Here is a 72,089-nt window from a genome sequence, read left to right on the forward strand (position 1 = left end):
ACTTTCTCCTCCAGGCTTTATCTCTCTGTTAACTCCTGAAGTTGTCTGACAAGGCTGCTCCTTGGAGTCTCATCACACAGATCCACAGTGAAAAGGTTTCAGTGGTTTGCAGTGCAGATGTACTATTTGGATTGTCACTGGGATGCTCTGGGGGGATTTGTCAAAAACAGCTGCCCCTAGAGAAGACATGAGGAGGTCTCTTCTGTGTGCAGAGGCTGCACAGGCATGGAGTTACTGCGTATAGAACTTCTGATATAGCCCATATCAGACTTACTGCCTAAAAAAAAACAAACAAAAAAAACCCCACAGTTTCAGTTGTCTCTCTGCCAATAATAAACTCAGCAGGGCAGTTAAAAAGTGGCCTGTGTGATGTCTGTGTGAGATGTGCTGGTATGATGTGCTGTTTTTTTTCATGGAAGAAAAAAAAAGGAAAAAAGCTGGCGAGGACATCTGAAGACTTTCAACAAGCAGAACTTTTATTCCCACCAAATAATGCAAACAGAAAGTTGTGCTTTATATTTGCAGTCTGCTACCTTGGAGCTGCAACAGGGGTGGTTCAGGCTGGACATCAGGAAAGGGTTCTTCACCAAGAGGGTGGTTGGGCACTGGGACAGGCTCCCCAGGGCAGTGGTCACAGCACTGAGCCTGCTGGAGTTCATGAAGCATTTGGACAACGCTATCAGAAACATGGTCTGATTTTTGTGGGGTCCTTTGGGGACCCAGGAGTTGGACTTGGTGATCCTTTTGGGTCCCTTCCAGCTTGGGATATTATATAATTCTACCTGGTGGGAAAAGGAAGCACCTGTAAACAAAGGTGTTTCATGAAAAGGAAGCACTACTGGTATCAATGCCAGCACTGTAAATATATTTAAATGTAAATTCCTGTTCTTTCTGCTCAGTCCACGCTGTCAGCGTGCATTGGGCATACTCTCCCATCAGAATGGTCCCTTCAAAGGGCAGGGATGCTCAGTTCATGAATGCAAAGGAGGAAACAAAGTAGCAGCAAAATGACCAGCACAGACGAGTCAAGGGAGGGCTGGGGAAATTAGAAGTTATTAGGCACTAAAGAAACTTTACATGTCGAAACACAGGTGTCCAAGAAGAGGCAGGTACTGTGAGACGAGGGAGGTTTGTTGTCACTGGGGTGTGCAGGCAGCCAAATTCCACCCAGGTAGCACATTAGGCACAAGATTGCTTCCCTGGACCAGCTGTATATGGACACCGTATAGCCTACATGGGAGATCTGTGGTGGAGCAGGAAACTCATCTCTGATTTTCCAAATCCTGGTGCCTTAACTGCAGACTCCTCTACCTCCAGTGATTCTGATCGCATGAGGCTGTTGCTTTGCCATAGCTATTTACATCTCTGTGGAGTTCCTCCAAATTAGCACTGATATGGGAACAGAGATAGGCCCTTCCAACACAAAATAAGCACGGGTAGTCCATAAATGCTAATCACACAATATACATTTGGAGAGTACAGACTCCCACCCCAAAATGCTGACAGCTGGAGTTTGTTTTCTTTAAGATCACACACTGATTATTTTAATAGGCTTTGTCTCAGTAATCTATCTTAACATTATGGTTAATATCTGACAATTATGCTAGATTAACATCCAAGAGTAATGGAAAGACTGAGGTAAATATATTCAGAACGGACTCCCATGAAGCTAGCATAGAGCTGTTTGTTGTCAGGGAAAGGTTTTCTATTATAAACAAGTATGTTGCTATTAATGTTGACGTATAACTACCTAGGGATAGCAAGTGGGCCCTTTGCAACTTTAAATGTTAAGTAACTACATCATGCAAAAGCTAAGGCTTTACATATAAAATTTATTGGGGTTTCTCATTTTAAAAAATAAAAGAAAAGAAAGAAATAGAGAAAGAAATAGAGAAAGAAAAAAGGAAAGAAAGAAAGAAAGAAAGAAAGAAAGAAAGAAAGAAAGAAAGAAAGAAAGAAAGAAAGAAAGAAAGAAAGAAAAAGAAAGAAAGAAAGAAAAAGAAAGAAAGAAAGAAAGAAAGAAAGAAAGAAAGAAAGAAAGAAAGAAAGAAAGAAAGAAAGAAAGAAAGAAAGAAAGAAAGAAAGAAAGAAAAAAAGAAAGAAAGAAAGAAAGAAAGAAAGAAAAGATAATATAACAGGAAAAGCCTGCAATGCTCTGCCTTTTCTTGTCTCCCCATGACGTTGTTGCCCTACCTGCCGATTCACTATATATGTGCCTGGTCAAAGATTGAAACCAACAGAATCAGATTGCATGGGATGCTTGGGTATCTAAGGAAAGATGCAGGGGTGAGACAATGTACAGGAAGGAATTCAAACCCAATTGAAAAATAATAAGAAAGAGGATCTTCAGCCTGAGAATGCACAGTATGAGAAACAAGGGGGTACACGGGTTTTATTTATATAGTCATGATTCATTAAAATGACATTCAATAAAGTACATCATTAAACATAACTCCAAAGGTTTCAGGTTCCTTAACTAATGATGTTTCTGCCCCAAAAGCTACAGCTACTGAAACATTGCAGAAATATTTCCATTAAGCTGCACGAAGAAGTCATTTGGACAATATATATATATAATATTTTAAGTACAATATTCCCTAGAAATATATTTTTAAAAAATCTGCTGGTTTTGCTGCTCATATCTCATGAATAGTTGGGAGAGGAGTATGGATGTGTGTACATATACTGAAGTCCAGGACATTGATAAATGCACAGATTTCCACTTCTGTTGTATGGCAAGTGTTTTGATCAGCACACAGACCTCTTATATTTCTCTGTTATTACTGGTGACCAAATGCTACATTATAGTAAGAAAAGACATCCTTGACCTGTTGTTTGCCTTGGTTCTTCATAAGTTATTGAATTAAAACACTAATTCACATCATTAATACAGGATTTCCAGTGTGCCCTGATGCCCTTCAGCACTCAATCTGTGGTTTCCAGACTCGGAGTATGATGACTGGACTGATACTGGAGATAGTGCTGTCAGTGCTGTCACATTTAATCAATTATGCAAGCAGATTTCCTGGAACCACAGAATCACAGAGTGGCTGAGGTTGGGCAGCACCTCTGGAGACCATCCAGCCCAGCCACATGCTCAGAGCAGAGAAAATTGCTCAGGCTCATGCCCACCTGGGTTTTGAATATTTCTGAGGATAGAGATCCCACAACTTCTCTTTGCATCCTGTGTCAGGGTTTGATCACCCTCATAACATTTTTTTTTTCTCTTAAAATTAAGCAGAATTTCTTGCATTTTAATTTGTCTCTATTTCCTCTTGTCATTTCATTGGATACCACTGAGAAGAGTCTGGTTCTTTCTTCTTTAATTGTTATATATTTATTTTGTATACATATTGTTTATTTGTCTTTTTATTATGTCTGATGACAGATTTGATTTGGAATTAGGATAGTTCAGTTGGAAGGGACCCACAAAGATCATGGAGTCCAACTCCCAGGTCATCATGTTGTTATGTGATTATTCAACATTATTGTCTTATATCTCGTTAATATATGTTTGTTATACCCTCCTGTAAGATACTTCTCTGCATTGAAAAGACACCCTCAGTTCAAAAGCCTTCTGTCCTCAAGATTTGTTTGCTTTCTCTTCGTGACCTTGGTGGCTTCCTAAATGCTGGCTCTAACTCCAGGATTCGAGTTCCACAGGAATGCCCTTCCCCTTAAGGTATTTGGATGCATTATTGCTTGATGGGGCAGCAGTACTGTTCTTTACAAACACATTGTGAAATCAAGCCTCAGGAACGACGTGATGAATACGCTGTTTGAACTAGGTTTCTTTTCCTACTCACACAGAAGCCCATATGTCTTTTAAATACAGGAAAGAAAAACACCTTCCTTTTGGCAAGCAATATAAGAAAGGTTCTGTGGGAAGGAAAAATAAAATAAACTAAAATAACAAGAGGTGGAATATAGATGCCACTTCATCATAATTTTGTCCCTGGGAAGCAATCCAATCCATATGACATATGGCTCAGATGCTCTGTACAACCGCTAGAGAGTAATCAAGTTCAAACACTTCTCCCTCCCCTCTGGCAACACACCACAGCGACTATGTGCACCCCAGCAGCGATTTGGTCTGCTCAAGTTTGTGTTTACCTCTTCCACTACCAACATGTGGAAGTAGGAGAAAAGTTGTTCTCCTTCCTCCGTTTGGCACCTTGGCCACAGAGCCTCCTTGCAGGATGGGGGCTGGAAAACCCATCGCTGGAGTTTCTGCAGCGTTCACAGTTGTCCCTCGAGGTTTAGGAGCCAGAGGCTGTGTTTTGAAGTATCCGTGTAGTCCACAGCCTGAATGCTGTGTCAGAAGAGCACTTTAGCTATCACCCAGTAAAGGCACTCTGGGTGAATATGCTCTTGGCTGACCTTTGGATGCCAGGCAGCAATTAAAACCCATGGGACCAGGTAGAAAGCTGGTGAGAGGAATCCTCACAATCCTCGCAGCATGACAGCTGGCTTGTTTTGTTTATGGCAAAGCAGAACTGATGTTCAGATCCTACATTTACCATCAGACTACCTGCCATGGGATAAAAGCTTGCTTCTCTTCTGCTGCCAACATGATGTCCTGTTCTCCAGACCCATCAATCTTTCAGAAAATGAGAGCAGCCTCAAATCCCTACCTGCAGCTGCCAGTTCTTTGGCTGTGAAGCTTCCTGGCTCTGCACTTCAGACGTTTCTCTGTCTTTTTCTGATCCCAGGAGCTTTATATCTTGCACTGACTCAGTAAAACCCAAACTATTTAAAAAATAATGGTATTTGGATTGCAAATTCAGGCATTTATAAACCAGGAAATACTAGCTCTGAGACATGGCAGCTTCGTTCCCTTTTCATCCATGCTGTACTGCCCAGGCTGTCCTGTCAGTGTGCATGGGAGCTACTGACTTTAATTACAGATCTGACATTAATGTCAACACCATTCTAAGCATGCATGGGGGAGCCTTTGTAACCTAATAACAGTAGGCCAGTCTTCCTTCCTTCCTTCCTTCCTTCCTTCCTTCCTTCCTTCCTTCCTTCCTTCCTTCCTTCCTTCCTTCCTTCCTTCCTTCCTTCCTTCCTTCCTTCCTTCCTTCCTTCCTTCCTTCCTTCCTTCCTTCCAATGGGCTCCATTTGCAGTGTAATTAATGAAGTCCCTTATCATAAGGATTGTTGTTTCTTGGCTGGCTGGTTTGTGTAGATAAAACTTAACATGGTCCATGGTACACTTTTCCTGAACAGTATTTTGCCAGCTGTATGCTTGCCCTCTGCCAGGTTCAGAGGTACAGTCCAGCTGACAGGATCAGAAGTTGTTAGGACACATCTTGTGCAGTCAGACTCAACTCTTTGCTCTTCGTGGTAAATTACGTATACAAGGCATTCAGGTACATAAATTTATTTCAAGACATGGACGCTTGTACTAACTGTTATCAAAGCTGCCTGTGGACTGAAAGATGTTAATGCAAAGAACACACTCACATTGAGGTGGGCACACAATTGTGCTTCCCTAGCAATGACGGTGAGTTGTATGTTGCATGCTGGCAGAGAAACAGAAGGAAAACAGCATCAAAGAGGCTTCACATCTGATTGCTCCTGAATCCTCCTGATTGCAGGTGTGTCACACACAGCAGTGACACTGCAGGGTGGCAATTCCAGCGGGAGGGCTCCTGCTGTCAGCCCACATGCATCACAGCCGTCTGACAAAGGGCGTTGAAGTGCTGCAAAATCTTTCTGCCAGTTCAAATGTGTTCAGGAGAAGTTTGAAGGGGCAATTTTGTCCCCAAAGACTTTATTTATATATTTATTTTCTGGTCACATGCAACCCACCCTCTTCCAGATGGCATTAACATTACTGTTCTGCGTTATACAACAGAAGTAAAATGGTGAGTTCACTTCAGACCCGGGTTGGGTTTGTAATGGGTAGTTACCCAGCTTTGATGGGAGCAGAGCAATGCCCTGATATACAGAATAGTGTTTGTACATGCAAATGACTCAAAAGTCATGAGAAATAAGGTCTGATTTCAAGCTTTTTCAACAGTTGTGTACTTCACCTTTGGCAGGTCACTGAATCTCTTTGTCTCCCCTTTCTTACCTGCAAAATGGGAGTGATAATTACTTGCTTGTGTGATGAGATATGGATGACAAATGGGAAGCACTGCTATCACCCAAAGAAGTCTTAGCCCCTCAGTGTTAATTCACTTCTATCAATCTGCTCGGAAGTACCCTGTTAGTCTCAGGAGTTGCAAAAATGCTTGCTTCTGCCTCCACATATGTAGGAGTAGATGAGGATTAATGCTCCTGAAGTTAATAACAAAGCCAGGCTGAGTAAATGCAGAATCAAACCTTCCCAGTAATGAAACACCCCAGACCCACTCTCAAAGGAGCTGAACTTTCTCCAGCCACTTTCAACACCATTACAATCTCCTGTGACAAAAGTCACTTCTGCTCTTCATTTTCCTTCAGGGACTCCCACAGATCTAACATTTCCAAACCCAATCTGTTTCCCAAGTCAACGACTTGATTTTCTCACTTGGAGAGCAGTTAGGTCACCAGTCTTGATGTGCTCATTTTTCAATTCCCATGGACAGATACATCACAACAAGAGGCTTTCACCACCTGTAAAAGGGTGAAGATCACACACAGATTAAATCCCTCCACTTGTTTATACAGTATCTATTCTAGTCAACTATTGCTGAATCACAATTTCAAAAAGCTGAGAAGCAATGATATAAGTAAATCTTTTATGCATGATTTCCAATGATTTCCAGTGCTTATAGATCAGTGTGTGCGTGTGTGTATTATATGTCACCTCACAAAATAAAAATATATATATATAATTTGATTTCTATAACATTTTTATACCTGTTCCACAGGTTTCCAGCCCAGTTCAGTGACAATGTTGCTACCTTTGTGTAAAGTATGCATTATTTTTTTTTTCTATTTATTAAGGTTTGAGGCATGTATTATTCTCTGGGAATGAACCACGCAGTCTGTAGCTCTGCACTCAGAAAGCAGCCCTCAGGATGTGGTGGAGGATGTTGATCCAGAGCATGGATGCATGGAGAGCAAACGTGTCCCTGCACCAGGGATGGCAAAACTCTGGGGGTACTGGCACCAAAGGCACTTGAGAAAAGACGGCAGCCTGTTGCTGCTGGGACCAGTCCAGCTCCACCCAGAACAAAAATGGCCCCATTAATGCCCTGCACTGCCCATTAGCTATGTAGCCACAGCAAAGGCTAAGGGCAGAGGACAGCAAGCTGCAAATCCTTGCCTTATAAAGAGCATTTAGTCTCCAGCTGGCACCCGTGTGGTGTATACACAGGGAGAAACTGAGATGTTCCAGGCTCCGCTGTCACCTCGGGAGAAAAGCAATAGCACACAGCCCTGTGCCTTCTCTCCATGGAGCTGGACGCTGGTGCTTGGCTTCTCTCTGAGCACCTGCCTTCGATGGGAGCAAGGGCAAAGTACTGCGCTGTGTGGGACAGGAGCAGGGCCTGCTCCAAGGTGCAGTGAAAAAGGCACAGGGGATCTTCCCCTCAGCCATTGAGCCCAAATGTTGAAGTCATTTTTTCCTCTCTGGAGAAGCATTGATGCAGCCCAGGTCTCAGTGACCCACACCTTGTCAGCTGCCTGGCAGTAGGACTAGAAGTCCTACTCTAGGACTACTACCTCAGAGCAAGGACATCTTGCTGGAGGGAAGGGCAGAGGAAGGTCACCTCAGCGCTTCAGACAGCTCAGCTCATGTCTTTCTACCCAAAAACCTGTGGTGGCACAGGGGAGTGGCCTTTCATCCTCAGCATGTGTTTCATGCTAGGAGAAAGCAACGTAGACGGGGGTTTGAAACACCAGCCCACAACCTGGACCTCGCAGGCACAGCTTGAAGCAGCAGAAAGGCTGCTGATGATGAAAGGAATGAGTCGTGTGCGATTGCTATACAAAGCAGTGTCACCACTGGGCCTGTTCAGCGGGGTGGGCCTGGCTCCCTGCCCCTCTCCTCCCTCCCTGTGGAGTTACAGGGCCTTGGAGGAAAAGTCAGGCTGGAGGGCCGTACACGGCACCTTTCCCAGGGAAAGATCAGGAAACTTTGCTGACAGAAACACTGGGAGACACCTGCCTTGGGGCACAAAAACGTGGCTATGTGTGGTAACAAAATGATTGCGCCTTTCTGATCTGTTAGCAACCACTTCAGACCTTGCAAAGCCAGTGCCCCAATCCCCTCTCATTAATGGAGATTTAGACTAAATGTGCATTATTCCCCTCAGACATATTGCACTGCATATGCCAACATATGTCCTGTATTCAGTTCTAATTATACAAGCAGTTACCTTTTCTATTTACAGAAGGGGGTGCTGGTCACGCAAGCTTTTTTTTTCTTTTTTTTTTTTCTTTCCATTTTGGCTACATGAGTCCTTCTGACACAAATATGCAAAAAGCTTTTGGATCGCTTGATTTTTGTTGAGAGCCAAGTGTCAGCTTCAGGCTTATGTTAACTCGCTTCCTATCAAAGCAGTTCTTGTGAAAGTAAAGATTTTTCACAGCAAAATGCCACTGTGACTTCCCATATGATCTGAGACAGGGCTGTACTCCATGGCCGATACCTGCAATAAGAGAAGGAGGGGACCAGAGACTTACCACATTTTATTGTTTTGCTTTTTTGCTTTTCTGGCCACTGAGGGCTTTCGTGCCATTCCTAGGAAGGCTGGAAGTTGGCCATCATATCCTATCCATTCCCTAGCGGGAGAAGGGCCTGGAGGGTCCAAAATATGTATGTTTCTGTAACATATACAAATATACAAGAAGGAAACACTTCCAGGGTATTTATAGTAGACTTGATACTTTTTAAGTAGCCTCAGAAGATCTAGGGAATACTTAGGAGGGAATCAAGACAAAGATCTTAACTTAATTTTTATTTATTTATTTTTTTTAAACCTTCTCCCTTTCCCCCCCGACAAAACATCCATGTGTGTTCTGCAGCCTGGCAAAAGACCAGCAGCAAATTCTGAAGGACAAAGAAAATAAACAAACAGTGGTTTAAATTAGCAGACCACAGATTGATGCACAGCATGCGTGGCTACAGCAAGAGTGAAAGCTGAGGGAGAGGCTTCAGGAGGCAGGTCTGAATTTTGCCAGGAGCAGGATAAAGGTTTGCCTCCAGCCTGGGAAGAAGCTGGGACCAGAAGCACCCAGCGCCACACAGCTGCTATGTTTGCAAGACTGAAATTGTTTTCTGCAGAAACTTCAGTCAGGTTGATGTGGTATCTGCAGTTACAGGCTGCACTTCACAAAGAAAATCTAAGCTGAGTAGAGGCTGGTGGTATTCCCCTTTTACAGCAGGGGGAAGTCATTTCAGGGGGCAAAAAATGTTTGCAGTCAATTCAGCTACTGGGGAGGGCAGAAAAACATGGGCTTAGTAATAGTGGCTCGATTCAGTTTCCTAAAGAAATCATTTCCTGTCCTCGAGGTGCCCTGGAGAGTCCTGTCTGACCCCGTTTGCTAATCAGGGAGGGCATGGGTCTCTTGTAGGCCCTCTGCTTTACACAGCAGTGTACATGGATGTCTCAGAGAATCACAGAACCATCTAGGTTGGAAAAGACCTTCAGGGCCATCAAGTCCAACCATTGACCTGACTTCACAAGTCCCACCACTAACCCATGTCCCTCAGCACCACATCCACACATCTCATAAATACCCCCCGGGATGGGGACTCCACCACTTCCCTGGGCCACCTGTTGCAGTGCTTGAGCACCCTCTTCATGAAGAAATTCCTCCTAATGTCCAATCTAAACCGCTCCCAGTGCAACAGTGCCAATCAAGACATGCTGGAGTACCAGCTACCAGTGTCCAGCAAAATTATCTAGGTCCCAGGCTGTCATTAGCAGAGCTCTCATGACATTTTGTATAATGATGTACTAGAAAAAGTATGCATACTGAGCAGGCCTGCTCACTGGCCCTGCTTTGAGCAGGGACTTGGACCAGATGGTCTCCAGAGGTGCCATCCAGCCTCAGCAGCTCTGTGACTGTGTGACTGTGACACCTTCATACTGTCTCTAAGTTAGTATTTCTCCTCTCCCAAACTACATTACACAGCAGATGAGCATATAATTGATATCATAGTCAAGATATTTGCCAGAAATAGTACACCAGTAATGGTAGTGGTAGACAGTGGACCACAGCTTGATTCTTACAAGCTTAAAAAACAAAGCCTTTGCAAATCGTTCAAACATCTTATTTCAAGTGCAGGTTATTCACAGTTTAAATGCATTGTGTGTAGCGGTGCTAAAACAGCTAATCATCTATGGACATTATAGTATGCAGATTTTAGGGAAGCCAGATGTTGTTTGAAAAATAACTAAGAAGATGTAGAAAAGCTCATATTAATGATAGAAAAGAAAGGAACACTCAAATGCCAGCAGCCTATAAAATAGCCCAAGGAAAATCTGGACTGAGTTATACCAAAGGAATGTGTGTGAAGGGAGGAAAAGAGAGGGAATATAACCACACGGAGAAAGCCTTGCCAGTGCAGGCCATGCAGGACTGGCTAGAAATGTAAGATGGGATCTAAAAGAGAAGGGAATATTATCTAGCTAAGGTAAAGGTGGACATGAACAACCCATAACAAATGGTGACAGCTGAAGGATTGAGAAGGATATAAATAAATGAGGAAGGTAATTTATTTGAGGAAGTGTAAAGGAGATGCGATCACATCTTTAGTGAAGTGTTTTGTAAAAAAAAGTTTTGCTCAGGGTGATCTCCAAGTGGAAATGGCATGAAAAAAAATAAATAAAAAGAAAATAAATTGAAAACTCTGAAGTGTCTAACCTGAAAAGGAAGGGAGGGAGGAAGGAAGGATGAGGGTTGGGGGGCGTGGAGAGAGAGTTTAAGCAATGATTGTTCAGTCTTTGATAGATTTTTGGAGAATGAAGGAACTCATAACCCAACTATGTTAGGAACTCAATTCAGGGCACAAAAGATTCAGATATACGTATATAATAAAATATAAATTTTGTAAAGTGCCAGAGTGAAAAAAGTGAAAGACGCAAAAATATATGTTATTCATGGCAAAGAAAAACTGCCACCGGACACATGGCCAAGCTCATCTTTGTGTTTGATCTGAGCTTGCCACAAAAACTAGGAGGTAACTGGGGAGTCCCTCCACTGCTCTGGGAGGCAGGATCCTCTTCCTGACCAAAGTCTTTGTGCCAGGATCCCTTGCAAGGGATAGACTGTTACAGAGAGCACTATCCTGACTCTACCTCTTGAAGACTTTATTAGAAGAATTTCTTAGGCAACTGTAGCTGTTTCTTGACTACTTTATTGACACGGTGATGTCAGGCATGGGACCAGGACAATGCAGTGAAGTACAAAGGACCAATTCTATGGCATAGGCCATAAACAGGGTGAGGGATCATACAGTGGAGTAACAGTTAAAAATGCAGCAAAATGCATCTGCACAACAGGAGGGTGAAAACAAGAGAAAGACGTTGGAAAAAGAGATAAAAAAAAAATAAAAAGAAACAATCTTGCAAAGGTAAGTATCACCACTGAGCAAGGCTGGTATCACTGTAGTCATTAGCCAAAAATAAAAGCCAAAACCAAACCTGTGAAGATGGGTTTGATTTGAAGAATTAGGCACTGGAGAGAAGTCTGGACTTTCTCCAGCTCCATTCAGCAGCCAAAGGTGTGAGCAAGACGAAAAACAGAAACCAGTCAAAGCAAAGGAGTGTCCCAGATGCCAGAACGTGAAACAAGAAGAGTGAAGACAAAGAATTACAGAGGTAGGAGACACAAGGTCCACAGCCAGCTGAGAGGAAACACTCCCTACCTCAGATCACCGTCTTATTCACAGGAAATGCTACGGCGATGAAATTGATAGAGTGTTTCACAGAGAAGCTCTTCCAGCCTGTGGTGTAACCTAAAAGAAGCTGAACCAAATGTGGTTTGATCCAGTGGCCAAAGCTATAACTTTCTGAAGAAATTTGGCATTCAGTCTGTGATGCTGCAGGCCACATGACCCCAGTGCAGACCATAAGCTGAATACCACAGATAAAAAGTATTTTGCCAACATTTTGCAAGAGCCTGCAGTGAAAAAAAAAGAAAGTGTTGGGGAAGAGATTTGCTTTCCATCTGAGCTCCTGCCTTTTTCCCACACAGAATTATCCCTTTCCAGACTTCTCTGAATAGGATGTGACCAAGGGACCCTCCTCCTTGTGGAAGGGGCAGGCTGACAGGCACCTACCCTCACTGAACCGCATAGGAGCTAGTGTCTGCCCCAAGTCACAGCATCTGCTGGGATTTCTGGACAAAACAGCCATGCTCACTAGCACTAAACCAGTGTACGTTTCATGTTCTGAGAGAGCTTGTCTACCTCTGCTGATCCCAGTCTACAAGTGCTTTGCAGACTCACCCCATCTCTCTGTTCTCCCTGATGCCCCACATGATCTGGAACAAGGGGCTGCTCTGTTCCTGCCTTTAGCTACCCTGTTGACTCATAACGTGTTGAATCACATGTACAGGATGCTGAAGAGGAGACGTCGTCAATGATAAATGACCTCTGAAAGCAAGCTTTGATGATGCAGTCCTGTAGGCTCGTTGGTGATGTGGCAGACTGAAGACAGCTGATGCAGGTTGTGGGATTTTTGTCCATGCTAATTCCCAGCTTTGATGCAAGTTCATAACCTCAAAGAAGTGCAACTCCACATTCCTGCAACCTTGAAAGAGTCAGTGACATCTCCAGAAACTGCAGGTGAAGTGTGTGGCCCACTCATCGTGGCATGGCATGAGGAGCACCCTCACAATGACTCAGAAGCAGGTTGCTGCTGCTGCCTGGATGCTTGCTGAACAGGCACAGCTCCATGGCTCACCAGCTCAGTGTTGGCAGGGCAGCTGTGGGTTTATGGAAGAGTACTACAGAGTCCCTTTTTAAAGACACAGACCTGAAAAAAATAAATTCAAACCACGTAAATATGGTTTAACCTATAATACAGACTGGAATGTTGAGCAAGAATGTCAAACCTACCACGTGAGTCCACAAGCTAAGTGATGAAGGTGCTTCACATCCACCTCGGAGTAAGAATATACACACGGGGATCGAAGTGTAGCTGGGGCACTGCCAGCTTATAACCCAGCTTGTCTGCAATAACAGGAGCATCTGTCTGTGCTTCGTGCCACTGACTGCTTAACTGGAACAGGACACTCAAATTTGCACTTTTATTTCTCCTGAACATATTGGTAGGTCCACTCTACTACTAGTAGAGTAGTAGTAGTAGCAGCAGTAGAAGAGTCCAGGGATGTATGTATATATTTGGAGGGGAAGGGAAGCAGGGAGCACCTAAGGGGCCTGTAGTTCTCTTCTTCCCCTTAGCATCATCTGGTTTAGCGTGCACTCCAGGCCATGTAATACTAGAACATTCTTGTGACTCCACTTCCAGCACAGACAGCAGCTGCGTTTAGCCTCTGTTCAAAGGACTGAGTCCGCATCTGTGTTTTTTGGTTTGCACACACTGGCCCAAAAGCCATCTGGTAATAAGTGTGAAACCACCTTTGCTGGTAGGTGGGGGAACGAGAGTAGGAGAACCTTGGGTGATTTTAATTTCCTTTATAACTTGACAATACATTTATTTATTTATTTATTTTTGTGTTGAGGATAAAACCAAAATTACACTAGACTTGCAGAAACATTCAGCAATGATTCTTTTCCAGAAGTCTGAAGCAAAATTTCCACTGTGTAAAAACATATTACACTGGAGTGCCACTTACAGCTTAGTTATGCCCAATATAATTCTTATTAGACTTTCAGGAACAGTCATGATTCACTCTAGTTCACATTTGATAGTTCTGTTTTCAAAGCACTGCACAGTCAAGAATTAATTATGTCACTCAGAAGAGTAGAAAAACTCGTTAAGTGCATTTGTTAATTGAGAAATATAACCAAAGAAGGGTAGTGGTGATGTTTTTGCCAAGAATTTCAGAAAAGAAGAAATAAATAAATCTGAAACAGACATTTGAGCAATATTGAAATAAATTTACTAATTTCTTCAGACATACTTCTAGAAATAGTAGAATGTCATATTTCTTTTAATGGCAAGTGTTTCAGTATACTTTCCATCACATCATAATTTGATAGCTTTTTACTTTCAAAGTTAACAGTTGCTCAGAAATGAGGACTAATACATTCAAGATTCAAATAGTTCACACTAACAGAATTAATCTTGTTTTCCCGCATGAACATTTGTTTGTGACTTCTATGTCTGTTGTAGATTTAAAATATTGGCTTTGATACAAAACATGCATTATTTATGAAATACTGGACAAGGGGCAAGTTGCTAGCATACTTACTGAGCTATTCCTCAAAATATCATAGAAATGTTAACTAAAATGCCCTACCTCAAACTCAGATCAGCTTCAGAAAGATCATTTAATACCTGGAAAAAGTTAAGTGATAGGTTTATGCAAAACTTGTCAAGGAAGATCTTGTTTTACATCAGGCTAAATGCAGAACCCTCTTCCCCCGGGAAATTAAGAAGTGTCAGTTTCCATTTTCATCCTGTTTTATCATCCCAAGGAAAGCTGGCATTTCGACATTTTCTGCATGAAACCAGCACTAACCACTACTTATTCATCACCAAGAATCAGACTTCAGCACTAGATGCAAATTCTGCTGCAGTTTTCTTTCTTGTTACACTAGTCAACCAAGTCGTTAGTATTTTTCACCAATGGTTACTCTCCCACACTCATGGATACCAAAAGATGCATTTCACTATTTAAAGGTACGTCCTGGAAAAGCACAGAACACAAATTCCAAAGCTTTTAATCAAAGAATTCCACAGTAGAGAATCACGTTGAAACAATGCTAACAGCCTTTTTTTTTCCAGTCATCTCAACATTAAACTTTCATTTCCCACTGCTCCGTGTCTTGAAAGAGCTTGTCAGTTCAAGTAAAGATGCCTTGTTCTTTGCCACAGGCATGGCAAGCTGGTCACACTACATCTTCTGTAACATAACATAACAGAGCAGTCAGAGGGAAAGCATCGTGCTATGGAGTGAACTTCAGCCTGATGGAGAATTTGTGGAAAAAAAAAAATAAAAAATAATAATAATAATAATATAATCACATAAAAATTCATATATATATATATTTTTGAAAGTACATTTTCTGATGTAAAACAAAATTTCTGGCCAGCCCTAGGCTGCTTTCTTGTCATAATCAGGAAAGTGGTGCATGCAGCATCAAGTTGGGCTCTTCCCATTCCTACCTGCATCTTCAGACTAGACCTTGGGTGAATGACTTGCAAAGAAAGGGCAAGGAAAGTCTTGACTCCGGGTTCATCCCGACTCATGCAGCAAGTAGGAGAGTCAGCCTGGCACCTAAGATGAAATAAACATCACCCTTCCAGTAAAAGAGTAGTCTACCTTACCTTACTCCAGGAGGGCTGGGATTCACCGCCCTGTGTATTAGCTGTATGTCTGACTGGGAATACTTCTTTGAACCAATTTCAGGAGCAAGCAATTTGCAGATTGATCTATATTTAGAGTTGTGCCAACAACGCAATCCAGCTGTACTGAAATATGACCCAAAAAAGGCTCTTAAAATGAGCTTGGTAAATTAGCCTATTTTACAGCCAGGCACAGCTAGAGTCAACGATTTATAGTAAATCACTCACAATTCCGCAGCCCGCATCCGCTGCGGAAGAAATAAAACAATAGAATGATCCTAAATAAGTAGTAAACAAATAAAAAATGAATATATAATGGCTGCTGACCTGAAATAAACATTTCATTATTTCATTCACATTGGTGTAGATATTTAATTTTGAGCAGAAACAGTAAGAAATACAGTTTTCTATTACATGTTCTTCGTTGCAGCAATACCCAACTGCTTTTCAGTAGTGCATTAAGCAACGCATTGTTTGTTCTCCCTTCCTCCGCCCCAGGGGAGAGGTTTGCAGAATGATTTGCTTTGATAATTTGGGTGCTTTTCTTTAATGTATATGTTGCAATGCCTTTATATCATAGAGGCTGGTTAAAGAAATCCTATTTGCATTTATATGATGATCTTTGTGATAGTCTTCAGCTCCTGAGGGAGTTCATTCCACACTCTGGGACCAGACTTTCAAAGCCTTTAACCTCCTGAGTGGAGCACACTGAGGCCAACGAGTAAACTTTTTTTTTTTTTTTTTTAATTGATATTTGCCTTGCTTTTCTGTCTTGAGCTTTAGCCCATCTTTTGGATCAGTGGTCTCCAAGGCCCCCCATGGGGTGTGCAAGACAGCCCGCTTGAGTTTGTGAACACCTTTTGTGCCATAAATAAATAAGTTTTAAACACTGTGTTTATTCCATCCTTATTGCATCCTTTTATAATTTCTATTTCTGCTTATGTATTATAATGTACATAGTATATTAGTACAGTAATACATGTATATAATTCATAAATAAATACACATATAATGGGGAATGTGTGCTCAAACTCTTTTGTTGATAGGGGTGTTCGATCAAAAAAGTTTGGAGGTTTGGATACCTCTATCTAGATCACAGTTTCTAGATTTTCCTGGTGCCAGAAGTCTTGTGAGGATACATTGTGGGACTGTTGTCTGTCCAAGAGGTGGTAGGAATATGAGAAGATGGCAATACAGATCTGCCAGCACAAGAGTCTCCCACTCAGATAGAGATAATTAAACGTGGATTGCTTTATGAGCTCCTATTTGGGTATCAGGGGGAAAAAAAATGAATAAAATTCTCACAAACTGTGAACGGAACTAACTAACTGAGAGACTATGCATTCACACAAATTAAGCTAGAGGGGATGTGTAAATTCTCTGAGAAATTTTCTGTGAGCACCACCTCCATTTCTCTGAGATTTGTGACCCGAGAGTTGATGCCATCATATTGTGTCCTTAAAAACCCAACTGAATTGCCTAAATGAGCATGTGAATGCAGTTGGGTGACCAGTGCTAAGTGATCTAGCATTAGCTTTTGAAAGTGTTGCCTTCCTAAATTAAATCAAAATATTTCTGAGGTGCCGGTTGTAATTCTTAACATCCTTGTGTGTGTGTGTGCCTGCAGGGCTCTTTTATTTACTCTGCTTTGACACAATTAGTTCAGTTATGCCATATGCCTTATCCCTAAGAACACTTACCAAATAAACTTACCGAAAGCCAAGTAGGCACTCTGATTTAATGCAGGTCGTACTGTAAATTCATCTGCTCTCTCACACACAAAAACAACAAAATGCTTTCTAGTTTACTTACAATATCCAGAAATACCTCAATAGTTACACAGAGGTAAGCCTGAAGCCTTCCTGACTTAGAAATCTAATGGAAATCTAATTTCCATTAGATTTCACATTTTAGCAGTATTGTAAAAACAGATTTTCTTCCTGAAAAGGCCTGAAACATCCTCTGGAAACAACTGTGTTCCTGGTGGCAACGTGAAGTTGCAATCTCAGGTGCACAGATTAATTGATTATTAATTAAATAGCCTGTCCATTCCATAGGGAGGAGGGAAATAAGATGTTAAACAAGAATACTTCAGGCAGGCACCAGCAATAGCTCACAGAAGCTGTCTGCTGACAGCAGGATGTGATAGAGAAAAGGATATCAGCACCCAGAGCTCCTGGGACATGCTCCAGATCCATGCCATAGTGAAGGGAACAGGCACAAATATTTGGGCAATGCCTTGCCAGGCACTAAAGGGGACACTCAAGAAAGCCGTGGGTATTATTACTATAATTATGAATTAAATAGAAAGGTGCAGGGGGTGTAAGGTGATCAACACTGCTTTGTGGGAGCCCATGCAGCACTCTGTTGGTACGCACTTCAGCGTGGCGGTATGGCTGACAGCTTTGACAGAGTTGGAAATGGAGATGAGGGAGAGGGATGGCATGAGGAGAGTGCCCAGGCTCTGCTGTGGGCTGCTTCTCTTGCACTAGCGTGCTTTGGGAAAAGAGAAAAGGCAGCACTGAGTCAGCGAATGACTTGCAAAGTGGAATGGGGACTTAAGTAAAGGCAAAACTGAGCCTCAGGGCCCTGAGCCCACTCCCATCCTCCTTGGGGGTTTGGCTGCCTGGGCTCGGGGCCAGCTTTAGGGACAGTGCAGATGGTGACCCTGGGAAAAACTCTTCCCAAAAGCTCTGCCGGGAGGCCTCAGCAAGGACTTGTCCCTCCTTCCCCTCCTTCCTTACTCCTTCCTTAGGACCTGCTTTTAGGTGGAGACTTCCCTCGATCACTGCCCGAGTTGTGTTGCAGCTGCACTGCGGTTGAGCCTGTGCATCGCCTGCAAGAGATTCAGAGAATAAAATGTTTGTGTGTCCATGTCTGGCATTGGCAGTGGCCATAAACTTCCAATGGTAGAAACTGAGACACCCTATAATGAGTAGGTCGTTAATCATGTTTGGGAGTGTTGTCCTTGTTCCTTACTGACCTGGCATTAGCATCCTCGCTGACAGATTTCACTCAATATAAGGAACTTTGCTATACATTTGATTTTCTGAGTGATAAAAAATATCCCATAAAAACATTTTTACGAACCACTGGAATTCCCACCAGCAAATATAATTACAGCTGAATTGCAAAATTAGCGAAGTGTGCCATAATAAATGTGTTTGCTTAGTGTTGTTTTCTTATCTTCTCCCGAGACATAGATTCACAAGGATCATCCTACAAGGACATTTTAATAAGAAAAATTTCCAAATTTCATTCCCGTCCATTACTGCATGGACTAAATCCACCCAGATGAGGTTCTGCAGCCCATGATAACTGTAATAACTGCTCCCTAATTAATACGAGGACAAATTAATGGAGGTGGAGAGATGTTTTCTAGGAACTTTGGTAACATAAGGCAGAGTACCACTGGCCTGCTGGCAGATTTAGAAATCAGCGAAAATGAATAAGGTTATCTAGACAAAGAAGAGATGGAAAGCAGATATTGTAACAAAGAGATGACTAAATTGGATTACCTGCAGTCTGCAGTCAGAAAGTTAGGAGGAGGCTGCACCCTGATTGAACAAGCACTGATCAAAGCCATGGGGAAAGTGCTGTTGTTTAAACACCCAGAACAGGAGCTTGGTGCTCTTGATTAGAGTGCATCTTTCACAGCTCATTCACTCCCTGATAAAGCACATCTGTCCGAGCTGCACACTGAAAAATGCAGGACTGTTAAGGAGAGCCGTCAAAGAAACACAAGACATGAAATACCAAGAACAGGCTATTTTTTCAGTGAGGCAGAACGTGAGATCCTATGGCTGTAGGAGCTGACCTACATCCAGAGTAGAGGCCTGACCCGAAGACAGACAAAAAGGATCAGATCTTAAGAAGAAAGCATCAATAAATGTTAGATTAAAAAAAGGATACATCACTTTAAAAGGGGGCTGAAACTAAGAGGAAGTTCATTGCATTTGCTATGGCTAAGCTGTTGGTAAGGGTGTCTAAAAGACCCAGCCTGCAAATGCAAGGAAAATGTATTCGTGAGAGCTGTGGAGATTAGGAAAATACCAAAAGGGAGAAGAAAACAGAAAGTGGAAAATAGACTCTGCAATGTATCTCATTATCCATAGAGCGACCGTTCGCCAAGGACAGCAGGGGAATCTGCAGAAGGAGCGGAGCTGCCACGTGTCCTCTGGCTCCGTCAAGGTGAGGGTGCAGCCAGAGGGGAAGGCTCTGCGACAGGATGGACGAACCTGGAAAGACAGCGATGAGGACAGCTGCTCACAGCCAGCCAGACAAAGCTCTTTGAGAAGGCCTGTGTGCCACTGGGCCCCTCTGGGGTTAAGAGTAAGAGGAGTCATGCACACAGCAAGCAGGAGTAAACGCAAAAAATGGGAAAAAAAACACTGGGCCCTGTGCTGCAACGTGAGCTTCATCAGTGGTATAAAAACTGTGAGGCACCAAACCCCAAAATGGGCTGTCACTCGGCTGACAGATGCCCTACATTCGGGGCTGAGGTTCTGGATAAAACATTACAGATTTAATTCTGCAAGACTACAGTTATTGATATTCACCCGTCAGACCCTTTTCATGCTGTTTTGAAGAATAAGAAGGCTTTAAAAGGGTTATAAATTCCATCTTTGAACATAAAAAAAAAAAAAAAGGAGGGGAAGGGGTGTATAAATTACATCACCGAACACTTTCAAATTGTTTTATAGTGCCAGGCCAATACAAAAGCACTTAGTATAAGAGGGAACTAAGCCAAGAATGTGTAACAGAAAAGGCATGAACATGTTTGGAAGAGTTAAAATATCCAGCAGCGTACGCAGGACTAAGTCATGCACTGGCACTGAGTTCGCAGACAGGTGTGCCAGTCGGTGACATTATCATTCTTCCAGTTGTTCCTGAACAGCCCTCTGCCGAGAGCTTCCACCCCCACGGCTCTGCTGGCAAAAGCAATGATGTGAGTGCTCCCTCACCAGCTTCCAACGAGTACATGGATTGGCTGGTGAGAGGGTTTAAACGAACCTGCTCACTTGGCCTGGAGCAAATTAAAGACCTCTTAAACAAACCCTTTTACCAGCAGAGCTATGGCAGTGCTAACCGCGGCATCTGAGATGGAAAATGGCACAGTTAGATCTGGAGCTCAGTGTCTGTCCACGGGTTTACAGGTATTCACAAGTGATAGCATCTCATATGTATAATGCTTGTCCATGTGTATGCTTTGTTCTGCAGCAAATGCAACACAAAGCAATGCAATTTTACTCAAAGTTCCTGTGTTGTGGATTAGGTTGACTCATTATCTCCTGCTTGCTCCGTGATAAATGTGCAAAGCAACAGTTATCAAGTGGTGGATGGTAAGTTTTAATTCACGATACCTTCCTGACCTGTCTGTGGTCACAAGGTGTGATTGTGCAGAATTAAGTACTTCACTGCATGTCCTGATTAAGGTTGTAAATTACTTTTCCCAGTATCACTTATAAGGTATTCCAAGAGGAATACCTGCACAAACTCAATTTGAGTTCAGTTTACCACTGAAACTGCTGCTGACTGTAACCCAACTAGTCTTCAGGGAGTTTACAAGTTCTGTTATTGGGAACGAGGCTTACACTTCCAAAGGTCTTTCCTGATGGTAATCTGGAAGCAAGGATTGCAGCACAAACAGATGCACCCATGTCACGTGCATCTGTTTGTGCCTTCCCAAGACAGCTGAGCCCGTGCCACCCAAATCCACTCGGGTGCATCTCCTTCAGCTGCACCTGGACGTGCAGCACAGACAGAGCCTCACCCTGGTGATGGCATCGAGGTCTGCAAGTCCTTTCTTCTCCATGATCTATGAGCATTATTTTCTCTTCCTGGTCCTTGTTCTGTGGAGTAGTGCTGCTCATACTACAGGGTGCCTGCTTATGCTATCTATTTTCAGCTATAATCTATTTTTCCCCTTTTGGCGTATCAGGACAAATGTGCATTTGCTTCTGCCACAGTAATAAGGCTCCAATTCAGCCAGGCTCACTGCGTTGTGTGATCCCCACAGCAAATAATCCCATTCTCTAGAGTAATGCTTTTATTTGCGAGACAAAAGCACCTCTCCTATTAGTGAATTTCTAGCTTCAAAAATCCCTTAACATGCAGAAGTATTAGAATTGAAACTTTCATGTGCCTGGGAGCATAGATTTCCAATAATACAAAGGACATGTTAGTGGAGTTTCAGCTCTCTAAAAAAAAGTCTTGAATCTTCTTTACTTTATTGTATGGATATCTGTTGCAGAAATGTGCTCTAGGAATCGGATAACATCCCATCGGTCTTTGAAGATATCTTGGAGGAGCCTGCCTCATCATGAAAACGGTTGTTAGGTCTTGGCAAGAACTTTGGGACACAAATCTGCCCAGAAATAACATGCTGTTGGTATCAGCAGCATTTTGCTGCAAATGCCACGATCAGTATACCCTGGACTGGCATGATGTCTCCCATGGCACGATCTGCTTCTCACTGATTCCTGTAAGAGTTGACTCAGAAGTTAAATATTCTCAGCTGCGACCAAAGGAAACACTGGCTGTGTGTATAAAGCTCACTCCCCCCGTGGCTTGCATACTGTCCCGATCAGCAGGATATTCTACATCGTGGGTTACACAAGTATGAGAATTTAATTCTCAGGGTCTCATATAATGAATTTTATCCTCTAAGAGCGAAAGATCCTTTTCTTTGTGTAGGAGCTTGCCATTTGTTCAGTGAAACCCTAATTCAGCAGAACGTACAAACACGCTTTTAAATGTTTTGATGGAATGGACTTTAAGTATTATTACATATGGAATTTATCAGCCATGACATTCATCCACTAAGTAGCTCTATAAACCTTTCTCCCCAGATATATCTACATCCAGTTGGAATGCTAAGTGGGATTGTATGCGCTGTTCACTCCCTTCCATAGCATTATGCCCACTGAATTATTTTTAAACAAAGCAGTGCCAGTGACTGGCAGTGGCATAGTTTGGATTTGGGTTATTCTGGATTTTTTGCAAGACAGCACGCTGCAGCAGCAGCATATGCAACACGATGCATCGATTTTTAATTCTGCTCTCTCATGTGAGGCGTGAGAGCTCTTCATTTACAGGAAGCTGAATCAGTTTATGATTTTTTTATTTTTTTTTAAACCAACGAACCGTGGGAGACTTGCATGCCTGTCTGCAGTATAGGAGAAAGAAGCAGAAAGAACCAAGGGGCTATCAGAGAAATAAGAAAGCTGCATGCTTTATCTGTAGGATTAGATTTGAGACTGAACAAACCAGTTCTGCTGTCTGCAGGACTAGGGCAGTTAACCACTGCAGAGTTCTTTCCTATACTGTCCCATCAAAAAATGGAACAGGAAAGAGATTCTAGTTGTTGTCCAAACACATGAACTTTGGTACTAAACACCACTGACTCTCAAGAGACTACAGGGGAAAAAGGTGTGCTAAAAATCACCACGAGCTGCACATCAGTGATCGTTTCTACCTAGGAACCTTCGTAGCACATGGGTTTGATAGGGGAACTGAAAAACTGTTGATGAAGGAACAGTGAATTAATGTTACTACAAAATAAATGCATTCTTGCTACAGCATCTCGGGATGCTTTTTGAAATATTTAGTCCCATCATGAATATAATATAAAACCGCATTTGCATCCAAGCAGTCTAAAAACAAAAACTTCTGCAGCAAAGATAAGCGATTTTTTTTTTTGTGACTTACTCAGTGACAAGACTGCTATGCAAAAGTTAAGATTACCTGGTGAGACCTGTGTCCATGAAGACACAGAGTAAAAGTATCAAATTCACCACTATAATATAAATTCTGTTGTCATGAGGCCATTAATGACCAATTAAATCAGCCACAATGGTTTAAGTTGCCCATGTTGAGCACTCTGAATGGAGGAGGAACCCCTCGTAGGGAGCTGGCAAAGCAAGACAGCGGTGAGGTGATTTGGGAGGAGCTGTGCTACTAAATGTTTTCTGTGCAAACAGTCCAGGAGACTCTGAGATGTTGTCCCCGAGCAGCCTCTTGCAACGCTGGGGTCGGCCCAGCTTTGAACTCCAGAGGTTTCTTCCAATCTAAATTATTTTATGATTCTCTATCAATTTTATTAGCATTCTAGATTACCCACTGCACTTAAATGCAGATTATCCTTGCACTCCAACGTCGGGACCTATAGATTGTTATCCTCCAGCTCCTCCTGTGCTGCCTGGGCATCCCAGCTCACTCCGAGATGCCCATTTCAAGCACTCAGGAGGGATGCAGGGTACATTCCCCCTACCTTATGCATGAGTTCAGGCAGGGATTCTTTGTGTAAACTCACAGCAACCTGCACTGGTTGCCGACAACATACATTCAGTAAGAAATACTCCATAGCACCACACATTTCTTTAAACACAACATGATTTTCAAATGGCTAAGAAGTTCAGACACAGGCAGGTGCTGAGGCAGCCGTAAGTGGATGGATGTGTACAGACAAGGACTGTGAGCTGTAGGGCTGTAGGACGCAACGCACAGCCTAAAGTGGACGAGCCACCAGTCCCCTCCGTGCTGTATGGACACTGCACCACGGGAAGCTTTCGCTTCGGTGGACCCAGGTTTGAATCGCTACCTCCACCCTGTGCCCCGCCGAGGCACAGCAAATTTCATAATGCTTTATCTCCCGTCCCTCCTCTCACCCCTCGCCTAAATTTAGAGCATCCCTCCTGGAAACCCGACACTGCCTTTGACGGCTTCGGTGTTTATCCATGGGCGGCTCTCCCCTCACCCCTGCAATTGTAGGACGAATTTCTTAACCAGTGGAAACTAATTTTCCACCCAAAGTCTCCTTTTTCTCAATTCTTTGGAAGGAACGTGACATGCTTTGTGGCACCACCTACAGCATTTACAGCATTTACGGCAAACTCTCCTCAGAGCTTTAGGTCATTTCTCTCCCCGTGCCTTTCACGGTACTGAAAGGAGCGAGCTCTCGGAGCGCTTTGAGGCGGAGGATTAGCTTTTGTGTCGCTGAACGCGTGCAGCCACAAAACCTGCGGCGCCAGCCAAAGGGGCACTGCAGGCCCCAAAACGCCACGAGTGGGACAGGGGGTGGGGGGCTCGGCCGGCCATGGGTCTGCCCACGGGTGGTGCCATGAACCCGTGGATGGTTTGGGTGGGAAGGACCCCAAATATCACTTAGAACCAACGCCCTGCCACGGGTGGGATGCCCCACACAAGGTCAGGCGCCCCGTGATGGCCTTGGTGCCTCTGCTGCTGTGGTGTTGCTGTCTCTTCTCACTGGTGTTTGCCCCAGAACCGCTTGGTTTTGCCCCAGTTCTCCTCACAAAACTGTCTGGTTTTGCCCCAAAACGCCTTTCCTCACATATTTGCTCCCCTTTCTCTGTGGGGCACCCAGCTGCCGGTCATGTGAGCCCCCCACACCCACCCTCTCCCTGCCCGGTGCTTCCTTTTTACTGATCTCAGCTTTATTTTAACTTTAGCTTTAATTTCATTTCAGCTTTATTTCCACTTCACGGCTTTTAATTATCGACTTTAACCCCTTCGCCGCCGGGCGGGGCGGGGCGGGGCCGTGGGCGGGGCTGTGGGCAGGGGCGGCGGCGGCGGCGAGGCGCGGCACGTGCCGGGCGCCTAACGGTCCCGCACGCGCCCAACGGCCCCAACGGGCGCTAACGGGCGCTAACGGCCGCTCCGTCAGGCGGGTGGCCGGGGCGGGCGGGCGCTCGGTGCTCGCTGCCGTTATCCCGGGACGGGACCGGGAGAAGAAAACCGGGACGGGAGGGAGGGAGGGAGGGGAGAGGGGGGATCCCGCTGCGCGTGCGCAGTGGGAGGAGGGGGGGGCTCGGGGCGGGGGGCTCGGGGAGGAGGAGGAGGAGGAGGAGGAGGAGGGGGGGGCTCAGGGGGGCGGGGCGGGGTCGCGTGACGCGCCCCAGCTGTCGCGCGCCCGCCCCCCCCCTCCCTCTCCTCCCTCCCCTCCCCTCCCGCCGCCGCCGCCGCCCCCCGCTCGCGCTCCCCCTCCCCTGCGGCGGGCCCCCCGGTGCATTGTGGGAGCGGTCCGTTGTTCGCCCTGCCGCTCGGCCTGATCCGGGGCCTGCCGCCGCCGAGCCGGATCCATTGTGGGCAGCCCGCGGCGGCGCCCAGCTAGGCCGGAGCCGGGGGGGGGCCGGACTTTGTTTCCCTCGGCCGCCGCCCCCCTCCCTCCGCTTCCCTCCCTCCGCTGCCTCCTCCCCGGCGGCGGCGGCGACGACGACGACGACGACGACGGGCGGGGGGCGCACGCCATGTTCGCGGAGATGAACCGGCGGACGCTGGCGTTCCGGGGCGGCGGCCTGCTCACCGCGGCGGCGGCGGCGGCGGCTGCGGCGGCGGCGGCAGCGACGGGAGGAGGAGGAGGAGGAGGAGGAGGAGGAGGGGCCGGAGCGGGCGAGGCCTGGGAGCCGCAAGCCCCCGAGGCGCTGAACGGGCGCGGGGCGGACGAGGAAGTGGAGCTGGAGGGGCTGGAGGCCGAGGAGCTGGAGGCGGCCGGCGACGAGAAGGAGCTGCTGCTGCTGCCGCCGCCCCCCGCCGCCGCCGCCTCGCCGCCCCCCGCCGCCGCCGCTGCCGCCGGCCCCATGTTCGCCGAGCGGAACCGCCGGACGCTGGCCTTTCGGGGCGGCGGGGGGCTGCTCGGCGGCCCCCCCGCCGCTAACAATGGCTGCGAGGCCTCGGCCTGGCCGCGGAAGCACTTCAACGGGCGGGGGGCGGACGAGGAGCTGGAGCTGGAGGGCGCCGAGGGCCTGGAGCCGGAGGGGCTGCTGGAGGGCAAGGAGCTGGTGCAGGACGGCGGCTCGCTGAGCGACAGCAGCGACGACGAGGAGGACGGCGAAGGGGGCAGCCTGGGCGACGGCAGCGGCGCCGAGGGCGGCAGCTGCAGCAGCAGCAGGCGGTCCGGGGGCGACGGAGGGGACGAGGCGGAGGGCAGCAGCGTGGGCGCGGGGGAGGGGGAGAGCATCAAGCACTTCCCGCTGGCCCGGCCCAAGTCCCTGCTGCAGAAGCTGCACATCTCCTTCCAGGGCTCCTGGCTCAAGGAGTTCCCATGGCTCTACTACTGCCAGGAGACCGGCCTCATGTCCTGCGCCTGGTGCACCGCCGCCGCGGCCGCCGCCGCCCCCCCCGAGCTGATCCTGGCCGGCGGCCCCGTCCCCGGGGGCCACGACGAGCTCTGCAAGGGCACCCGCAACTACAAGCGGGCCCTGCTGCTGCGGCACCACCTCTCCGCCGAGCATCGCCTCAATGAGCCGGGCAGCGCCGAGCAGGTAGGGGACGCGGGGGGGTGTGAGGGGGGAGGGACGGCCTCCCCTTTCGCCCAGTTTTGTGGCTTTTGTTGTTTTCTTTCTTTCCTTTCCTTTTTTTTTTTTTTTTTTTTAATCCCCGCTTGCCCACGTGTACGGGCTCCTTGACGCGGCTTCCTGTGTTTGTCGCGGCTGCGGCCGGCCTCGGCGCATGGGGGCAGTGGGTGCCCCTTGCCGAGCCCGTCTGCCCGTCCTTCGTGCCGCCGAGGTAAGCCAGGGCAGCCCGCGGCGCTGCACTGATTGAAGGCGCCGGGCACCGCTTCCTCCTGCGGTCCCGGGGGAGGAGGGCAGCGGCCGGAGCTCGGCAGCACGAAATCCCGCTCCTTCGGGGCCCTTCGGACGCCCTGCGCTCGGTGCCTTGCTCGGGTGACTCCGGGCTGTGCCTCCCCGTTGTAAATCTCTCCGCCGAACGCGGTCCTCTAGATTGGAGTTACTTTGCCAGAAATCTGCAGTCGCAACTTGGTGTTTGTTTGAGATAAACATGTGGTTTCCCGAAAGCCACCGTAATATGCCAGCTCGCCTCCGGTGCTTTCGGACTGGTGAAACTCTTCGCGCTCCCTGCCGAACTCAAAATTACTGCATTTCTGGGCTTCTCTTCTGTGTAATGCAGGGCTAACTGAGAGCTTTTCACCCGCGTATGCTCTAAAGAATAGCCTTGCCGAATCACTAGCCGCCTGCAGCCTTTCTCCTGAAGGATGTCTGCACTGCAGAAGTTCGCTCAGATTGGCTAACTGGCAGTAAAGTTGCCAGCAGGCACAAGCTGCTGCGCTCCAGGTTAGGTTACTGCTTGACCTGTCAGATCGAAGCCGAGCTGTTAGCCGGAATTAATCCCTGACTGCTCTGCTCTCGCTGTTCAGAGCTGAGTTTTCATTAAAATGCCCACCGTGGCTGCACTGATGCATCTGGGCTCCGACTCACAGCGCAGCACTTAAATTGAGCGTGTCGCTCGAGCACTTTAAGGAGCTCAGGGTACCTTGGACAAGAGCTGCTATTCTAATGGGTTGGGTAGGGCATCAGAACAACGGATGAAACATTAGGTGAGCATAGCTTTTCTTAGAGCCAGTCAGAAAAGGGATACAGATCTAATTTAAAACTCCCGCAGCACTTCAAAAAAAAAAAAAAAAAAAAGTTACGAAGTAATACCAGTTATCCAAGACAGTATTTTGGGTCTAGAAGTGCAGCGTTTGCGTTTAAGATGAGTAATGCTGCCTCTACAGTTACTGCATTCACGGACTGAAATTCTAGGGCCCCTGTTGTTACGCACGTCCCATGGCAGGAGGTCGCTTTATCAGTTTCCTGCAATCTGAGTTTTGCTATTCTCTGCAGTATTTTGGCCTGACTTGCCTGAAATACCTTCAGCTTCTATTTTGAAGCTCTCGTTTGTGATTTCTTTTATCTCTTAACGTTTCAAAAACATTCTTTTTGTTCAGCGTTAGTGTGGTATGTTCTGTGCCATCCTGTTGTGAATGATTACCCTGCAAAGGTATGTCCTGTCGCTGCGCAGCCTCCATCTCACTAGATAATGCTACTTGGTGGCACAGTTGGAGGTTTCTCTTACAGCCCTTAGCTATGTGTAAATAAAACATATTCCAGGTGTTGTTTTTTTTTCCTACTAGACTTAATGCTCTTTCCTTCTGACCTTCCATCCCTGTTGTATCACAACACTTAATATTGGAGAGGAGGGAAGAATCTTATCTTGCACGTCACGGTAGCCTAAAAGTTAATGTGTTGCTTATATTTGAAGATTAACCTTTCACTGTCATGGGAATCCTCATAAAAATGAGCCTCTGCCTTTCTGCCACTGATAACTTGAGAAAAAATAATGGTAGTGACTGTAATAATGAATGAAAACGGATAGGTAAGATGCGTCAGTGGTTCTTTTGTACTTACTAATGATAAGGTTTGGACAAAGTAAGCTTTCAGTAGTTCTAGAGAGTGGTGATTCTGAGTAGAAAACAGTGCTGGATGCATCCCTGTGCAATCCCACTGCAGTGAAAAACTTGCTACAAGGGAGGAATTGCAGTTTTTCAAGAGTTACTGTAGTTTTTTTTTTTTTGTGGTGCACTTCTGGGTTACACTTGCCTTATTGCAAATATGATTAAGAATAACTGTTTTCTTTGCACGGTTTGTTTAGTTTTCATATCCTTTCACGTTTTTAATAGCACGTCCACTTATCTTGATCCATATGTTTAATTTAATACCAAAACAATCGCCATAATTTTTATCTTAATGCCTCGCTGCCAGATACTCGGAACAAAAGTAGGTAATGTGTACCCTGACCATATTTCCAACGCGCATAATGAGGCAGCAAAGCCTTTGAAATTTAATGAAATTTGGGAGAGATCTTTTGGTCTTTGTCTTAGAGACAACACATATGTATTCTTGACTTGACAAGCTTCAACTGCAGGGCATGTTTAGCAGCTGCTAATAAACATATGGCGTAGTGCCACTCTTGGAGAGCGGGAAGGAAATTGTAGGTGTTGAGACAGTAAAGCAGTGGAAATTTCTATAGGTCTGCTGGATATTACACATGAAGAAGTGAGTGATGATTTCAGTTTATTTTTGGGATACGTTTAATTTGGAATGCCAAAATACATCACAAGTGGTTGCAGCTGCTGTAATTCAAGGGTATGGAACTGTCAGGGGTTGGTGCTTCGTCCTAAGACCAAAATCTTAACTCCTTTCTTTCTCATCTAGTTTTTAAAATAATCTCTCTCCGTGTTAAAGTTTAGAGAGAGATAAAATTCAGCAAGGAACTACTTTCAGTTTTTTTAGAAAATGGACTTAGTTCCATTTTTAGTTTTTTTTAAAAAAAAAGACACTGGGAAATGACAGCAAAATATTTTAATTCTGTGATGAATTTAGATCCATGAGTTGCAGATTTATCAGCAGTTGTCGGCTCCTCTCTTTAAAGCTGTTTCTTAAACCATTTTTTTTTTTTTCTCTGGACATAATTTGAAGCTGAGCTTTGGCAGTACTGCCAGAAAAGCTTTCTCCAGCCTAACAGGCATGTTGGTTTAAAGCAGAAGCTCTCCAAGAGGAGGAAGGCCTTTGATGTGTTATTTTTTCCATGTGAACTGTAATTGTTTGCTTTGTGTGAGCGGTGATGAATAGAAGTCATCGTGCTTCAGATGCAAAAGTGGCATTGTAGTGGTCTAAGTTAACTTCTTGAGTTACTCACAGCAGAGCAGCGAGGAGGGAGTCAGGACCTCGGGGCAGGGACTCCCGCCTGCCCTAGCTTTGTGCAGTGCTCCCACCCGACATGGAGCTGCTCAACCGGGTGTCGGGCAGGGGCGTCGCAACTCCGAATCGCTGCGTTTTGGGTGATGCTGCAGCACGTCAGACAGCAGTGGAGCTGATAAGACCGTTTTACGAGATAATTTTCCTCTGTAGCTGCATGTGCTGGAGAAATTCCTGACAGCTCGCTTCTGTTACAAGGTCCATTTTTCAGGTTGCGAATTGATTTGGGGGTATAGAAAAGATAGCATAGAGCAAGGTGTGGTAATGGGAAAGGGATTACAAAAATGTGGCAAAACTACTTTTTGGATGGATACAGCTGGGGTGGAATCTGCTGGGGTTGTTTTTGCTAACCTCCCCCCGCTCTTTCTCCCAGGAGGCAGAGCATGCTGATGGCACAGAAGGGAAAGAAAAGCCAGTTTCTAGTAGCAGTTTTTGATCGTCTCTTTCAGCTATTAGCTTGTAGGCAGGTTTAATTAGTGAGTTGTACATATGAAAGAGTCATTTATCTATGCGTATATTCAGAGACATGTGAATTGGAAATGAGCTCAATATTAGTTTCTCTGAGCAGTTTGGGTTCTGTTAGACCACTTTGTGTTGCACGCAGAGTGAAGCTTTTCAAACTTACTCTGTAAATTCCACACATGAGAACACGATTCTTCATTTTCTAGTTTTCTTACGAGTTTTTAAAGGTAAAGTGGTTGAGATAACTTCAGCCAGGGAATACTTTTGTCTGTATTCTGAAAATATAACTTGGCATCTAAGGAAATATTAGCTTGTGTTTCTCACCAGAAAAACATTACCCTTATGATGATTGCTATGAACATAACAGGGGTAGTAGAATCTTGAAGATAACTTTTCTTTGATTTTTGTTCTGTAATTATTTTTGTAACTCTAATATTAGAGTGTGTTGTACTTGTTCTGCTCAGAGAGGAGATGCTTGAAACTCTCCAAGGGGGTTATTACATTTCTTCCATCTTTCTCATAGTAAATGCTAATGCTTGGTTTCCATAGACTTGTCAACTGTTGGGATGTTAGGGCTTTTGCTTTTTTTTTGCGGTGCAGCATTAAGATTAGCTGCTCCCATAGCAGCAGTTAGGCAGTTGTGATCAATGTTACAGTCAGCTTGAAAAAAATCTTTATGCACCCCGTTCTGTAAAGCTCTGGGTGCCTGGGGTAAGCACATCTCTTTGCCCGAACACCCCCATCTGTATTTCAGATGTTAGTTACACGATGTCTCTTACTTCCACTCAGCCTTCTGTTTTCATAATGAAGACTTCAGCCCTCTTTCCGTAGCACATAAATCTGCAAGTCCTTTTTACCATGCTGGCTTGTCATTTTCTTAAAGAAAAGCTGCATAGTAAATCTCACTTTTCAGCTGCATTGGCTGCATACACATCCTCAGTTAAAACATACTCTATCACTCCTCTGTAATCAGACATTGTAAAAAAGACACTGTAATCTGCCTCCTGCAGATTATTTTTAAGCTTTGCGTGGTGTTTAACATGCTCCCAAATAACGAAATTCTATCAGCTATTGTAGCCTGTACCCGACGTGTGCTGTGTACGACGCAAGTCACTGGTGCTTGGTTTGGACAAGAGTGACAACGCTTTGGTATCATCTTTTTTGTTTTAATCTGATCCAAAGTCAGGGTGATCAGCACTTTGAACCTACACAGTGCTGCCTGGCGACAGCAACTTGGTCCAGATCTGAAATCCCCAGAACTTAATGTCACACTTAGTTGTTGCACATCTGGGATGTCATTCCTGTTTCTGCGCCCTGATCTGGGAGAGTATTTGTTTTTGTCAGAGAGCAATTTAAAGAAACACATTTAAAAAAAAAAAGTGTAAAAATGTATATATTAAAAAAAAAGCTGAGGCTGGACAAAGATCTGTTGATTGTTTTCATGTAAAAACCTAATTGCTGCTGGGTACTTTCTAAGAAGAGATTTAGAAACAACTTGAATGCGACAGCAAACTGAACTTTGTCTGCACGAGATGCTGAAAACTTTCTCTCTTGATTACTCTGGGCATTATTTGCTGCTTGTAGATGTAAAATCCCTTTTGGGAGGGGGTAGTTCAACCTCAGCTGCTCGGTTGGCATCCCGGTGATCAGCACTGGGGCTGTGTCTTGATGTGAGTACTTATTTAATGCATTAATTCCTCTGTAATGGAAAGCAGCTTTTTGATATACATGTAGCTGCTGTAGCCCCAAAATAAGGGGAGTACTTTGCTTTACAATATATTTCAGCCCCAGTATACGTTACGGGTTCTTGAAAGCCCATTACCTGTATCAGACCTGTAATACCGAGGCAGTGGAGCTTTTAATACCCCTACCTTTTTTAATACCTGTGAGTCTCTTTTTTGGTTTTGTTTTTAAACAGAGGAAACAAACAAAAGACATCACTGGCAAAATATACTTTTCTCTCATTCAAAATCATTTTGGAACCAGACAGTTCTGAACTGTTCTTTTTTTGCTAGAAAAGAGGAGAGAGTCTTAGAGATCCAGCACAAAAACAACCCTGTCATCATCAGTGCTCTTGATGGCAGCACTGATCAATCACTATAAGTATGGTCTCAAACATGCCAGTCTGTTACTTTCTGCTTGCTTCTAGCTGCTGCTTTGTACCACATCTGAATCATCACTGTCTAAACATCAGTTACAAATTGCCCAAGTGCTGTAAAGACTTCTTGTTACTCATCAGCCTCTGCCTGAACTAATCTTTAATAACTCATTTCTTGGTGTTGGATTGTTTGATGCTACTGTTAGGAGATTTTTGAAGTCACTTCTGAGATCTCTTCTTGGAAAGGTTGTAGAGAGACACATATGTATTGTCTGTATGATTAAATATTTAGCAGTTAAAGAAGTTGCTACTAGGAAGTTTCAGTGAAGTTTGATTCAAGAAAGTCTTAGATAATGTTGCTTAACTTTTGTTTGGTCACCTGCAGTTTTCTGTCTACTTGTCTTCTAATACAGCTATTTAATACTAAACCTGCACAATGAGAAAATAATTTTTAAAAGCACCCTAATTTGTAGAACCGTAGAAGAAATCTAGCTGTTGTTATAACTACTCTGACAATGTGTTTTCCTTAGAACATATAAAACAGGTATAGGTTGGGAGATAAGACGTTATATATTCATCTCTCAGCCTAAGCAAATGTTGAATCCATTATCAGGGTTGTCTTTTGACCTGTTAAAGTGGAGAGTTCTAAGGAAAAACAAAGAACTGGATATGTGAGAACCACGTAGTTAAATCTTAGGAAAGGAACTCCACATCGTTAATGTATATGGCTTAACAAAGACAAGTACTTAGTGCTCAACTAAATCTTACCTTACTTTTGGCCCCAATTTTACTTCCTTTGTCCTTAGGGCAATTCTGCTAGTTCTGTTTTTGTTCCAAATGGGAGAGTGGGGGGTGGAATGAGAACATGACTCTCAGTTTACAGAAGTATTTTTTTAATTATATATTCCAGCCTGTCTTTATGACCAAGATTATTAATATATATATATATGTATATATTTCTAAGTTTAGTTTTGTATCCTTATAATAGCATTGTATGATTAAGAACATTCATTAAGAGCTAATTATGTTTTTTTTCTGATTCCAGGAGTCAGAGTTACCGTCGGAACTGAATAATGAAGGATACTGTGATTTTAACAGCAGGCCAAATGAGAACTCTTACTGCTATCAGCTCCTGCAAGAACTAAACGAACAGAGGAAGAAAGGCATTCTTTGTGATGTCAATATTGTGGTGAGTGGGAGGGTCTTCAGAGCTCACAAGAACATCCTGGTTGCAGGCAGCCGCTTCTTTAAGACTCTGTATTGCTTTACAAACAAAGAAAGCCGTAACCAAACCACTGTTACCTATTTAGATGTTGTTGCTGTTCAAGGTTTTTCTGTCATCTTGGACTTCTTGTATTCCGGGAACCTCGTGCTTACGAGCCAAAATGCCATTGAAGTGATGTCAGTGGCCAGCTACCTTCAGATGACGGAGGTTGTCCAGTCTTGCCGCAATTTCATTAAAGATGCCTTAAACATAAGTATAAAATCAGAAGCTCCAGAGACCGTTGTGGTGGATTATAACAGAAGATCTGTTAGCAGGGATGGTATGTCTCCAAGGGATCAGAAAGTTGCCAGTTTCTGGGCAACACGAAACCTTACCAACTTGGCAAGCAGCATAAAAACTGAGAACGATGGTTACTCTATTGATGAGGCCCAAATTGAAAGCTACCAAATGAATGACTGCAGTTGGGTCCAGGACAGCTCACCTGAAATGGCTGAAAGTGAATCTCAAGGAGAGGGAAAAGTTTTCGTGTGGAATGACATGGGCTCACAGGGACAATCAGTTCAAGAACCCGGAAAAGCAAGAAGAAAAAACCAAACTGCAAAGAGATTTATTTATAATATACCACCTAATACTGAAGAGAACTCGGAAGATTGCTCAGTGTTGCAACCATCAGTCCCGTATCCAGAAGAAGATTTGTCATTTATTAAAGAAGAAGCAGGTAAATATCGTGTAGCATCAGTCATTATTTGAAAACTGATTTTTTGAATAAAGTACGCTACTATGTAATTTTTATAAGGCTGTGTTAGGGTCTTTTACTAAAAATTAGCACACAATTAGGATAATTCAGCAATCTGATTCTCTCTCTTGGGTTGCAGCAATGTGTGTTCAGCTAGAGAAAAGAATTGCCTTAGCCCATGCCATGTGGTATATAACATACTTTTTACAACTGACTGTTGGGTTGCAGATCCCTGCCAACTAGTAGGAGCTGAAATCTTCACATCTATATTTGATCTGTAGCTACAGTTAGGCACAAAATCAAGGAGCAATAACTGATGGGTCATAATGCTAGCTGGCTGCATGGAGATTATCTTTATAATTTTCTTTCACTGGCAAAAGATTTTTGTGGTCGTGTCCCTGAGTCTCAACAAGAAACAGAAATAAACCTTCCACTACTGCTTGTTGTAAGGATATCTGGGAAAATGCACAAGGAGTAATCCTGGCTAGTATAATATTGACTCTTACAGCAGATAGATTTGAGAAGCAGATGGGAAAGAGATGCCACGATGACTTACAGGAGAGAGAATATCTTACTGTTGAACTGTTTTTCAAGCAAATCTTGAAATGTGACTTGATTCCCAGCGTTGTTTTTTCTTTTAAGAATATTGGTTAATGTAAGTGCTAGAATAAAATTAAATGTATGTAAAGATAAACACAGTTACAGAGTTCTAAGCAGACAGTTCACAGTGTATTTAGAATTCAGGGTAGTGTAGTTTTTAATTACTTTTACATCATATGAGTAGCTGAAACACATACTTAAAATACTGCTGTTTACCTGTGTCACTTCCAGGCGGATTGGCAACTTTGAAAGTGTGACTCTGAACCTTGAATTTCAGAGTTGACTCCCAAATAGAGTTAAATTAAAGGTAGATTTAAGAAATAGCTGGAACAAAGTTCTTTAGACACGTCTGTTTCTAAAGCCTTTTAAAATGAATGGCCCCTTCAAGCATGTCAAGAGACTGTAGGTGTCCTCTGCCTCCCAGGCTCACAAGGTAGAATTAAGAGGAGAATAACTTAAGGAAAAAGAAAGTCACTCAGACCTGTGGGCGTAGAGTATTTTTGTAAGCCAGTGACAAAACACAGTTGAAAGCAACCTGAGTTCTCAGGAAGGCCTATAAACCTACATTCAGTTTGGCGGAAGGAGGGATGGCCTTAGCTTCTTGCTGTACCCCCAGTCTTGTTGATAAACAAGGTTGGAGAAATCCAGATGAGATCTTCTGAAGCCCTTCTGCCCGTGGTGCTGTGGAGCCTTTCTCTGGTGCTGGCAGCTGCTGAGGTGTGAAGAGGCAGTGGGTGGGTAGCAGTCCAGCAGAGGGCACGTGGTGCCTGTGCTGCGTTGTACCAGAACGGATCCGTATGTCATGTATGCGTGAGCACCGCGATGGCATGTGACAGTGGAGTGGTGTGGACAGGACCTATGGGGAGCTCTGTCTGGTGGGAGCAGCAGCGGGCAGTCCAGGAGATATCTACTGTCAGCAAGTGGCACTACGGGAGCAGATCTGGAGGAGCAGCTGTGCTGGGGAGCTAACACTGTCTCTGTGAGTGTAAAAGGTGGTTGCTTATCTGCAGCCTTCATCTCTGAACTCAGGGTAGGTCCTCACTAGCTGTTCAGTTCAGCTTGGGAACACACTTGTGAGGAGAATTTCCCGATCTTAATGTACTTTGATTCATATTGTGAAGCATTCTTGGGCTGCACAGGGTTTCTTCTGCGTGAAATGAAAATGAAAGCTGTGTTTGAGAAACATGCCTGTTGTGTGTCAACCACAAACAGCTGCTGGGTCTGCAGCACCAGGTTAGATACAGCCTTAAGTAAATCAGCTAGAGCTGTGCGTAGTGGGGATACTGGGTCTTCAGCACCCACATAACACATCTGCCTGTGCCGGGCCACACTGCTTGCTGAAACACGTTTAGCTGGAGTGGCATGAGAAAGGGCAGTAGAAAGTCTGGAGCAGGAGTGGGGGACCTGAGGTGCCGTAAATTACACAAATACCAAGTTCCTGACACAATTTAGCGTGTGTTTTTTCTACTTCTGATTTATTTGGGGTAGACAGTCAACTTTTTTTTAACTGTTGGAAATATCACAGAGAATAAGTATACATCTAACAAGTGGTGTCTCCTGCAACAAACTGAAATGCTTGTACACATTCTACAGAACTTGAGTAGCTGCTCTGGACCTTTCATGTAGGAGGAGTAAGGGGTGATGGGGGCAGTGCAATAACAATCAAATGAATTCTGAACTTGCTCAGGTTTTTTTGGACAGAAATACCAAGGTTTCCAGTCGTTCATTGTGCTGAAGAATTAAACTACAAAATATGTTCCACACAACATCTTGATGGAAAGAACTGTGGTGGAGGCATGGATCATGGTGAATTTGTGCTGAGGTGTCTGTCCAAAATTTTGGACAGACGTTGAAAGCTCTGTGATTGTAGGGGACAAGTAAATTTATTTATTAAACTAAGAAACAGTGTCAATTAATGATCTCCTTGGTACTGTGACTTCAACGTAAGTGATCCCAAGTATGTAATTATATTTTTTTATGTTAATTCTATTTTGGAAGCCATATCTAATATTTTTCTATTAAGACCTTTACTTTAATGAAGTTCTTTTGTGTTATGTGTGTTGTTTGAAATGAGGAGATGCTGGAAGTAGGGCTTGGTACAGCTTACTTTCAGCTGTTCTCAGTACTTCAGCAATCAGCGTTCTTCCTCCTCTGCTGCTTGTTAGCTTTTCCTGTGCGCTACTTGGGTGCTAAGTGCATTTGTTCTGTAAAATGCTCTTGTCTTTAATGGCTCCTTCCAGCCCCAAGAAAAGGTGCAGGAGGGAGGAGGAAGAGGGATAAAGAATGGAGAATTGGAAGAATGTCAAGAATGGGTTGTAGAATAACCTTCAGGTTATATGATAACTTCTCAGTTGTGGATTAAATTTCCTGTGGAGATGAAAATCTACCAAAAAAAAAAAAAAAGACACTGGAAGTTAAAAATCCACAAAAAAATGTTTTCTGGAACAGATTTAAAACAATGCAGTTAGAAGAAAAAGAATGAATGGTGAATTCTTGTGATGCAAGCTAAGGAATACACTCTCACTTTCCCTTTGGCTGCTAAAAGAGAAAATGAGCTGCTTCTGTTAGGCTTTGTAGTGTGCTTCTGGGATAACTAACACCAGCTGTGGTTATTAGATGTCTGATCACATGCAAAGTGAGTTGCTGTGTCCTTGACTGTGGTTTTAGGTTGTTTGGCTTTTTTGTGAGGGGAGAGAAATACCATAGGCTTACTGGAAGGGAAGCCAATATAAGAACATTCCTCTCATTACAAAAACTTAAAAACAAAAACTAGAACAGGATAAAAAACAAAAGCCACTACCTTGAATCCTGTAGTAGATGGACTTTCCAGTTGGGTACTGCTAGGTAAGTATTAGATAAACAACAATAAAAGTTTTCTGAGCTGTCACCTTGTGTCCCAGTAAAGCAAACGTGCTAAACTGCTGCCTGCTGAAGGTGAGTTTTCTTGCAGACATCCATCCATAAGGGTATGTCAGCTTCTCCCTCCTCTCACCCTGCGTTGCCAGTGAGTTTATATTTAACACCTTTCCTGCAAGAAGTAGCACTTTGGGCTTCAAATAACTCTATAAAGCTGAGATGGGTTTTAAATTCATTGTGACATTTTTCTTCATTGATCTGCTTTTACTGAAGCCTTCAAGCACTCTCCAGTTCTAGCTACGTTAATTAAAATAGCTGAGCCTCTCCCTGCTGAAGGTACCATCCATCTTGCTATTTTCTGTTCTAGCTGATAATCTTAAAAACGCCTGCACTGTTTACAGCCACGGTGCATCCTACAATTAACCATTTACCATGGTGGAAATAACCGTGCAATCAGTCAGTACCTCTGGGTCAGTTTGCAGTTCTTAAAAGCTCAGTGATTCTGACTGGTATTTTTAGTGTCTGTTTGTGAGTTTATTACCACTTCTTGAATCTGTTTTTCATTTGGGCTTGGTTTTTGGAGTGTGTGTCCTATTCTTAGGCTTCAGAACACAACAGAAGTATTGCTTATGCTTTCCAGAGCTGACCGTGTTGATTCTAACAGACACTTTAATGGAGTATTCCAGTAGCGTTATGACGCTAACACTGGGTCGCTTGTTAGCATGATTTTCAGGCCATATAATGCTGTGTTATGCATTGGATTGGACAGGGCTCAAGGCAAAAGATAACAAGGACAGGATAAAAACAGCCCTCTGTTTTCTGGATAAATAGCCCAGGAGTTTTCTGGATAATTTTGTAGGTCTTAAGGATTTGAATTCAGTTTGCTATAAAAGCAACTATTTTTCCAGTATGTTACAAGCAGTGTTTCAAGCTGCTTACAAAAATGTGGTGCTAGTCACAGTTCTTGTCATATGCTGCTCCCTCAAGTCATAACTCGATCAGGACTTTGCAGTAAGAATGGGTAACTTTGTATTTAAAGAAACAGAGACTGAGGGACTTACCTCTACAAGAAGTGTGTGTCCAGATAAGTCCCATTTGACTGATTTAGGAAGAAAACAAGTATACTAACAGGAAACTAAGCTTATTTTTCTCCCCCTCTTTTCTGATTCTGTGACTCTCAGTCAGATCTTCCTCAGACGTCCGGCTGATGCCCTGATTGAAAGATTTAAGTCGCTTAATGGACACTTAACCTCTCTGTTTGCTTCATTTCTCGTGTAAGCTGGAAATGAAGGCCCCAGGGGTTTTGAAAGGCATTTAAAGAGAATACAACACCTGGGAGTCAACTGCTTCCCTACCCAGTAAATTTACCTCTCCTCGGGATGATCCTGAAGATGAGTAGATTCTCGTGGAATGGACAACCGCTGACCTCATAACTTTAAGGAATATTTTGTGTATTCATATATTGTTTTTTTTTTTTTTTTTTAATTAAAAAAAAGTCAGGGCAGGTGGGTTGGGGAAGAAGGTTACGTGGTGTCCACGAGCACTTGGATCCAGATCAAGATTTGCACTGTCATCTAATTGCACAGACTGTTCAAGTTCTGCTTTTTGCCTTTACCATCTGCCTGGAGAGCTTCTTTTTCTCTCAGTGTAAGTGAAGCATAGGCAATACATTCACTTCTAAGAAGTTATTGATCTGAAGTGTTGACTTGATCTTTTCACTACCTCTACTATTTATGAAATAGTGATGATGCTGGGAATAGCTACATAAATAAAAACAGGGGCTGCATATCTTCTTGATTTGTTTGGGGGACAGCTCCAGCTGTAGAAGTGAGCCCTGCTATTCCTTCAACTGTATTCCCTCCTGCACCTCAGAGATGTAGCTCAGGAAGTCACACCAAATTAACTTAATCATATGCTGAGCAGTGAAAGTGTTTTTGATCCAGAAGTTTCAGATCCTCTTTGATTGTAGATGGCTTCATTGTGGTGCTTTTTTCTGAACTATCATGAAGATAAAGAGTACAACTTCCCTTAAAAAGCACTTTCTTTTCCTCCAGATAACCATTACCCTAAAAAAAAAAAGGGGGGGGGGATTGTGGATAAAAACAAGACTTTATTTCCTGCATTCTTGTCTTCACATGTCTGCCTGCTCCCAGATGACATTTATGAAGCAAAGAACTCTCAGTAATGCCTGTCTTTGCTGACATGGTACAGAAAAGCAACAAGTTCCTTATTTTACCTGCAGGTTTTCTGCCTCGATGGGGCTGTTCGATTCAGTTAAAATACCATAATGCGCTGTGAGAGTTTTTGTGCTAGTGTGGCCGTGTCACATCAGAGTTTGTAGAAGTATGAATTGACCAATTGCTGTTCAATTCCTCCAGTATAGCTTGTTTCTTGTTGTTGTTTGCTGTTTTTTAGTTGTTTGAGGGAAGGGGTAGGTCACCCTCAGTGTTGGTAGCTGTAGTGTAATAGGTTGCAAGTTCCAAGTGGCATGTAGTTGAACGAAAATCACTCCTTTCAGCTCTGTTTTCAGTTTCTCTTTGCTGCTAAGTTCTGGCTGCCCAGCTGCTCATGCTCTGTGTGCTGGGTGAATTCTGGAGCTGTAGAGGACTTGGAGTAGTTTTGTGGGGTAGAGGAGTAGGCAGCATTTCTTCTTTGTGCTGGTTCCTGTCAGGTATCTGTAAATATATCCAACCAGAAATGTGTTCATGTTGTAGAAACTTTATACTATGAGTAGAATACTATGGCGTAGCAAGTTTATATCATGCTTGTTTGGGAGGGTTTTCCTGTTTGATTTTTTTTAAATAGATCGGTGTTTTTACAGATCTGTGCCTTGATCTTGCACCTTGTGTTTCTTCAAAGCTCTGTGTAAAGACAAAATCTCTCGGTATTCCTGGACAAAGTCAGACTTTGGCACAGTTTGTCTGGAATAAATGATACTGAGATACCTGTTTAGCACAACAGTTTGGCCGTTTGTGGTGCTGCTGCTTCTTAGATTGCCTGCAATTAGAGAAGCTAGCACAAATTGAAACACTCCTTCCTTAACATTTCCTTTCAACTATTTAGCATAAAAAGTTGTTCTGTTCAAAACACTTTACATAGCAGTGGTACCTGTGCTTATGTCCTTCCATAAGAATAAATGCAATTGAATACATACTGGTTCTTGGTGTATTTGTCATGACTACAAGTAACGCTGTGATCAGTGGCGCAGCCTAGCAGCAGCGAAGGCTGGCCTCGTGCTGGCAGAACTAGCAGAAACCGGCAGGACTGGCAAGTCCCCTGTACTCAGGACTGGCAATGCAATGCTTGAAATATCGTGCCCAGTTTTGGTCAGCCCAGGTCAGTCAGCAAACTGGAGGGAGCCCAGTGTAGGGGCAGTTAAGGTGGTTAGGGGGCTGGGAAACTGAATTTGTTCAGCACGAAGAAGCCCGAGGGGGATCTACCTGCAGTCTGTAACTGCCTTAAGGTGATTCTGGAGACAATGAATCCAGCTGCTTTTCAGAGGTGCACAGTGAAAGGGCAAGAGTCTTGTCACAAGTTGCAGCAAGAGACATTCCCCAGGTACAAGTTGTTGACCATGAAACCAGTTGGGTTGGAGCAGATTGCTCGGAGGGTTTATTGAATCTCCATCCTTGTGGATATTTAACACTTGGTAGGGTTCAAAGCAACATATAATCCAGCCTTGAAGCTAGCCCTGCTGTGAGCTAGGTTGAACTGGGTGACCTTCAGAGGTTCCTTCTGATCTCAGCTCTTCCTCGAGTCTGTTCCCTGAGACCAGTAGCTCCCCCCCCATAACTGATGTGGATGGGGATAGCTCTCACCCTCTCGTGTTTCACTGTTGTTGCCTTTATGGAGACACCAGCAAACTGGCTTTGTAAGCAGTGACAGACTGAGTGGCACCCCCTTCTTGGGGGGGATTTTTGGAGGGGGTGATGATAAGTGAGTTGTACAAACAGATCATATATTTGGCAACAATTGCCGGTTATCTGTCAGGGTGAGTTGATGATGGTTCTGCCTCCATAATCAAGGCAGTAAACAAGTTCTCATGAATGGGAGCTAGCAAAAATTAAGAGCACTTGGGAGTGGTATGGGGAGTATTTGTAAGATTGCACTGGCAAAATATCTTAAGTTTGTCTGAGACTTGTGTTGCAAGAGGCAGTTGAGAAGTAATCTGCCTTTACCCCTTTTCAGAAGCAAGGTTAAAGGAGTGAGTAATGCTCTGGGAACAAGCAGTACAATATATTTTCTTTCTTCTACCTTGCCAGTATGTAACTCTTGGCAGCACTGTTTTTTTTCCTGTCACATTACTTAACATAAGCAACAAATCCAGCTCTCTAAGAGCAAACCAGATTGTATCAGTAGATTACCAGTGCTCTCTTTACGATCCTTGAAAGCTCTGGCCTAATCGCTTATCTGATCTACTTCCTGGCTTTTTCTGAATTGATCTTAGTAAGCAGTCAGTGTCAGAAAAGTTGGGGAGAAAAGCAGTCCTATTCCTTTTCTTCTTCCTTTGGCACTGTTTTTGGTGGTAATATATGTATGAAGAAAACAGAAGCTGGATTCATTACAGGGGACTGTGTCTGCTGTGCAGTTTGTATCCCTTCCCTTCCTGCACCCTGCTGCCATACCCCTTTCTATAGCGACCTGTTCAACATCTTCTGTCACTGAGCTTCTCAGTCTTTCCCCTCTCCTTTCCTTCCCAAAAGTTCAGCTTATTTCTGGTCACAGAAAAAACAAAACTCTGTCCAACTAAGGATGTGCCTGCTCATGGGTTCTTCGTGGTGATATTCCCCTACCTGTTGCTCTGAAAACTGAAATTCAGCGTCTGGCTTGTGGTTATCCTTTTGCCTGAGAAGGAGCACAAGTTAAAATGTAAAAGCCTTCCATTAAGTTCTTCTGTCATGTAAAAGCCCACACGACCCCTTCATGGTATTTGGCCTTAATCTCCTCTCAGACTGACATGGTGAGAGTTTTAATGCTGATAGTTAATCAGTTTGTGTTCTGTTTTATTAGTGGTATTATTTTGGTTCTTGGTTTGCTTTTTTTTTTTTTTTAAAAAAAAAAAAAAAAAAAAAAAAGATCAGGTTGCTAATAGAAGCCTCTTCTCCACGCAGGGTGGAAGCATGGGTGGATGTTGGAGGCCAGCTGACATTTGAATGATTAACCTACGCTTATTTTAGGAATGAACAAAGCTGTAAAAAGCTATCCTTAGATGAGGAGAAAGCTGTGGTCAGATGAACCGGTCTGAAGATACAGAAGATTACCCTGTTTTTTGGTCTTTCTCATTACTGTGTGGATTCTGTTGTCTCCCCCCCCCCACACTCCTTCTGCCTGCTCTGCCCCCACAGCTGTGTATGGAGCTGCTTTCAGTCTCCTGTCAAAATCTGGGGTTGTGTTAACTTGCCAGGAACAACTTAGGTGGTGACTACAGCTGCAGGTGTGAGAGGAGCCGTAGCCTGGGTGGGAGGACTGGGAGAGAGCTCTGCGAGCCCCTGGGGTTTGGGGCATCCTACACGTGGCTCAGCAGCAGTCGGGAGCTGATGTGGCTGTCGGCTGCACGTCCACCTTGGGGCAAGTGCTGGAGCCTGGGCTGCACTTCGGTTACGTGTAATTCATGTCCTCTGTGTGCGGATGAGCCATGAGATGTTACGAACTCATTTTTGGTGTTTTAAGCCTGTGAGGTGTGTGCACAGTCTAGAAAGAAGGTTTTCTAGGTCAACACATTATTATGAGAAGGAATAAGCATTAGGTTTAATTATGATCTGCTTAATCCTGTGTTCTGCAGAGACCGAGATGTCTGTAGCAACCTCTTATCTCTTGTGGTATCTAGACCAGTGTTCTTTCATGTTGTAGCAGGTCTTCTCTTCACATTGGAGGTAGACAGACCTAGTAGCTTTTTATCTGTGCTAGACTACTGCTCTGAAGTCTCTTTGGCTCTGTGCCGGGCCTTATGCTACGATCTAGGTCTCCCGAGGGATTTGAGCTCCTGGCTTCCCTCAAAGTTTGATACCAGCTGCGAGCGTAGATGTTCCTCGTGAAATTCCCTGTGTGCTCTCCTAGATCCAGAAGAATTCTCCTAGATGTGTAAGAACCATCGAAGTGATGGTGTTATATGTGTGCATGCTGGACTTTTTACTTCTGGTCAGTCTTTGTATGCTTATTTTGAAATCTTGTGTGCTATTGCCTGTACACAGCACGTGCGTTACACAGTCAAGGCCTCGGTCTGTTATCTTGCAGGTCCTTCTCCTAAAAAGGGAGGGGACGAGGACTGAGTAAACTGCTTTAATTGTTGCTCTTCCACTGTACAGCTAGAGACAGGGCAGTTCTGTTGGGGGGGGGATAAAACCACGAAGAAAAGGTCTAATGTTTTAAATTATAAAAGGTGTTTTGCTCTTCTATTAGCTCCTGAAGTCTGCCTTAATTTGGAGGCTTTTAGCCTTGAAGTCATCATCTTAGCTTTTGCCCGGAGCTGTACAGCTCTGCTTCCTCACTAATCCTTTCTCGCATATTACTGAAGGAAGGTTTAGTGCTCACCTCAAAGGAATGTGTAGTTGGCATGCCTGTAGGGTATCTGTTCTATTGCTTGAGCTGCTGAGATGGCTTTGCAGGAGTAATACAGCTTCGAGCTAGCGGGAGGACTTCTTGCCTCTTTTGGACATAATGACGGCTATTGGAGTTTGTGGTTTAAAAGGTTTTTGGTAAAATGTTGTCCTCATTACTTTGTTTTTTCTAAGGTGGAGGGAGGTTTAGTCTTCCCTGCCCCTTCGCCCCCCTTCTCTCTCTCTGCTGAAATAGCTAGGTGGGTAAGTTAAAATACTGACGTTTCTCTTACTTCATCCATTCAAGCTGTGATTTTTAAAAGCTCAGATAGGTGGAATAGCTTTGTGCTTACTCTGTGGTTTGGCAGTCGCAATACAGCTTTGCTTATCATTTGCCATTGTGTAAAGGATATGGCAGAATTCTGGGTTTCCTATTTGTTAATTGATGTCCTTTTGAACTGTCGTCTTCTCGTGTTGCAGCTGCAACTGCTGCTGCCAACTGTAATACTGTGTGAGTGAGAAATAAAACTCATATCTATGCCTAATGCTGCAAGAATAGATAATCGGTACTTTTCTCCAATAAAACGGTAAGTTATGGGTGTTTCAGTGTGCTGCTTACACTACTAGCTGTACGAAACTGTAGTTTACACTGAGAGAAAGAAGTTCCTTTCTTAGAAAAATCCTTGGAATGAGCAGCATGGGGACAAGTCGAAAAGGCTTTGGACCATTAAAACCTACAGTCTCAGGGTGGAAAGTAAAAATAGATCCATTTGCTGTGAAGTCCTTCTCAAGGTTTCTGACAGCAGTGATGTTTGGAATCCAGTGTGGCGAGGATCTCAGCACCATCCAGACAAATAAAAGGAAATCTGCCAGTTTCCATTGCAGTTTGTTTATTTAACAATTATGTGCCTGTGAAGAAAGTAATGGATTTATGAGTTCATGTTTTCCAGCAAACTCCTGTCTTGGGGATTGGGGGGGGAAGATTGATTCGCTTTCTTGCCAGGAGAGTCTTTGACCTACAAATACAGTTCTGTCAAATGCCTGGTGCAGTTTCTGGTGTGCTATTTATAGTCCTTTTTCTGTGTGATATATAACGGTGATTCTGTATTCACTCATGCAAATATTACTTGTTACAAAATTGTAGATGTATAACAAGCAAGTATCTTTTTCTTTTCAAGGCATTGTTTGCTTCTGACTAATTTTGTTCTTTTAAAGGAGGGTAAAAAAACTACAAAGGCCATGCAAACTGCAGGAAGAGCTCGTCTAAAGACCAAATGTAAACACAAACTGGTGTTTCAAGCTGGTGTATTTCTAGTAATTACGGTCTCTTGAATTGATGCGGTTATAGAGCAATGGGGGTGATTATTCAAAAAAGGATTTAGACATAGCTGTAGGATACTTAGTATAAATAGAGGTATGTAAAACACTTTGAATACCACTGAGATCATTTAAAGCAATAAAGCAAATCACACCTGTAGTAGAAAATGGGTATATTTGTACCAGCTGGTAGGCTGCCTGTGGTAGGCCAGATGGAGTCACTGCGCTGAGTAGTTCTAAAGAGAAAGCACTAGAAAACTTTTTAGCACTGGTGTGATGATAGCAAAGGGATAAGTATCCTTACCATAAAAGTTCTCATGGTCTGAAAAAGGCTTTGAATTTTTACCAGGTTGGGGTTGAAAAAATGATGCCGTGGAGAGCAGGCAAAGATCTAATTTCATTTAAAACACAAACACAGCTTCCTTCATTTCAGTGTTGAAGATGATGTGAAAGAGGTTGATAACCATTACGCTTCTAAGGTTTTGAACTTTTTTGTCGCAGTCAAAGAAAGATGCATATTTTAAGATACAAACTGACTGATTAGGTGGAGGGAAGCTGAAGTAATACTGTGTCTGTAATAGGTACTTCAAGTGACTTCAAGTATGGACTGCTGCCGGGTACTTCAAGTGACTTCAAGTACGGATTGCTGCCGGGTACTTCAAGTGACTTCAAGTATGGATTGCTGCCGGGTACTTCAAGTGACTTCAAGTATGGACTGCTGCCAGAATCTTGGCCAAAAGAAGCTTGGGAAAATGGCAAGTATATCTGATACAGAACAGGTTGTTTTTTGTCGCTGATAGCAGTTCTTGTGTGTCGCTGCAGGTAATATTTGATTAACTTCCATAGAGATTTATTAGATTGTGTGTTTACATAATCTTCTCCCACTTCATTTGCCCTTTTGCATAATGTAAATAAGACTACTTCTTTGGAGTGAGAGAGAGAGAGGAATTCAAACATACGGGAAAGTTAAAACAGAACATGACCTATATTGACTCTTGTATTGTGCATGAATATGAAGGTACCTGAAGTCTTCAGTTGTCTGATAGCTTTTTTGTAAGCTAGCTACAGATTAATTAGGCTTTAAAATTGAACACTTATTTAACTTTGTATCTTTGTTTATAATTTTAAAAGTAGATCTCAGCATACTTCCTAATATAAAAAAAATACAATATCGGCTTTGCATACAATACAGTAAAAACTAAAGCCATCTTCAGTCAACTTTGTGGTGTGTAGCCTACCCTTTTGCAGCTTCTGTGTCTTATTTATTCAAGTGAGCAATTACCTGTAATTATTTTCTGTCTGAAAACATTTGGAATGTACCAAAAAAACACCACATCTTAAACTGTTATTGCTAGATCATCAAAATATGCAGTCTTTAGTTTAAAAAAAGAGGACCTTGAGGATGCATAAGACTGGGTAATGGTAATTCCTGCCTCTGTACGACTTTGAGATATTACTGGTATGTGGTTTATGGTTTACTTCAGATATTTTTGGTTTTACAAATGGAAGAAATTGGGTCATCAGAAGGTGAAACTCACTAGTGGGTAAGGGATTCAAACTGAGGTCTTTTGAGGTCTGCCTGTTATTAGTCTGTTAAGTTCCCATACATCTTACAGCCCTGATGTCTGTGTGTCTGTCTGTTGTACCTCTGCTGAAGTATATAAAACTACAATTCAAACCCCTTTTTGAACTTTTTTTTTTCCGTGTAGCCCCTTACATGACATTATGGTGACATGCAGTTTGCGTGGGTGCTCAGATACACCAAGGCAATTTTTGAATGCTAGCAAAATTTAACTTCCACATTATGATGGAAGTTAATTTTTGAAGTTTTTTAACTGGGAGACATTATCTTAGAGGTGTGCACATAACAGACTAGTTATTGCTTTCTTCCTGCCAGCTTGCAAGTTAGAAACTCGCACATAGTCACGTGGCAGTAGAGCTTTTCGGATGCTTCCTTTGTAGATGGTTACAATCATGTTCATAAATTCTTACCTCATCTTTCTCAAAATCTTTGTATTCCTGTGTGGCTGTTTTCATAACTGTCACAGCATCCTGTGCCCTTCTATGTTATATAGCAATAGGCAGCTGCAGTAAACCTGGGTTTTGCAGATAACCTTTGAGCAAACTGTGTTGTCCCTGGCCAAGTGATGTTAATAGGTCCCTTTTTCAGAAGACAAAACTGGGATATTGCTAATTCCAGAAGTTTTTTTATGCTCTATTTCTTCTGCCATTAGACTGAATTACATTTTGGGGAGAGGCTAAGTGAGTTCTAATAGAGTAGTTATCTAAACCAATATCTTACCCTTGTAGCTATTCCAGAATTATGCTACCTTTTTACTATCCTCTTTCTTTTTTTTCAATATTCATTCTTGCTTGGTTATACCTTTTTTTCCTTTGATATAGATTTAGATCTTAGGGCAGGCACTTCCTGCACTTAGTTCTAAATAAATTATTGGGAGAGAAGATCATAACTTTCTAAATGTCGCAGCTACAGTGTTTCTAATCTTAAAGTGTTTTCTGGTATAGATGACTTCTGGGAAATGGAATTATTGTTAACTTGCAGTTAACTCGCTCTGACTCATGAAATAATACTACTTTTTCACAGAATTGATCTGTACTCCTGTTCTTAAAATTCCTTGTTTACAGCTAGGTATTTTTCTAGCGAGATCATACGTGCTGGACCCACCGGTAGTTGTGGTTTTCTGCAGGCAGGCAGGCATTGTTCTGATTTGGCTGATGAAAAGTCACGTGGGTGCTTTATTGTTTTGGCACCTGCTTATTTTTGTGCACCAGGCAGAACATATTGAAATTATCTTGTGTTTCATCGTCTTTTTCTCCTGATGGCTTATTTTCTTGTAGGCGATTCCTCTGCTTTAATCATGAACAAGTTGAAGTGTCCACACTGTAATTATGTAGCCAAATACAGAAGAACACTAAAGAGACACTTGCTCATTCACACAGGCGTGAGATCATTCAGTTGTGACATCTGTGGGAAGCTGTTTACTCGAAGAGAGCACGTAAAGAGACATTCCTTGGTAGGTAACATCTGTTTGTGTGTGTGATGCACATGTACAAGTGGGGTTGTTACTACATTGTGACAAATGTAAAACTGTTTTATATTAATCTAAAATGGATGAACATAAATGTCTGTCATAACTGCCTCTTACATTCGTACTCCATGCAGTAAGTGCATTCAGTAGAATGCAGTACCAATTAAGACAGTCTCTGGAGCTCTGATAGCTAATTTGATGATTACTTTGAAAGGATCATGAGAGTTGCAGGATTTGTAAGTATCCTGTAGATAATGAAAGGAAATGTTGCTGTAGTGTTACAGCAGTAGAGTAGCACGTCTGCATATTCTATAATGTCGCACCACCATTTTCTGTGAGGACACCCTGTTAAACAAGAATTGTACACCTTGGGGTAGTTCTGAAATACTTCACAACTAGGCAGTGCTGTAGTGTATTACGTGCTTTAAGATTTTGGTTAAAATGAGAAGTACGTGAGATACAGACAGTAAATATCCTTCTGAACTGACATTCTGCAAGTACCATCTACTCAGCAGTTGAGCTTACCCTGTCCTTTGTATGTTGCATAAATGGGAACTGATTTGAGTGCTACTTATCTGAAGGGTCAGAGAGCCTATTATCTGTCTTGGGTACATTGCAGGTAGTTTCTAGTCTGTAAGGAAACAGGTGAGATTTCGTGATAGTATTTACTGTATAAAATCTAAGGTGTGTTTTAGGGAGGTAACAGAAGTAAGATCATATTGGTAGAGAGAAGGTGGTAGCATTTCTTCAAGCTGTGATCTCAAAAATAAAACAAAAGAGAACAACAACAAACTCATTTTGCACATACTCAAAATAGGCTACTACGTGGAATAGGGTAATTTGGGCTTTTTCTCCATTTTGATGGCTTTCCTCAGGCCTTTGAGAACCAGTGGGTCAGCTTATAAAGGTTTTCCACAAAGTCTGTGTAGCCTCCTGGCTTTTGTCCTGTGGTTCCTGAATGAGTAGAAAGTCTAGTTGTGAGCTTCCAGGTTTTCATATGGATGCAGTAAAGAGCTGTTGGTGCAAGTCGTCTTAACTTTCCTTTCTGTCCTGTGCTGTCATAAAATAGACTTTCTGTTAGCCAGTAATATTTTTAAAAGTAAATGATTATGGGAATATATAAGAATGTAATTCTAGATGATGCCTAAGACCACTGTAGTAATTTTCAGTTTTCCTGAAACTGTTGTACAGGTAGGCAAGGCAAGTAAATTTCTTCTAAAAATTTTAAAAATCTTCCATCCTGCTTGACTTCTCTCAGTTCAAATATACCTTTCTAGTCTGAATCTGCTCCCTCTCATCCTGCTGGTATGAGCCACTGGGTGAAGGCTTAGATGCTTGAAGGGACAGGAGTACCTATGATGTTACTGAGTCTGAAGGACACTGTGTTCTGTCGTATGTGTAGGTGACTGCAGTGATGGATGTGGTGAAGATACGTGGTGGTTTTTTTGGCTGGGCAGAGGAAGTAAGGTGGTTATTGCCTTATTGGTGGTGATACCATGTGTCCCAGGAGCTAAGTTGTATCAACTGTACAGATTAAGAGGGACTGAAGTAACTATTTGTTTCTTGACCTTGCTTTTTTTCCTCATCTGGGTGGTACTTTCTCTTTTATCTGAAAGAGCAACTTTTTCAATGTGACCTCAAATGGGTTATTTAAGCGCATAATTGTAACCTGCTGTGTGGACAACAGATACGAGAAAAAAGCCTTCAACTTCATTTTTTTTCCAAGACAGTAACTATTGTTTATTGTTGCCCAGTTGAGCTACTTGTAAGAGTAACGTACTCTTGAATTAATTTTTCCCTGTTCTTAAAATGTATAACAGCAACTACTCTGTTAGAATTGCACTGTTGGCTAAATATTAAAATTTATGTTCAGTCAAGTTAGTCAACAGTGGTCTTCTAACTCTGCATGCAGGCTCACTCAACCTCAAGGACAAAATTCAAACGGGAGTGAAAAGGTGTTGTCAGCATTGGTTTTGCTTGGCTGGCGTCGGGTTGGGGGTATAAAAGAGGGATCCTGATCTTTCAATTCAAACTGAATTTAAACTCCTGCTTGTTTATAATTTTTTGGGCTTAAAATTGTAATGGCAGTTTTCTAAAAGAGCATATCTGGTAGGATACTGAGTGCAACATAAGTGCTTATACTTGTTCTTGGTGCCATTTGGTGTCTTGGTCTGAACAGTGAGCAGCTGTAAAAATGAACACTCACCTCCTTACAGAGTGGGCAGCTATTCAGCTACCCACTGAGCAGTAAGGAGGTGGCTTAGTTAGGGAAGTAGCTGATGTAGTGAGAATGGATCTCTAGCACTGCTCTTCCTCTGAACAGTGTTGAGATAATAAAAATGTTTTTTGTTAGTAATTAGTACTAGAATACTACTATTAACATATACAAGCACAATTTGATGTACGTGTTTTCACCCTGTAATCTTTCTCTTTCATAGGTGCATAAAAAGGATAAAAAGTATAAATGTATGGTGTGTAAGAAGATCTTTATGCTAGCGGCCAGCGTTGGAATAAGACATGGATCTCGACGCTATGGAGTTTGTGTAGACTGTGCAGATAAATCTCAGCCTGGAGGGCAAGAGGGAGCAGACCAGGTGCAGGACACAGATTTCCCTAGGGATGAAGAATACGAGGAAAATGAAGTGGGAGAAGGTGACGAGGAGCTTGGTGATGATGTAGAAGAACAGAATGACCAGTCTCGATGGGATGAATCTGGGGAAGTTTGTATGCCTTTAGATGACTGACAAGAGCATATGGCTTCGGGGTGCCGGAAATGGACGCTCTACGGATTAACTATTTGAATTTCTGGACTGAAGGCTTGCGAAATATGGTACAGGCTGGATGGTAGTTATGTTGCTGTGAAAAATGTAGGGTCAAAGCCTTATAGCAAAAAAGGATTATTAATTTTTTTATGATATTTGCACAGGACTGTACAGCATACAACCATTTGGTTGAATTATACAGAGTCCTCACATCTACAGTCAGTTATCAAAAGAAAAATGTATTTTTTATTATTTATAGGATATAGCTACTTGGGTCCTATTCAGACATAGTAGTAACTGTACTTATGTTACACATTCATGTATCCGTTAACATGAATGAAGAAAATTGCAACTTGGTATGGAAATACAAAGACAGCTTCCCCAACTCCACTCATACTTTATTAATGAACCAGTGAAGCTAATTTGGGATAGTGGCTTTGTTCCTACAAGCATGTCTTTGCCATACAAACCTTACCTCTCCCGTACTCCGATAGGTGAAAGCCAATTCCTTAAATATGCATCACAGATAATGCCAACACCTTATTGAAATTTGGTTTTAAAACTTTTGGCTCTAAGCCAGCAGGTGGTACAGGTGATAAGCACTGGAGATGTTAATGATGGCATTAATTTAGAGTCTGTTTCTTCACAATTGTGAATTTTCAAGAAAGTTGCTATTGACTTATCAGTTCCAAAATAATCTGGCAGAAGAAACGACCAATTATTAATTTAATAGACTGATCAGAGCATGGATAACTCTTCTGCCCCTTAGTCAAAAGAGATAGTCATGCTAAAAAGTATCTGATGTAATAAAGCTTCCTTTTCCCTCTAAGGTTCCCCTCACTCCCCACACTTTTTGACTCCCCTGCTGTATACCTCAGTCCCACAAAATGAAAATACAAGAAATGGAGAAAGTGTCATATTAAACGACTTTTTGGTATATAATTTCTTGTCCGCTTTTTGGCTAGTTTATGTGATATGAATTGGACACTAGGCTATTGTGCCCATCGTCTGTCATTAAAATGAACACAAACTATTTTTTATTCTTTTGTATTTAATGGGATATTGCTAGCGTTTAATATAAATCAATTACATTTAACTTGTTGACTTAATTTGCTGGATTTTTTTTAAAGAAAACAAAACAAAGTCCAAAGCAAAATAATGCTCTTTGAGTTGTCTTTTTCAGGATGATATGCTCCCTATACTCTTTGTTTCAAATTTTCTATGAGGCATTTAAACTTGAATTTTTGTAGCCACGTGGATTTTTTTTTTTTTTCTTAAGTTTGTAATATTGTACCAATGATTTCAGGCCTCTTTCACAGGGAGGGGAGGGCATTACATCTTTATCTTAAACTCTTTGGTGTTCTCTAGAGTAAGGCAAATGAATTCAGGCAATCATTGGAACAATACATCTGATGTGCTATTATGTCACAATGAGTAAATATGCAGAGCATTTATCATAACACATAGCTAGGCCAGTGTGACAGTACTGTATAAAAACCAATCGAGGGTCACCATATTCTTCAGCTTTGTTTAATTTTAAAATGAGTATATTTTTTTCCTATTTTATATCAGGTAACTAAATTATGCTAGTTGTGTGGATAACTTTGAACTATGCTTTGACGGACAGAATCTTAATGGTGCTCCATCTGATCAAAGTTGGTATGTATTTAAAGAGACAAGCTTTACTGTTGTCCTTTACATCAGTAGAACAGTAACATAATGTTAAGACGTTGTTTTTGCTGATTGAAGCTGAGATAAGTTTGAACTACAGTTATATGGGAATTAAAATACTTTTTTATCCTCAATTTGTTTCATTGTTAGTTTCCACATTATTGTAAACCTGACAAATGATTAGTTTTTTGGGGGTGGGGTGGGTGGGTGGGATGCCTTTTATTTTATTTTTTACACTGAAGAATACATCTTATTCTCATTGTTCTAGACTGAAATGAGTAATGTGTAATTCTGGTGGGGTCCAAAGTAGAAATTAGTTGGGCAAAGATGATATGAATGAAAAAGTATTTTAAACATTAAAGTAATGTTCTGCTTTGTGAATATGTAAGTATAGCATAAAGATTTTTCCATCCCATTTATCCCCTTTAAAACCATAGTTTACAATTGGTAGATCTGTCTATATATATAAATATATATATATATATATGAAATTCACCTAAATCTGCTTTATTAGAATACTGCTCACTTAATGCTTAGAAACTGGACCTGGCTCTACACTCTTAATGTATCTTCCTTTTGTTTTTGTTTATTTTGTTTGTTTTCATTTGTTTTTTTTTTTTTTTTTTTTTCCCTTGAGGTATGAACTTTTTCTCTTGGAACTGAATCTTCTTTTACTACTTAAATCATTTATGTATATCTGGTAAATTATGACCAAATTTGTTGTTAGACTGCATACAGTAAATTGAAATATACACTTGGTACACTACAGAATTGTTGTGCTTTTATTCTGGTTACCTTTGCAAAAGCAGGGTTTATTAGAAATCAGTGTTATTTATAAATATTTTATTCACTGGCCTTAATACACTGTTGCATTGTGACAATCATTGTTTCCTTGGTAGTATTTAACTGCTTGCCTTTAGAAGCTGCATGTAATGGCTCTTCATAGGGTTGGAGGGAGAGGGATGGCTACTGAAATGTGATGCTAGCTCTTTAGGAAATGGTGTGAAAGAGTTTAATGGAGATCCGCTCTTCTCATGCTGGAGAAAAAAAAAAGTTGCTATCTGCTGTCTTGATTTCCTGATCTGTTTGTTCAGATGCTATTTTAAATATATTACTTTGATTGGGGAGCTCTAAATTAAGGAATTTCCTAATAGTTACCTTAAAGGGGGTAGCTCAAATTTTTTTACTGGTGTAAAAAGTAGGAAGAATTTTGTTTGCACTGGAAATCATCTTCCTCTTAAGAAATGCTGGAGCTATGCTGTAGTAAATATGACAATTTTAAAATTAGATGCAAAAAGGGTAGTACCCTGATACTGTCTCCTGTCTCATATTAAACCATCTAGAAAGATACCTAGTTTTGCTGTTTGTCTTCTGATGAAATACTTCTCAAACCAAACATGAGAGTTGCTTGTTTGGGCCAATGCCATAGAAGAACAGGTTTCTGAACAGAATCCCGCATGTTAAAGACAGACAAATGCAGAACCCTGGTGTTGGGATTCCCCCCTTTCTGTGGCTGTTCTGTTGTAAAGGAACGCTGTGGAGAAGGTGGTGGGTCTTCTCCGTTGTGTTCTGGTGACTGTCTTCTAGAAAGAAATGCACAGAGCACTTTCTGGGAGGAAGCTATGATGCAAGACTGAATGAAATCATGAAGTAAATTCACTGTGATTAGAAATCCCTGTCAAAGTAGGTATAATTGAAGGAAGGCAAACAACTTAAGAATGTGTCTTACGCCTATGTGGAATTAGTTACTACAAGCATTTTCCAGTTGCAATGTCAGACGCAGCTTGCAGGCAAAATGCATTTTTTTTTTCAATTGCATGTAACATTTATGTATTTAAACTAACAAACAGATCTAGTAAAAAAAAAAAAATCTGAAGTGAAAACTGTTTTCAAAGCTGAAGATGATGCTTTGTTGCCTGTACTATGATGCACCCTAAGAAACAGGGGTTAAAATTATTGGTCCTACTAAGTACATTGTTATTTTGCAGATGCATGTACTTCTGCCAACACACAGTTTTGAGTTCCTTATTGTCCCCATTCCTTCTGAAAAGAATGAGTTTTATCAGATTAAAAAAAAAAACTTTGGGGCCAGGACACTGGAATCTGAATGGCTTCTAGTTGTGTAGTTCATCACAGTAATTCTGTAATTAGCAGAAGGTGCTTTCTTTGCCTAGCTTTAAGTTGATAAGGCTTTTAATTTAATCCTTTAATGTGGACAATCTCTGTGGTTTGCTTTCTTGAAGTTGTTTTTTTTTTTCCCACTTTTCCTGTTTTTGCAGCTTGGTAGCACACGGTTCCCATCTATTCTATAATATTCATGTAGTGTGCTGACTCTGTGCAGATGCAGAGTTGTCTTCACAAGACTGTACGTTATTGGGTGGTCCTTTTTGCTTTTTTGTATTTAAATGGCTGTGGAAACTAATGTGAGAAATGAAAAGAAGATAATTGACACCTGCCTCCCCATCCCCCTTTGGAAAACTTGCCATGCCAGAAGAAAGTGAAAAAGGAGAGAAATGTTGAATGCGATGTGATAAGAAAAAGGCTCTTGGATTTGAGTTATTTGAGTAGTACCATTCAGTTATTTTCAGGAATATTTAAAATGCACAATTTGGTGACAGCCTTCTGATGAAGAAGCTATGCAAGAAACCCAATTCTGATTTTGTCATCTCCAGGACATGGTTTAGGCTCTGCAGCAGTAGTACCATTGAGTAGTTTTTCTGGAGGTACTTACCATATACTCTAGTCCTAGTATCCTTCCTCACTATAGATGTAATCTGTTATCATTTTTTTAATTTGATAAATGCACTCCTTAGAACTGAGATTTGCCTTATTTGCGATTTAATAGCACATTACTGAGTTGCACTGAATAGTATGGTAAAGGTTAAATACTGACACAATAGGTAAAAAGAAATAAGTTGATTTCCATGAAACTTTCAACAAACCTGTAATAAAATAAGCCTTTCTGTAACAAAGAAGAGACGGGCTTGAAATACAGGGGCAGGAGCGTTGGTGAACCAAAGACTTTGAGGTGTTGAAGATCATATATATAATTCAGTATGCTTTTTTAAATGCTTCATGTTTATATATTGTCAGAAGGATAATATGACAAAAAAAAAAAAAAAGAGAGAGAAAATAAAATAAGCTTAAGTACTTGAGAGGTTAAGACTTGAGAATTTCAGTGTTTTGTTTGCCCTCTAGAGAAAATGTTAAGTTCTGTGTCCTGGATAGGTAAGTCTGCTTGCACCTCTTGACTTGGATGCTGGGGTTTTATGAGGGCTCTCTGATGAGCGTTTCCTATTAGCTAGCTCCGTACAGCTTTCTATCTGATATGCAAATAATATGTCTAAGGAAATTATGGGAATGAATAGCTCTGGTTTGGGGTTTGGTTTGGGTTACTTTTGGGAAAGTAGCTTGCAGGCCATTAAACAAACTTCTGCATTACTTTTAAAGTCTTAATGGTTATTTTCAGGGATTTGCTTTAAGCTTTTAATATGTTTTCAACTTCTGAATTAAGTGCTGTGTAATAATGTGAAGTTTTCTTGTTAAATTTATGTAAACTGTTGTTTTGCATAAGTATGTTAGGAAAATATACTGGGTGACCCTTGTGTACTAGGTGACCCTGCCTGGCAGGGGGCTTGGACCAGATGATCTCCAGAGGTTCCTTCCAACCCCAGGCATCCTGTGATTGTGTGAAAAGAGCTTCAGGTTCAACACAATAGCATTAACTTTGTAGTTCTAGCTAGAAAGGAGTAAAAGGAAAAAAAATAAATTGAAAATGCAGCAAATTCACTCACATTTTATAGGAATTAATATCAGGATAGCAAGCATCAGTAGAAGACGAACTGCAAAGTTTGCAATAAGATCATGGAAAGAGCTGGTGCTAAGTGAAATGGTCTCTAGCAGCTTTCTTAATGGACATAAACTCTAGCTGCATTCATCAAGGACAGGAAAAGATCTGCAGCACGGTTGGATTAATGTTGCTGTAAAACTCTTCACTTGTTAAATGCTGACCTTCTGAAAAGGATAGATTTTTACATGAAATTTTTAAGCAGTCAACCTTGTTTTAGCCCTCTGCCTTGGAAACACCTAAAGGACAGGCTGTTAGGTGGTACTAAAACTTGTGCTGAGAAACAGCCCAACTTATTTTCAAATTAAACTAAGAGGTTTCTTTGAGAATGTGAGTGATTATGTCATCGTAAAGTCTTTATTTTCCAAGTTCATACAGCAGAGGCACAGTACTGTTCATCCAAAGATTCACTCCAAGGTTTTTATCGATAAAGAATGCCAAAACTGTCAACTTCTAAATCTCATGTTTTTCAAAGAGAGGTTGTAACATAAATATTGGAGCTGCATTTGCTTCAAGGTACTATTTGTACAGAGAAAACTTATTTCAGACAACTTCGTCTTTATATGCACAGAATGAAATGGAAAATGTGTAATTTTCATGTTCAGATGCAAGAAGCACTTTGTCATTTCAGTGATTTGTTAGAACCAGAAAACCTCGTAAGAGGAGCGAGATGTGATTAACGTTTCTTATCCTTAAAATGCCTGCAGCTTAGAAGGCTTGCTTGTCACCAGGCAGTGTGCGCTGCATCCTCCCAAGATACTGTCTCCTGAGATGCCAGAGCATTTGAACAAGCCTCGAGTTCCTCCTTCTGGGAATAGATCGGAAAATATTATCAGTGAAGAAATGTGTCATGAAAGGAATCCTACCTGGGGATGTTTTTTCTTGTTTCTGATTGCTGAAATTTAGGAAGAATGTTTCTGAAGTACTACTTGAATTGAAAGATTTTTTTACTTTAAGTATCTATTTTGTTATGAAATGCTAATTTGATGAGTGATCTGCATGTGCTCTTTGAGTGTTGCCATAACTCTGCTCTGTAAGTTATTCTCTGCATCCACCTGAAAAATGAGACTATTGAGGTCGTAGGATCTAATATTAATATGTCTGTGCAGACAGCAGATGTCATCTCTTTGCCCAGAAATGCAGGTAATTGGAAAAGGGGGTGGAAGGTTTATCTTTAATTTCTGAGTAACTGTAATTTAGGGAGACACTTGCTTTTAAAACTTAATTAGATTCGTTATGCCGAGATATTTATAAACTGCATGGAATATGTAACATTAACGAAGAAGCTTGCAAAAGTTACCATTGCCATATTTAACTCTTATTTCTTCCAAATCTACTGGAGTTTTAACCCCCAGGTCATTTTTACCTTCATTCCTCTAACATAATTTGCAACTTCGTAGCATCTACTCACATTTTAGAAACAGCATGGTACAAATATATAAAGTTCACAAAGCAGCTGGGAATAACTTTTTTTTTTTTTTCCATTGGAAGGTGTTGTTGTTCTGCCCCGGGTTCTTCCTGGAATGCTGTTTTTCCCTTTCTGGAAGACATGGAAAGGATATGGTACATGGTGTATGCGTGCATGGGGAAAAAATTGTTAGCTTGTAGGAAAGGCATGTGTTCAGACTAGAAACAGACTTTCCCCCTGGAATTGGTTTTGTACATTCCTCTGAAGCATTTTAGTTTTGGACCCTAAATAGTAGTATAAAGAAACCACTAGTCCGAGCTGATACGCTGGTTTTGGTGCTTGTACGCCACTTCAGTAAGTAAAAATAGGATCTCATTGCAGCGCTATGCAGGACTTAACTGCAGTTATCATTGTTTGCACTGCCTTAATAATATTAGCTGTCTAAATGGTATGATCTGATTACAGTATTTGACAGGGCTTCTTAAAAGCCCATTTATTGTCCATTTGTGCTGTAGCCTGCTGGGTAGTCCTGGGGAAGTTATTTCACTCCTGCGTACGTCTTTCTGCAGCGCTGTCGGTGTCTCAGTCGTCTCTGTTCATAAAGCTCTCGAGTACTGAGAATAACACTGCTTAACAACCTAAATATTGGAGCACCAGTGCAAATCTGTGGCGTCTAATGAGAATTATTGGTGGCTCCTTCTCTTTGATGTACACTTTGAAAAGAATCTAAAACTAAATGTGGTTTTATGTTACCACATCAAATGGTTTAACTGTAGAGTCTCATCATTGTGATGGATGATGACTCATTTCTTTATCATCGCAGGCTAAAATCTCAACCAACTGTTCTCTAAGAAACACTTCTACGTGTTTATCTTGCACTGAAGACTTTTATTTCTGCTAACAGGTTGGAATTCTTCCGTTTTGCTCCTAGCCATCTCTTTTTATCTCATTCTGTTAGCTATCTCTAAAGCGATTGCCCATTTAGATCCACGTACTTCCTTTCTCTCTGGAGATGGAGACAAATGCTCTGGAAAGGAGTTCTGTAGGATGAACCCGAAGTGGAATTAGGGAGAACTGGGTCTGTAATGCTTGATGTAAGCTGATAGCTGCAAAACTTCATTGCTTTAAATAATATGATTGCATCAAGGAAGAATTAAAGAATAGAATTATAATATTCTGTAACATATGTTATCTCCCACTGGGCTAGATGGGTGTTTTTCTTGGTTTTGTTTTGGGGTGTTTTTTTTGTGTGTGTGTGTGATGCTGCCTCACTTTTGCTCACATTAATGAATATGATTTGCTTTCCCCATATCTACGAGAAGTAAAAGTTAGAGTAAATATTTATAGTGGTCTTGAACATTGGCCAAACAACTCTCACTGAAAATCATCCGCAGATCTTTTGAATGCTGAAGATGGCTAACATGCTGCAGTTCTTAATAAATAACTCAGGAGGAAATGATCCCTTTTAATTTTAGGTTTGATGCTGGGTTTCTTGAGCAACTCTTAAAACATTTTAGGGGAAATATTTTAAAATATAATTTGGGGGTTTTACGTAGCCAGCATTTGGAACCATATTGCACTAATTGTGAATTTCTGCAAGTTGTTTGTGTTTCTATAACTTGATACCGAGCTCTCGGAGCAACGTGTTTAATGACAGCAAGTAAGCACGTGATTGCCAGACCTGACCCAGAGCCTGCCAGTCAGCTCGCCTGAGAATGGCAGGAAGCAACTGCAAATATCAGAGGAGAGGGAATCCTTCGCTTCTACACAGCAGGGAGGAGAACCCCTGCTTTTAAGAATTCCTTTCAGAGTAAAACTGCATGGAATTAGATTTATGTACTTTGGAAGGCGGAAGGACTGAGTCAGCCCTGCTGGAATTTGAACTTTTGTGCTAGGGCGCTTAGATATTTCAAGTCTGAGCTTACCCCACTTCTCTTCGAACAGTACACGAGAGCTTTGTTGCTGCGCTGTAGCTCTGCCTGCAACCTGGTGTTGCAATGAGGGGCAGATTTTGTTTTTAAACCGCTCGACTTAAATTCCAGATCTGAAACTTTAAAAGCAAATGAACGAAAAGACAGCCAAACAAAAACCTGCTTCCACTCTGCTTTTGAGAGTCCACTCAAATGGAAGACACCCTGGGTGAAGCCTATGTTTAATGCAATTGGTATTAAAAAGATAAAATACGCGGTACCTTTTCACATGCAACAGGGGCTTTCATCCCGCAGTTGTTTCTTCAGATAAGCAAGCTTAATCTCAAGTTGCTGTCCTTTGTTCCTGTCCAGAGGCTAGCTCAGAAACTCTCTTTGAAATGCAGCTGCTTTCCACCTCTCAGCTGACTTTTCTGTCCCAAATCAACCATCAGTCTCCTCATACTGCATTTGGTGAATTTTATGCTGTAAATAATTTCTTAGGGAAAAAAAGAAAGCCACGCTGGTTTTCAGGTGCTAAAAGGTTGTTGCTGGACATTTGACCTCTCAGTGTTCAGGATGGCCCCAGCAATAGCTTATTAATGCGTTTAATATTAATGTAATATCAGCCCTGCCTGAAAGCAATCTCCGGTGGTTCTGTGCCAAAATGCGTGCCTTTAGGCACAACTGCAATTATGAATAAAACACGACACAGTGTACTCGTCTGACAGAAGTGCAGCAGATCTTTTGGGCAGGTGAAGTGGAGGAAATCGAGGTACCGAGATGGGAAGCACTGTCAAATGGCCTTGTGGCATGAAGGGCTCTTCCAACAGCCTGGTGGTGCCTGCTCTTTGCCAGGAGGCAGCAACGCACCCCTCCTGTAGAGCTGTAGTATTCCCTCTGAGGAGCAAACCCTCATGTACATCAGGTCTCTTGCTTCCTCTCAGGGAGAGTTGTTCCTTGGAGCTTTGTGTTCCTTAATTCGCTCCCTTCCTGAAATAAAGTTGGGAAGAGCATGACAGTGTTGAGACTTCAGTCACTCAGTAAGCTCTGCGTCATGAGAGGTGCTGCATGCTCAGCTCTCTATGCTTGATACCAAGCTTTCTCTTTAATAGAGATCACGTCATGTAGGTGATACGGATGACAGATTACAACTTTACAGATTTTATGTCAAGCCTGTACTACCATTGCTTCTCATCGCTATTAGAGGAGTTGGTGACTGATATGATAGATTTATTGACACCCCATATCTTCTGCTGTTATCAGCTAAAGAGCAAGGGTCGGGGATTAAATTTCTGATTTAAATCCTTTTTATGATGTTTGCCTGCTAAGCTCCCAGTGCTAATAAGCTACTTTACTCTTAAGCTTTATCAGTTTGCTACTACTGTTGTTAAATCTAAGTGAAGTACAAATCAACCTTCTTAGGTCATCATGGTTTAAAAGAAATAATGAGAGAATCAGCATGTATGCTGTGAAAAGGACAAGTCTGCTTTTACTCCCAGCTCTAGCTTGTTTATAACTTACTGTACTCAGACATTATTCTCAGAATAACAACAATTTTCTGAAAATCTACCCATGCCCATTTTCTCACATAGCTGTGACTCAGCAAACCATAAAACAATCCTAACCCATTTTTTTTTTTTAGTCCTTTTTTTTTTTTTTTCTCAGCTTTGTCTGAATGAACGTGCTTTAAAAGAGAACTCTGAGCTTCCTCCTGGCTGGCAGTGCTTAAGGCTGTAAAAGATGAGCAAAGAGACGTTGCCCAGGCTGTGAATGAGCAGGGTATTTCTCCTCCCTGCAGTCTCCTGCATTCTCACCTATTTTCTTTGTTTTGCTTCAATATCCTGATGTTGCTTTTTTTTTAAAGATTTTTTTTTTAAGATTTTTTTTTAATTATTCCAGGAGTGGAGACAGACAATGGAGGAAAGGAGAGGATGGGGGGGGGGGGGGGGGGGAAGCAAGTGGCAACGGTTATCTCAGCGTTATCTCTCTGAAATTGTGGATGTGATTAATGTGACTTCTTTCTAACATCACAGAGGAGGAAAACTGACAGCCACTGCCTTAGAGCTTTCCAGATTCATTCCTATGCATAGGGTATTGTGATGCTTCTGCTCTCTTAGGGACTCCCAATATTCCTCTGAAAATCTTGAGGCACAAACCTGTCTACTGATGAATGTTCAGTTTGAGCATCTTGCTGAAGAAGGCTGACAAGTAGGAAACAGCTATCACCATGCTGGAAATACTTATTTAGCCATTGTCTGCTACTGTGTGTTAAATACTTCTTGAAATTGTGCTGACTGAACATTGGACCAAATTCCTTACACTCTGCTATCCTAATTTTGGTGCAAACCACAGCTTTGTTTTTTCCTTCTGTTGGCTGTGGAAGAAACGCCCAGGTTAGATTTGCACACACGTGAGCTGTCAGACGTGACTCGAGTGCCTACTTTGTCACAGACCAGTTTGGGGCAGGTGGGCAGAAACATTGGCATGGTAAATCTCATTGCTTTAGCTCTGTGCCGAAACTCAGCAGCTTTTCAGGCCCCTGAATTTGAACCTGCACAGAATCAATTTTATTTATTTTCTCTTGAAGAAAGTCAAGGTTGCCATTGGCTTTTATATTCTTTCCCCTGGGAAAAGTACCATTGCTCTAGTGAGGACGCTTTCCTTACTGTTCTGGGAGGTGCAAGGTGGTGCCCTAGAACAAATAAACGATGGTAGGTATTCTGATAAATTGTCACCTGGCATAAAAAGTATGTTTATATACGGTAAAGCTTGTTCAGAAACATTCTCCTGTCCATCTTTCCATCACGTTGTGTTCATAGTAACATTGAATGCAGTCTTACTTCAGTCTGATCAAATCTTCATCAAGTTTGTAAAAGTTAAACATTAATGAGAGCCTAACAAAATTTATGAAGCCTATTCAGAGTGGAAAACAAATATGAAAAACCTAGCTATACTTGGTTTTTCTTGCACACAATGTCTTACAATACAATTGTACGTGCTCGTGGCTAGGGTTAGCTTGGAAACCAGTCATAATGACTCCCATATTCATAAATCAAAGCGTGATCATGCAAAGCGTGCAACCAAGTTTTATAAACATATTCTAAATGTGTGGCAACAACTCAGCCACCTTCCGGGGCTGATGCTGATTGTGCTGTGACAATGCAAAGCAGGGAGCGATCGCACCCCTCTCACCAAGGGCAGAAGGCCTCCAGCTGCAGGAAGCGAGTCAGTGCCTTTGGCCAGGCTGCCACCTTTAGTCAGGGTGGGAGAAGGAGGGGGGAAGAGGCAATTTTTAGGGGCATAACATTCAAAACAGACCAAGTTCGGAGTTTATTCCTACCTGCACAGCATCAGCTGGTGTAATTTAAAGAAAAACCAAGAGCTGTAGGTCAAGACTTTAATAGCCATGCGTGACATGACACAAAACACTTCGGTTGGTGTATTTGTGAGGTGTCTTCCCCCCAGCTGATGTGCACCATCTGTCAGGTTTGACTGAAAGTGCAAGCAGAAAGTAACTGTGGGAGTGCCCCTCACAGCTCTTCACCAGCCTCTGCCCTCCCAAAGACACGGGGCTGAGACTGAGCTCTGCTTGAATGGGGCAACCAGTACTTTTGTTTCTTGGCAATGGCCCCTGCTATGAATGCAGGAGATGAATTTCAGTCCCAGCTTCAGCTTGTGCCATTAACTTTTTTTTTAACATACAGAATTTAATTTGTGATTCCCTTGTAAGCCTGTGAAAGGCAGCTATCACCCTAAAGTAGTGAGGGCCAGGCACAGGGCCTACAAAGAGATGTTCTGAAAAAGCAACCCTGATCTTGAGCTCTTTCACTTAGTAGTGGCTTTCTAACACTTAAGTCTAAGTGCTTTTTAATAGACCTGTAAGATTTTGCAACAGTTCACTCCAAATTAATGTAATTAGATATGGCTTGGCCTCTGACCAGGTAGCCCTTCATTACGTGCCATTGTTGTTTTGTTTGGCCATGTACACTCTTACACAGACCTACTGCTCTTAGCAATTACACTTCACAGTTGGAAATTTCAAAACAAACTGTCCAAAACAAATATTTAATTCTGGTTCATTCATTTTAACCTCTTAAAATGCTACTTCTTTCATTTGAAGAAGCATAATCAACTGCTTTCTGAATTTTGAGTTCAGTTTATAGACCCCAATTCATTTAGGCCCTAACTATTTCAGAATGTTTATCTTGAGCTCTTTCACAAATCTAGGTCTTAATTTATGTAAATATTTGGGGTCTGATGCATTCCTACTCATCACTCTAAATATGCTAAAATACTGGCTAATTCAAAAGAAATCGACTGTATAAACTTAAATACCGAACTCCTAATTAAACACTTATTACTTCAAGGCATCTGGAGCTTTGGGTGTTTCTTGACAGTCTTAAGAGTTTGCAATGGCCATAATACAAAGCAAATGCACAACAACAACAAATCTAGTGGGGGAAAAAAGTAGCTAAAGAAATCAGTCAAAGGAGGCAGTTGTGGTGGTTTTACCTTGTTGGGTAGCTGAGCTCCACCACTGCTCTCACTCCCCCTCCTCAAGAGAAGAGGAGAAGAAGAAAACATGCTGGAGAGACAAAAAAATGGTTCATGGGTTGAGATAAGGATAATTTGATTAAAAGGAGAAGGAAAAAAAAGAAAAGACTATGTGAAAGCACAGAGAGAAAAAAAAAATTTCTACTTCCCATCAACAAGCAGTGTTCAGCCACATCCTGGGAAGCAGGGCCTCAGTGCGTGTAACGTTTGTTTGGAAGGACAGATGTCTTCATAACAAGAGCACCCCTTGGCCTTCCCCTTTTCCAACTTTTATTGCTGAGTGTGACATCAGGTGTTAAGGAATATCCCTTCGGTTGTTTTAGGTCAGCTGCCCTGATGATGTCCCCTCCCCACCTCTTCCCACCCCCAGCCTGCTGGCTCTGGGGGTCTTAGAGGGAGCCCTGATGCGGTGCCAGCACTGCTCAGCAGCAGACACAACCCTGGAGTGATACCAGCGCTGCTCTAGCTACACGTGCAGAGCACAGCACTGTGTGGGCTGCTGCAGGGAAAGGTGACTCCATCCCAGCCAGACCTAGCACAGCAGTGAAAGCCATTGCTCTCCATGTGCTTTCTAATTAGGTTGGCTGGTAAACCTCGAACTGAGCATCCTATTTCCAACTCATAAAACGCTATGAAAGTCAAAGTTAGGAATTACATTCTGGTACAGAGCTTATATCACTTAGCTTCTTTTTCCAAAAGATGTCAGTGATTTTGTGTAGTCCTTGCAGGGCCTCTGGTATTTGTTTTCTTTGTGAAATGTCTTGGATGGAAATATCAGCCACCACCACCCTTGTAACATCTTCCATTAACAACAACTTTCCTACCATTTGCAATTGTGTAAAATCCAGATAGCTGCTGCATAGATTTTAATCTGCTTTCTTTAGGTTGGCACGAAGTATTCTCTTTTTTAATTTATATATTGAGTAACATTTTGGAAAATCAGAGGGAGAGAAGTAAAAACACAATGGAGTTTGTAGTTAAATTAGAATGTGTCAAAGAATGTTAGCCTTCTTTTTAAGTCACTCTTAAGAGTGAGTTTTCACTGAACAATTAGTTCTTTCTTAGAGAGGACATATCTCCCTGTAGGCCCACCATTCCCTTTCAAGTGTTGCCTCAGATTTGCCTCAGATTTTTTTATCCTTGTCAAGAGGTGAGGTAAGCACATTTGATTTGATTTGCCTGGAATCTTGACCAAAGTCAAGTAGCAGCAAGACCCAATACTTTGTCCTTCACTTTTTTTTTTTTTTTTTCCTAAATAAAAAACCTTGGCAAGATTGCATTTACCTTTAATCTACATTTTTACCAAGTGCCAGTATTGATTTTAAAACAAACTGTATTGTTGAATCACGCTGTTGTGGTCCTCATGTTCAGTGTTGTCTCTGATTCTCCGGTCCCCAAGATGCTATTTGATCTCAGGGTTTTATGGTTCATGCTGTATTGCTCTAGCACTCCTATCTATGCAACTGCCTTTGGTCACCACTGGGGAGCACGACACTAAGGAATACAGCTTCAATCTGAGCCAGTAGGGCATGCCTTAGTTTTACAGTACCCAGAGAATTTTGAGTGCCTTCTGATATTTTGTCTTGTGATAGACTATTTTCAAACAGTTTCACCTCTCTGTACTTAATGATCTTAATATTCACAGCTTAACAACAAAACTTATCCTTAAAAAATGCCTTTAAAATGCCTTTGTGACAGTCAAAGGTAGGTGCTATCTGCAGGATTATATTTAAATACTTGACAGTTTGATTTTCTGTACCTAAAACCTTAGCATGGCTGTCACCCTTTCCAAGTTTCAGCTGGATGTTATTTATTTCTGCCTGCTGCTAAAAAAAAAAAATAATAAAATAAAAAAAGAGGAATAAAAATGCTGTGTTTTTCTCTGACTTGTGCAGTCAGAAGAGGCATCAAAACTTACTTCTGGGAGGACACCAAGCTTCTTAACAGCTTAAGTGAATTGAACAAAGCAAAAGTATGCAGGCAGGCAACATGTTTAATTAAAAGAAGAGAAACCTAATTGCATGCTGTCGTATGCTCTTCACTAAAACAGTGAAGTTTAATCAGAACTGGGGAATGCAGCTCCTAGTCTTAATTTATGATGACGTATATGAAACATTCATAAATAATCTCGAGCCTTAACACAGGCATGCTTTCCCACCTAAACAAAGGCACGTGCAGGATTTATGGTAGCATCAGAGACTCACCTCACCTTGGTTGTCTACGTTCATCTCTTCTGTTCCATACACCTACTGTAGAACAAGATGAACTTAGCTCAGGAAGCACTTGGACTTTGTTTAATGACTACAAAAGAAAACCCTTTCAAGTGGAGTTACTGCTCAGTTCAGCTGTCCAAACAGGTATTTCAGATGTTTTAGGGTATCTGACCTGACCTTCAAATTCTGGTCAAGAAGCATGTGTGACTCAAAGATCCTGCATTGTATTTGCCAGTCCTACATGGATGTTTTGGAGACCCTAAATACTGAATTGATACCATAGGCTGTAGTTTGATTTGACATCAAGGAACAAAATGCAGGTATCTATATGTGAGGTATCTGTCCATTAGACGTAGTAGAGAGCTAGTCACTACCCCACTGCATTGGAAGTTCAGGCTGAGATGTAGGCTAGAAACCATCTAGCTGACACATTATTGAGTCTCTTTTAGCGTAAACAGAATCACTCTATAGTCTTACTGACCCCATTTAGATGGGTAGATGCATGTATTTAGGTGTCTTGATCTGGAGCAAATGCCTACCTTTTATTCGAACAGGCAACACTTCCATTTGACATGTCTATTCCTTTCTGAAAATTCATGAGGCGGAACAGCAGAGAGGCTGAAAGCTAAAAGAGAAACCTGGTCAAAACCTAGAGCAACACTGGGTGTGTGAACATGAAAATGGCCTGGAAATAGTGTTTTGTCAGCTAAACGTTGGCATGTACTGCAATGCTTCCTCTGGTTCTCTGTTGAGGGAAATGGGATTTGTCAAGTGCACAGGGATGCACGGAGAAGACAGTTGACGGTCATCTTCAGCAATCCAAAGGACTCCAGGTTTTTGTTCGTTAATTGGGTCAGAGGGTAAGACTCGCTGTCCTTTATTCTCCATTTCACAAAGCAAAGTGGTATGGCAACTTTCAGGTATCAAGTGTATGAGTCAGCCATGGCAAACAGAGCCACGGAAAGCCGGGCGATCTTAAATCTGCCAAGGAAATCCTCAGATTGGAATCCAATTCTTTAGATAAGAATTTCTTTAGAAGTGGCTGCTTCTTATAATTATATTCTTAACATCATAATGTGCAGAAAATATCAGAATATCTATCAAGTGTGAGAAGCTGTACTCACCTTTGCTAGATTCGCAGAGTATAATAATTAAAGGGAGTCATGAGTTAAGCAAAAGCTCAGCAAAACAAACTGATGCTGACATACACAGATAATGTCAACTGATAGCTGGCTGGCATTATGAATTGTCTTATAATCATGTAATTAAAGCAAGTCCGTACAAACCTTAACTTTCAGGAAACTATAAAAATACATGTAGCTATAAAATTATATTTAGCCATTAATTTCTTGTCAAGTCTGTCATACCTGCTCATAAAACACTTAATGAAGAAGCTTATACATGTACAGTCTCATACATTTCTTCTAGAAACTGCAGTCTGTAACAGTGCAGTCATAAAAACAAATTACAACAGTAAAAATACATACAATTTTTTTTCTTCATTCCTTTTCAAATTGAAATTGTTATTACGCTTTCAGTCTTTCAAAGGCAGGAAGGCACTTAAGGCCTATTAAGCTAATCCCACTGATTTTGCCAAGACTGTGCAAAAATGTCAGGTTTTGTGTGCAGGAGATCTAGACTGGAAACTAAAACTGTTGGTTACGGGGATTCAGATTTCTTTCTAATTTAATTTCTGTTCCACTGTCGGAAAAACAAATCTCAGGGCTTCACAGGGAAAATATATATTAGCAGGTATCAAGTCCCACCACGTTTTTTGGTTTGGATCTTGCACAAGTAGATATGGTACACAGCACACAGATACCTCACAGCAGACGTGGAGCAGCCAATGGTGAATGAAGGCACACCAACATCACAGTAAGAAAGATGTCCAGAAGACAAGTCTACAGAACAGACTTAAAGCTAGGGTCTTTAGTTTGACTCTCAATTGCACTTGAAATCCACGAAATTTTTTATCTGTAGCCTGAGGATAGATTTTAGTTCTATATAACTGAATTTCCAATTCTTTGTCCAGAGGATCCAGGGTCATAAATCTGTAAAATTAATAAATGTGCAAACTAACTCTCCAAAAGCATTTTGCATTGTTTCAGGGACTAATGATGGAGGGTTCTTTGCCTGCTTTCAATAGGTTGGTATTTTTGCCAAACTGGGCTTTACAAGGCATAGTTTACCAGCGGTCCCAGCTAACTGGGAAGGCCTCAGTTGGCTGGAGGTAAGTGAATGTGATTTCAGCCTTCAGTAAGGGAGGCTCCAGGCAGTTACAGGCCTGTTATAACCTTGGTACCAGGGAAGGCTGTGAAGCAGATCATTTTGAAATGCAGGTCTGCCTGACTAATGTTATCTCCTACAACAGGCTGACCTGCTTACTAGATGTAGGAAAGGCTGTGGATGTTGTTTACCTGTTTTTTAGTGAGGTGTTTGACACTACTCCTATTTCCTACAGCATTCTCCCAGAAAAACTGGCTGATCATGGTTCATGGTTCACTGGGTGAAGGCTGCACCTCAAGAACTGTGCTCAGTTTTGGGCCCCTCACTACAAGAAGGACATCAAGGTGCTGAAGAATGTGCAGAGAAGGGCAACAAACCTGATGAAGGCACTAGAAAACAAGACTTATGGGGGGCAACTGGGGGCATTGGGGTTGCTTAGCCTGGAGAAGAGGAGGCTGAACAGGATGTGGCAGGATGCGGGAAAAGTCTTAACCAGGGGAGGTTTAGACTGGATGTTTGGAAGAATTTCTTCATGAAGAGGGTGGTCAGGCATTGGAACAGGCTGCCCAGGGAAGTGCTGGAGTCCCCATCCCTGGAGGTATTTATGAGACGTGTGGACGTGGCACTAAGGGACATGGTTTAGTGGTGGGACTCAGTAGATCAGGTTGGTGGTTGGACCTCATGATCCTGAAGGTCTTTTCCAGTCTGGATTATTCTGTGATATATAACAGATGGGCTATTACAAGCATCTTTTTTATTGAGTATTTCCCTTTAAGGTTGAATAAACTAAACAGATGAATTTATGTAAAATTAAAATGAATAAAAAACCCAGACATTTAACAGATGCAGAAATGGCTTAATTGTCTGTTATGAAATGTTTCTCAGAGTTGTTTTTGTTTTATTTTGTTTTATTTTAATTTAACTTTGTTTTGTTTTGTTTTATTCTATTTTTTTCCTCTTGGGGAAGCACTGTTTCTTAATAGTTCTTATTGCAGCAGTAAGTCCCTCTCACAAAAAAAAAGTATGTTTCCCTAACTTCAAACTCCAAGGATGTTATGCAACATCTATTTTTTTAGTATTTTTTTATTAGAAGTGCTTAGTTATCCAATACATCTACAGTCATAATGCATTTTTGTCCCTCCATCTGGAAAAAATGTAGGATATCTGAGGATGTGTTCATTACTAACCTAATATGAATTTAACCAGTATGCAGCTGCTAGCATTATATATAAAAAAAAAAAAAAAAAAAAAAAAAAAAAAAAAAAGTGAAACAGCAGAATAAAACAAAATGAATAAGATACATTGGAAAATCAAATGTTGCCAATATCAATTGCTCTGCCTCCTGCTTTATGCAAGCAAGATCCCTTCACTGGGAAAATCCTTCCGACAATTAAATGAACCTTAAGGTGTGTTGGGGGCTGGCACAATTTTACTTCCTTTGTTGTTCTCATACTTTATTTATGACCTGCCAAGTGCTTGTTAAAAAAAAAAAAAAAAAAAAAAAAAAAAAAAAAAAAAAAAAGGGTCTCTCTCAACATTTAACAATGCTTTCTTTATTGGAGCAAAGGAGTTTGAAAGCTAACAGGGCACTTTTAGGTTTAGTTATAGCACTATAAATAGCAATATAGTCTTAAATATTGGTCTCTGAAATGATGTTGTTCTCTCTTCCCAATCACATAGATATAAAGATGTATCAGCAGCGGCAAAGGGCTCTGGTTGTCACCACATTAGGATGAAGGGCTCCATATTCCTGGTATTTATGCATGTGTTAAGCACACACATTAAAGTCGACTGACTTACTGGAGCTTCCTATGTATACTTACTGAAAAAGGACTAGTGTCGTCATTTCCACCACAAACTCCTTCTAAACTTCAGCCTCAATTTTATAATTTATTTTCTGAGTTAAACAAAGTACAGCAGTGAGTTTAAACCAGCGTGCCATTTGTGTTCACCACTGTTGTCTGCTGACGATCTTGTCCCCAGCTCAAAGAAAAATATCCACTCTGCTGATGAGCTAATGACTTGCTTTTGGAGAAGGCTTAAAGTTTATAAAAGATAACTGGTTTTTGTCAAAGTTGGGTGTTCGACAAAATTGGATTGGCATTTAGAAAGCACAGCCAAGTGAGCTCAGAAATGAGGCTGCATTGCTTACACCGTGACACTTCAGCTCCGGGTAGCCAGAGTGAGGAACCTTTGGCCTGCTGGCTTCTGTTTGCCCACAGGAGGATTGCTGTAATTGCTGGAGGGGAAACACTCGAGGTTTATAATGCACACTGACGTTGGCCCTTGTGGAATGTTGTGCAGAGCAAATACCGGTCTCTTAACAAAGAAATTAAGAAGTGCTCGTGGTGCTCCAGGCCCTTACCTGTGTCACAGCAAGATGATGCTGGAACCTTCTGAGCTTCCCTGTTGTGTATCGCAGGGCACTTTGGCAGGGCAGACTGGGTCTGGGCATAAGCAAGATCAGACTAGCAACCAGGAGCCTCCCTGCTCTACCCATGGCTCTGGCACAATCTGCCCGGGCCGTGCTAAGGGACTTGGAGGTGAGTCCTCCTGAGTCACACCCAGGGGGTGGCGGAGGACACAGCTGAGTCCAGCGGAGAGGTAGCTGTGGGTCATATTTTTTTGGGGTGAACATGCT

The 72,089-nt window shown here is 42.1% G+C and overlaps 1 protein-coding gene across 1 annotated transcript; it reads left to right on the forward strand.

The window, feature by feature from the left end:
- The first annotated feature begins 25,386 nt into the window (after positions 1 to 25,386).
- ZBTB10 (zinc finger and BTB domain containing 10) lies at positions 25,387 to 52,561 on the forward strand. Its single transcript, XM_082754286.1, has 5 exons — positions 25,387 to 26,701; positions 33,583 to 34,480; positions 46,389 to 46,562; positions 48,667 to 48,842; positions 51,296 to 52,561. Exons 1-5 carry the CDS (start codon positions 25,688 to 25,690, stop codon positions 51,599 to 51,601), a joined length of 2,568 nt encoding a protein of 855 aa, XP_082610412.1. The 5' UTR covers positions 25,387 to 25,687; the 3' UTR covers positions 51,602 to 52,561.
- The last annotated feature ends 19,528 nt before the right edge of the window (positions 52,562 to 72,089 follow it).

The sequence above is a fragment of the Aythya marila genome, assembly GCF_965140915.1.
Source record: "Aythya marila genome assembly, chromosome: 2".
Classification (NCBI taxonomy): domain Eukaryota; kingdom Metazoa; phylum Chordata; class Aves; order Anseriformes; family Anatidae; genus Aythya; species Aythya marila.

Coding starts and splice junctions, on each gene's coding strand:
- ZBTB10 (XM_082754286.1), top strand. CDS start 25,688: ATGTTCGCGGAGATGAACCGGCGGACGCTGGCGTTCCGGGGCGGCGGC. Junction 34,481..46,388: donor ATTTATTAAAGAAGAAGCAG/GTAAATATCGTG, acceptor TGTCTGTAATAG/GTACTTCAAGTGACTTCAAG. Junction 48,843..51,295: donor ACGTAAAGAGACATTCCTTG/GTAGGTAACATC, acceptor TCTCTTTCATAG/GTGCATAAAAAGGATAAAAA.